This window comes from Spea bombifrons, chromosome 4 (genome assembly GCF_027358695.1).
Source record: "Spea bombifrons isolate aSpeBom1 chromosome 4, aSpeBom1.2.pri, whole genome shotgun sequence".
NCBI classification, from domain to species: domain Eukaryota; kingdom Metazoa; phylum Chordata; class Amphibia; order Anura; family Pelobatidae; genus Spea; species Spea bombifrons.
Window position 1 is genome coordinate 53,555,483 of NC_071090.1, and position 72,089 is coordinate 53,627,571.

General features: G+C 35.7%; 1 protein-coding gene across 1 annotated transcript; it reads right to left on the reverse strand.

Moving 5' to 3' along the window:
* Positions 1-18,065: 18,065 nt before the first annotated feature.
* Positions 18,066-43,057, reverse strand: TFEC (transcription factor EC). Its single transcript, XM_053463393.1, has 8 exons — positions 43,025-43,057; positions 31,640-31,891; positions 30,380-30,475; positions 25,635-25,755; positions 23,781-23,831; positions 20,866-20,941; positions 19,781-19,928; positions 18,066-18,706 (listed from the first exon to the last, which is right to left on the reverse strand). Exons 1-8 carry the CDS (start codon positions 43,055-43,057, stop codon positions 18,353-18,355), a joined length of 1,131 nt encoding a protein of 376 aa, XP_053319368.1. The 3' UTR covers positions 18,066-18,352.
* Between the last annotated feature and the right edge of the window lie 29,032 nt (positions 43,058-72,089).

Here is a 72,089-nt window from a genome sequence, read left to right on the forward strand (position 1 = left end):
ATTACAGAAGGTCTTAATGGCATGGTATTTTTTTGCAGATGATACAAATGTCTGTAACAGGGCAGACCTTCCAGGTAGAACAAGTCAAATAGCAAAGGATTTAAGTAAATTAGAAGAATGGTCGAGAGTGTGACAGCTGTAGTTTAATGTTGAGAAATGTAAAATAATGTATAAGTGACAACCGAAGAAAGGGATCTTAATATGTATAGCTTGGAGGAAAGAAGAGAGGAAGATGTAATAGAAACATTTAAATACTTAATGGCATTTAACGAAGTACTGGAGGCCAGCTTATTTGGAAGGAGGAGCAATGTTAGAAGAAGTGGTCATGCTCTAAAAATAGAGGGGCAGAGGCTTAGATTTAATGTAAGGAAGTTCTACTTTACTGAGAGTGTAGTAGATAACTATAACTCTCCCAGCAGAAGTGGTAGAGGCTAATACATTGAGGGAATTAAAACATACATGGGACAGATATAAAGCCATCCTCACTATAGGACCAGACCAAGGACGATAGGGAGATATAGTGTAACTTATTGGGGAAATGCAGATCCTGAGAACAAGAATGTAATACGTCTATTCCCATGATAAACACACAAGGTGATTTTCTAGCTCACATACAACATACAATGAGTTACATTATGACCGAAAAATACATCACATTTAAAAGAAATATTTCATCTAAACGAGCAATCAGGCTGCACAGTCTATGAGTTGATTATGAGTACCTTCAACAACTGTATAGTATTATCTTTCAAACAGTAAAACGTGTTTATAGATTTTAGTATTGTTTTTTAGGATCCATTAAATCTTTGGCCTCTTTCTAATAGGGTTGGGTCTGGTAAAATGAGAAACCTGGAAAGCTCAGAAGCAGTGCTTTGATGGGAAATTGGTTTACAGACCTAAGCAAGTGTCTTAGGAACAACCTCATGGCACATAAATAAGTGTCTGTTTTCCTACTGATCTTCTTTTGACGGACTATCATCTCTGCCTCTCTTAAGTTATTGTTTACCACACTAGGCTGTTAGTCACTGGATTTTGGCAGCTGCATTTTTGAGTGAAGCTCCTTAACATAAAGGACAGACATAAGTGAAGGAACTCAAAGAGCGCCCCCTTAAGTGGCGCTTAAAGCAAACATCCAGTAAGCATTGTCTGGAGGGTATGGTCATGTAATTAATTATATTGTGAAGCTTTTGTAATTTGGATTTAAACCTTAATTCATAAATTCGGTAGTAACCTACAAGTAATTGCAGTGTGCAGGAGATTAAACATTGTACTGATTACACAAGTCAAACCTGGCATTAGATATGCAGCGGTTTTCCTGCTCATGACAGCTTGTAAATGATTTGCCATGATTTAAGTTCCATTTCTTCTAAATTCATTTTATATTCATTTGTGTCAATATTTAGCTGTCAACAAACCAGCGTGTATATTTGCAGTGATTAATATGTGCAAACAAATATAGTGACACACAACACATAAATAGCATGCCAATAACAAATAATAACGCCCCACCTACCACACAGGTGACTCATTAATGGTGTCCAAAAAAAGACTTTAAATTAGCAATAAAACCATGTAAAATTAGGTAGGGCTTGCCGAAATTGGGGTAATTTAAGGTGACGGCCAAAAAAATGTATGGCCATATAGTGTGATGGAATCTCCAATATTTATGCCTTAGATAGGTGTGTTTAAGTAGCATTTTCTGACTGTGCGCTGATCTCTTGCTTTGTTGTGTGCACGTGTTGGTAATTTGAGCAGTATTCTGGGATCTGAATGTGTATGCTTTTTAGGGTGTGCTTTTCTTTCTTTATTATTTTAATAAGAAATAAGCTCACATTTGTTTATGGATGTTTAAAGGGGCAGTCTAGCATTTATTACATGTGATTGCTTTACTCAGGTAACCTGGTCAATCAAGAGTCCTTTTAATGCTCATGAACAAGTATGAAGCATCCTGCATATTCCTGTATATATAAACCTTGGACTTTTCTGGCCAAAAACAAGCATTACACAGGGCAGTTTTTAATTATTAAATACAGGAATTAAGGAATACAATGTTTTTTTGACCTCCAATTCACAAAATTTTTGCAGTAAAGGTTTGCACAGTGGTGATTTTGGCAGGATATATGCCCAATGCCCCCTTCTCCATATTCAGTTTCTAGTGGGATAAGGTTTCCTTGAGTATGGAAGTGCCCCAAAAGGATTAATCCAGTGATCTAGCCCTCCTGTCCATACAATATTTAGAATGCAAGGACATTTACTGATCAGCTACAATACCAAAAATCTGGATAGCTCTCATGTATGATTTTTGTGACAATATAATAGTTTTTGTCAAAATTGCCATAATGGAGAAAATGCTAAAATGTAAGCAATAGAGGTAGTGATGTATAACCACATCAAGTTAATATGCTAAATTTTAAAATGTTAACAATACTGAAATTGGTCAGCAGGAAGCCAGCAGCAGTGGCAGAGGGATGTCCCAAATGCTGCAAAAAAGAATGGATGTACCGGAATGTCCTAAGGGACATCTTGGCGCACCGTTTATGGATGAACCGGTATGTCAGTAGGGTCAAGAACTGGTTAAAAATCAGACATTTTGGCTAATGAAACTTTGTGTAGGAACATACTTCATGCGATTAAAATGAAAACAAGCTCAGTGTAGTGAACAGGGAAAATAAATCGTTCTTATCCACCTTCAAATTCTATATTTCTAAAATCACCCAAAATACTACATGACATACAATGACAAATAATAGCAGCCTCAAGGTCTGAAGATAAATGACATTTATTGAAGAAAAAAAAATGAAATTAAACCATGTTTTGTCTATATTGCTGCACAAGGACAATTTTGTTTCATAAGAATTTACCTGTTCTATGAGTAAAAATGGGACATACAGCTTAAGTTGAACATTGACATAACCATAAGAAAATATGTTATAAAATAGTTTGCTGATGTATATACAATAAAAAATAAACGTACAGTCTCTGTCTCAAGAAAAAAAAATCCAGAGAGGTTGTATTTTTGCTCTTCCATACAAAATTCAAAAGGGAAGAAAATATAGGTTCTATCTCTAATCAGGAGGCTAAATTATATAGGATCCTTATAATAGATCTTGATTAGCATTTTTTAAAAATAAGTGTACAATATAGTTGATTTCTTCTAGCCACTGAACATTGTACTTGGAGAGAAATGAACCGTTCTTGATCTTAAAATGGATCTCATATTGATGACCCTTGTCATATGAAGGATTTAATTAGTAACTTTGAAGAAAATTCGATTACTAGCACAAATTATTGCCTTAGCGTGACACTGAATGAATTGTGCTCAAATGTGTCTTCTTCTTTCCTTATATATATAGCAAATAAGTTGTTCTGTCAGTCTTCCATTGATTTTTGTTCTATTCTTGGTCATTTTTTCCTATTCAAATTAATTTGCATTCAATTTCATGTCAGCGTACCAGTCCATGCATATCATTTTCATTTATATGGTTAGTGTTAGCTTTTGCATTGTACAGAAAAACATCCCAACTTTTTTTTTTTTTTTTTTAGTTTTTTTTTTAAAAAAAAGAAAGAAAAAGCATGTCTTTGTATTTCAGTATGTCATTATAAACAAGATTTCTGCCTAATTTTAGACATTTCTTTAAAGTTCCAATGCAGGGATAACAACAAAATCAAACATTTTACTTTCAAAAGATTAATGGAATATCACTAAAGAATAATACTGGTTATGCCCTAAAATGAATATAAAAGCTTTCTAGCTTGCAATGATAGGATCTAAGTACATATATTAGATCCAAGGTGTTCTTATTCTACAATTTGAAGTATCACGCTGTTTTGTCTCTATCAAAAGTCACTTTTTACTAAAGCATATTGTTCTATCTGGTCAGATTCCTAACCTTTTGGAGACAAGGTGAAAGCTCAAACTTTTTGTAAAGTATACCTATTCTTTATTAAAATATCTAAGATGATTTATTCAGTCAGACCATCATCTACTCATCAGCAGGAGAACAAGGTAAAGAGGAATTATATCCTTTCTAGCATAACACTTAACGTGCAGCATTTTGATATTAAAGGCAAAATTGTCCCTTTGAGTAAAATAAAAAATACATTTTTTTGAAGCTAAACCTGTTACAAGAGAGACCTCTTGTGGCAGATTTCTGTATGTATGCAAATATTTTTCTAGGCATTTTCTAAAATGAATAGGCTAATGGCCATTAATAAAGCTACCTTTAAGTCCTTAAATATAAAAAAGTGTTTGCTGCAGCAGATTTTTGAAACATATATTAACTGTAAAACAGTAGTAAAACCACGCACCGCCATTAATACGCGCTTGTGTCTATATACCTATTGTGTGTGTGTGTGAATTCTACTGTGATTCTATTTAATAAGAACAGTGTCCTAATGTGGGTGAAGTTACGGCTTCTTTGATTAACAGTTAACATACTGTGCTTCGTGCAATGTAAGTGTTTTGACTTCTGACTCTTTAAAATTAAATGCACAATAAAGACGCCGGCAAATACTGCAGCAGTTATTTGGAAAATGCAATTAAAATAAACGATCAAAGGGAGTGAATATGAAGGGAGTCACTAATTAGTGCAGTGTTGATAGCAGTATTGTGTTTATAGAGTGCATTTGGTTCTTTGGAACAAAATTATGCAAATAATTCACAGAGGAGTATCTTAATGGTAACTTAATGTAGGCACCATCTTGCATTGAACTAATCATTATTTCTCATCACACTGAATATAATATTTTGGTTGACAAAAATGGTCATAAAGTCATAATTTGGATTCCATGTGAAATGGGTTGTTAATCTCATATTGGTGTCCTTTGGCATATGAAAGAGCAATCCACCCCTGACTCCTGCATTTAGATTTTATGAATCCAAGGTTTTATGAAGGAAAAGTTCCCAGAACAGTATGTAGCAGCCAGTTTATAACATCATCAGGATCAGGAAATCGATCATTTCAGTATCCATCCCATTATATTTTGGATGTGTACTGCAAATATTCAGTTAAGGATTTTGATGGCATCTATACTGAAGATGTTCATTTTCATGGACAGTTTGAATTATTAGGCTACTTCCATTGCTTTGTTACTTTTCTAACTAATTGAATACAATGGTAACCAATGGCATTGTAGTCAGTCAGTTAGATTGCCTACTAAATGATCTGAAAGACTTAATAGTCATACCAATGCTTCTTCTCAAGTAAATTGAGGGGGAAAACAATCATACAAACTCAAGAATGATACAGGTGTTTCTAAATGTTTATCTTACTTTTGTATATCCACAATCTTAAAAAGCAGAAGTATTCATTGTACATGCGACAGGTATTGTATTAACATAGGATTAACTATTTCTGTATCATTTGTGAGTATTATATTCTCCTGTTTTGAGGAGTACATGTTGTTATTGTAAATCATATTATTGTAATCATACCACTTCACATATACAAACATATTTGCTGATGTAGATTCCCAGAGATGACAACAGTATTATATTGACTGATTTAAGAATGTGACAACTCAAAGCAAAATAATTTAAGTGGGACACAAGTAAAAAAATTACCAAGAAAAAGACTGGGACCATGAAGGGACAAATGCCATTTAATATTAATCTTTAAGGGATTCCATGTGAGTAGACTTTCATTGCCAATTTGTACCACAATTTCAAGCCCTGTATAAAGATCACTTCACTGAGAAAAAACTCTCGGCATCCACAGGTAAGAAAGGTGGGAGTGGGTTAATAACCCTCCAAAAGATATTTACCTGTCAAAAAATTATACATTCTGATGCAGAGATATAGCTAACATCTTGGAATATTATAAACACTAGAATTCTTATTTCGGATCTGTATGAATTGCAAATTGACAGCATTTTGGTAAATTTAGCTATTTGTAAAAAGCCCTGGAAACCAGGCCACCCCCCCCCCCCCAATGAACTGGATGAAAATTAAGCAAAAAGCTCTGAAGTTTTGTCTGAAATTTGAGGGTCCACATTCACTCGTACTCTCACACTCTTTAAATGTTTTTCTACCTTCTCTGTCGACCACTTCCGCTTCTGCTGACTCTTTCTGCTGACTCCTTCTGCATCTTCTTCTCCCTCTGCAGACATAGCTCAGGGGAAACTTCCACCAAAATGGTGGGCTTGTGGTGACATCCTCTCCCCTGATTGGTGGAGAGAAAATAGCAGATTCATGAACATGCAGAAGTGGATGACAGAGAAGATAGGGAAAAATTTAGAAAGCTAGAGAGAGTAAGGGTGAACGAGAGTGAGTGAGTGAGTAAGTGATTGTGAATGTGGGCACTGAACAACAAATTTTGTTACTGAATTAAAAATGCCCCCATATATAGTTGTGGTTTTGGGGTATACAGACACAAGTTATTCTTCGGCGCTTCTTGCAGGAGCAGTGTGCAGGGGTTAGCATAGTTAAGTTAGTGAGATAAAATGTTTCATCTCACTTCAACTGACCTACAACATTCATTCTAGTGAATTGTCTTCACACTTATCCCAATGGAACATCAAAGCCACACGTTGAATGTTCTCATCTCAAACGTTATATTATTTTGTTACTCTTCATGTGTTGTCCATCCCCAGAAGTGCATTAGCTAACCCAGAGTAGTCTTTGCTAGCTGGTTGGATGGACCACCTTATGAAACCCTGTATAAATTATGGGACCACAAGAGTGAGTTAGTATAATGTATACCTCTGCCCAAAAAGACAAAGGCATTTTAGCACTGTAGGAGTTTTGTGTAAGTCTTCAAGTTGCATATAAATACAAAATAACTCACAAGTATCATTAAATTCCAGATATTAAGTTTCTAAACAAAGGTCAATTTTAGGAAACCCCAGATGTTCTTGTATAGTCTGTTGGGCTGCAAATTATCTGATATGTACAATCAGTAATTATATGGTAAGAGAGTGTTTGTAGATAAAAGACAGTTAATCAAGAGCTAACTTATATTGCATGTTTTTATAGCATACCGAGGGTCCCTTTAAAGGGTAGCGTGGCTATAAATCAAAAATGCAGAAGCAAACAATGCTATGATAGATAGATAGATAGATAGATAGATAGATAGATAGATAGATAGATAGATAGATAGATGGATGGATGGGTGGATAGATAGATAGATAGATAGATAGATAGATAGATAGATAGATAGATAGATAGATAGATTGATAGATATTGCTAAATTGCCAGAAAGTGAAAGTATCAATCAGAGATCTCTGTACTTTGGGAGAACCATGTATTGCTATAGACATACTGTATAGTTGTATGGAAAACCTAACTAGTATAACACATAAAAGATAGCAGCTGTAAAATTGTAAATTTAAACACAAATTAGTTATAACAATTTAGCCAACTTTATAGTATGATCTAATGTTTAGAAATTTGCTTCAGTAAAATAGCATTTTGTAACCTTCTGAACTGTTTATGCAGCTGATAAATGAAAAACTAAATTTCCTTTCTGTGTTGTTTGCAGTATGCCAGTATCCCTAAGGGATATAAAGGAATGAAAAACAACACCAATAAGCATATTGTAGTATTTTTTACATTTCTGATTCCGAAAAATGCAATATGATCAGTATCCCGTGTGGATTGGAATAAGGAAGCCAGACATGTCGACCAATTAAAATTTATTTGGATAAACATAAAATAACCATATGCTATTTTAGTTCTGAAATAGCTGTATAAAGAGGCACAATTAGGAAATACTTAAAAATGTCCCTGTCCTCTGTTGCCAGATCTTTTTTTTTTATTGTCTAGAAAGACAAAAGATTGAAAGAACTCATAATATAGGGAATACATCTGAAATGCTTTATTTGAAGATAAGAATTTTGATTTATAAAGTAAATGTGTTAGTCCTATGGGATACAATAATAGATGGCATTTATCTTTTTTTTTTCTTTTCTTGGTCTTTAAAGACACCATGTTTGCTACACTGGTCCCCATCTCCCTGTTGGGAAAAAAAATTAGGAACGTGTATGAAGGTAGATGGTACCGTACTCTATTCTAACACCATCACCAGTATTATCTAATGTAACATCATAGCCAAAACAAGTGTCAACATATAACTACAAATAATAAACAAGTTCAACCAAACAGTGCTGAAAACACCTCCCCCCATCCAAATAACACCAAAAGCTCCATATGCTGCCACCAACCAGTGCTAACCACCAGCTGACCAGGGTCATTGACCTTACCACAAGATGATAAAGAAGGAATGAGGCCTTAGCACCAACTTCCATCTTCACCATTAACCAATCCTTCCTGAGGGCTCCCTGTCTCGCATCTCACTGTGACATCTTACAGTAAACCTATAGAAATACGACACACCAACCACCTGCTGTGACAAGAAAGACATGTTAGTGACACACCGAAAAGGGAAGGGAAGTGAGTGACTGCTAGCCCACTACCAGAAATAGCACTGACCTAGGTTATGCAGACAACCAACACGCAGAAAACCAATCATTAGGCATTCACCCACATACTTGTGGCCTGTCCATTAAGCTACGATAATTCCCAGGGGTCTTTACTATTTTAATTCCTCAATGGCCCATCAAGCACCACCATCTGGCTTTCTGATTGCACATACATAAGCAATTTATTCAAAGGTCCATGCTTTTCTAGTGCATTTTCTATTAGTTTCAGGGTTTAGGTTTAAATTGTGTCGCAGGCCTTATAGGCAAGAGGAGTGAGGCTTAAGCCTTCTATAGTGTTGCTTAAAGAAATACTCTGCAAAGCAGAGGAAGGCTGGTTTGACCAGGACTGGACTGGCCATCTGGCCCACCTGGCAAATACCCAGTGGGCCACTATGCACACAGCATAAGCATAAAAACATAAAATGCAGCCTTTTTACAAATAAAATACAAATTATATCTATATTTACAGCAAAAAGTAAATGTGCTACAATAAATTAGTATACACATGAGGGAAACACGTTTCATAATTGGATTGTTTCAAGAGAAAATAAGTCTAATTGATAGATTTGCCTATAATTTGAATGTAAAAGCTTTACATGGGTAGGGCACAAATGACCACAGCGAAGTTACAATTTGAAGTTACAATTTGCACCGAATGTTTCATGCTTCAGACATTATGGTTTAATAATGCATTCTAAACTTTTGTTCTAGTTTAAAGTTTTTAAATATGTCATTCTTATTTTATATTACAATCCGTTTATAACTTTGTATCTGTCATTTCCAAGGACATAAGGAACAGATGGATTTATGAAAAGTTAGCTTGCATTCTAAGGAGGCATGAATTAGCATAACTTTGTGAAGCTCTCTGTATATTAAGAGGCTTCGATCACTAGTAAAAATCTGTTTCGTGCACTAGCCAACCATATTTATTAAAATATTAAGCAAGGTATATAACCTGTGGCCTAAAAGATCACTCTGATACAGGAAAAATAAAATCTATTAGCTGTCTGTGACGTGAAATGACCGAGGCACTCTCAAGATACCTATTTGTAGTCATTATTAAAACAGCCCTTCCATCAGGCATCCTCACGGCAAATAACCTTGGACTTCTCAGGGTCAATCTAAGATTCCTTAGAGCAGCATTAGGTGATTTTTCATGGTTTATGTCGTATCAAAATCAACTATTAGAACTATTGTAGTAGAATGTGCATTAAAATGATTTAACCCATAAAGATGATAATCAGCTTAGGACATCTGTAAACATATCATATTATGCTAGTTATAAAAAAAAAACATCAAAAATAATAAACAAGACATTTGACAAATCAGTAATTTTCAATGTTTAATACTAATGGTTAATGTAGCTAAAGGATTTAGGAGATATTTCATAAAAAGGCAAAAAACAAACAAACCATGCATAGTTGATGAATGGATCATTACTTTATGGGACTTAATGAGAGGGTAATGGCTGTCTATGCAAAACGATGTCAGCTACAAGGATAGTATTAAGTAGTGTTAAGAGGATGATTTAAAAGATGTGAATGCTGAGGTAATGTACCACAAATCTGAGTATCATTTATCTGTAACAACATCTCACCTTAGGGAGTCAGGATAGCTGATGTGATTTCAATTGTGCGAAACATATAGGTATTCAAAGATAATGTTATACCAGAAGAAGAATATTTGCCATTCCGATAAGAATACAACGATACTTAAATATATTAATAGAGGCATTAGTATTGTTATGATGGTTGAGCATTATAATGGAAGCCTGTTAGCGTACATAACTTATGCTACCATGGTTTGATACCATTTGCATGTACTGTATTAACCAGTCTTCACTTTGTGATATATTTCTGGGATAATGATGAACTTCCAAAAAAACAAATCTATATGTTTTCCTGCTGATTTATACTCTGTTTTTACTGCAACTTGACATAAGTATATTTGTGAACTAAGCAGTAAAGCATAATGTATTGTAATAATCTATACAATTCTTGGTATGTCAAGCTAGATATTGTGTGCTACAATGAACACAATGAAGAAACATTTTTAAATAAAAGTGAATGCCCTTGAAAGATAAGTAGCTGAGTGATTGAATTGGATGTGATATATTAAATGTTTTCAAAGTATGCTATTATCTACTGTAACATCTAGCATCATTTAACCTTGGCCTTCAGGAAAAATAATATTAATAATAAAAATAATAATTTAACACTACTCACTTTTTTGCTTTACATTGGATTATGCATTCAGTGTTTAATGTTCATTTTACAGTCAGATTTTCTTTCATAGGACAATACACAGCTTAACATAAGAAGTAATTAAAAAAAAATGTGGGTGCAATAAATCACATTAGGTCTGCTCATACAGTTTATAAATAGGGCTGAAACCTTCATCCTGAAGTGCGTCATTAGACCTATTGTCACTTACAACGTTATCTATAGAATTCCTGTGAACTATTAGAAATTTCTTTTACTTTGATGATCACAATTGATCATGGACCTTCTCTTTATACCTTTGTTTGACATATACAGTGCCAGATGTAGTTAAGCTGTCCATGTACATTCTAGAAGATCAGCCTACATGAAAAAAATAAATAATAAATTTGCTTTGTAGGATGGTGATAGGGAAAGAGAGTGTGGCATAGGAAGAACATTGAGGGGCTTTAATTGATGACGATAGGTAGTGCTTCTGAGGGAACAGGGCTTCTGGTAAGCAACAACCCTTTTACCTTCTGAACACCACTACAAACAATGCCCTTAACCCATGCCTAGTCCGGGAATATTGTATTCGTGTTGTCTAACACTTACTGAAAGCTCATTATTAATTACTTAGTGGGAGAGTGACTAATGAAAGCCTATGGAGGAACAGACTCCATTAGCGTTGCCATAAAGATTCGTCTCTAAGTGGAAAGTCATCCAAAATATCACCAATAATAATGGCAGCCTTCAGGTCTGCACGTAAAGGTGTCCAAGCTACATGTATTGTATAGCAGCAAGTATCTTATTAATTATTCTAATGACATTAGTATTTTTGTGCAAGTATACATTGGATTCTAGCCCATATAATAAAGGAGAAAGTGTAATGTACATTAACTGGTAACTACAACATTATGTATTCATGTATTCTGGCCTAGGCCAGCAGTTTCATGAAACAATCAAGGTTCTCTGTGTGCTTTTGCTCAAGGGCCAGATCTTTGATTATTATTAGTATAATTATTTATTGTTTTATATAGCGCCATCAAATTCTGTAGCGCTGTACAATGATCTATTTTACCAGCCATTTTACACTATGGAGTATTCTGCCTAACGTCCACAGTATGCTGTGCCTGAAATGAAATGGATTAGGCCATTAAGAATAGGGCTGCATCTAGCATAAATTGTTGATTATGCAATTAGAAGGGTGAGAATAGTATAATCTAGCTTCTTAGGTTGTGTACAAAAATACAGAGATAAATGTAATCTTGCTAACAGAAAGTACCTTCACCAAAAAGTACATTCATGTTGATAATATTACTTCTTAAAAAGTATTCTTCAGAGTCTTGCTAGTATCACAATAAGATCTGAGGCTTCCAGTAATATTTTCAACAGAACAATTCTCACTATATACAGATCATGAATACTACCCACATATATATTATGTATATGTATCACACGTCCCACATGCAACTCTGTAGGCTTTCCTCCCTACCTAATGCTTTATACAATTTACACCGACTTTCAACTTACCATTTTTTGATAGGCCGTAACCAGTGGGTGTCTCCTGCATGAAGAGATGACCCTATGTATTTTAAGTCAGTGAGATTCCTTGAAAGTTCTCTTACCAATTGAGCTATATACTATGTGGGTCCAATCCCACTAAAAACTTGGCATGGTTGCAAAAATTAAACTGCTACTGAATTTCCAATTTAGTGATTAAACCACAGAATGTGTACAGCTACAATAATCTTTGTAAAATTAGGTGGACTTTCTCCCAAATTGAAAGATTTTATATAGCCAATGTACATCTAAAGAACAGTTTTAAATAATCAAAGATTACGGCCTTACCAGTATTAAGATTCTGAAAAAAGCATAAAAACATAAAAACTATAAGATAATATCTAGGTAATGGTACATTTGGGGAGGTTTTTGACATCTACTGAGCTACACAACAGACATTTCCTTGTGCATGTTCCAATTTTAGGTCATCAAAGTTTCTTTCACACTTGACAGAGAAGAAGCCTGTACCCCGCAGAGCTGGTACAGTAATGAGTAAAGGAGAGCTGGCTACTTTCTCATTATATAGGTACACATTATCAATACAGAGATGCCAGAATACCATTCAACACAGCTTGTTCATTATTAATGAATATATTATTCACACGTGCCTCTTCTAGGACACTTATTAACTTGCCTTTTCATTACTTTGAGTTAACTCACTTTCAGACTCTATAACCATTAATGTCTCCCCTTAAAAGAAGGAATTATTTGAAAGCATGAGTACTGAAAAACAGATAATGCAAATCCTCTTTCAGCAGGGGCAGATAACATGTGGTCCCCCAGATACTAATGAAGAGAAACTTTAAAAACACTAACCAGTTGTTACTATAGAGTCACAGAAGGATGATTACAGGCTGATTGCAACCTTCCAACAGTATAGTTGAAAAGTACAGAGAAATGTATGTTTTTTTGTTTTTTTTTTTACTTTAATTGCCAGCTCTCACACATGTCTTTGTACAACAAACATAATAGTATAATTTAATTTTTGTTGGGGTTTTCTTTTCTCCATAGCAGATTTTCAAGTATTTCCATGTACTTTGATATTCTTCAAATGCATTTGGTATTATTCAATTGACCAAGTTTTAACCATTGATTGCCTGACACTTTATTAACACACATGCTTGTGGTAAAGTGGCCCTCAGATGCCAAGATGTATCTCCTATATGATGGCTCAAAGGTAGGTTTTCTGTTTAAAGTGGAGCTGATGATCAGACACATACCAGATTGTTAGTGCTTTCTTTCTGGTCTCACAGTGGTCTTGCTAACTGATACAACACTTACATTATATATGGAAACCTTGTGTATGTGAGCTGCTGTGGAAGAAAGTTGCTAACTGGGTCAATGACCGATCAGTTGTAATCAGAGCAATAAAGAAACTCACCCCTGCAAACTTGTAGCAGGTGATGAGTGTCGGAACTGTAATCCTCAGATATAGTTGCACCAAAAGTACAAAGTGGGTGTCCTAATTTTGTGACATAGGGCTAGACACTTGATGATTATTGCACCATACCCCTGAGGAAGCTGAGCGATTCTATGATTTTGTGTTTTTTCATTCCATCTAGGGCACGATACTCCATGAATAACTAGGACCTAGTTGTGCCCATTAACCAAAAGCTAGGGATATTGTTGAGCAGTTAGAAATAATACCTCTTCAGCTAGGTATGTGATGGAGATGTTTTTACCTTTCTATGTGAGATGTTGGCTTGTGTCTGGGATGATTTGATTTCCCACCACTGTTCTATAAAGATGTTATTTTATTTGGTATATAACAAACAGGAGTTTTTCGTTATTTTCTTTAATTTAATAGTGCTTGGGATAAAGCTCCCAGTGTTGTCTCCCAGTGGCCTAGTTGGTAGCCCCTAGTGCATTCTGTGACAGGAAATGTGTTTGTCTTACAGAAACTACTATGTAAGATGCCCCTTGTGTGTGTGTGTACAAGTCAGATGAATCAGTGAGGGCAGTATACTTATTAATATGCTTGATTTTTTCTTGAATTGGTATTATCAGTGATACTGTGTATAAACCCTTCCCCCAACCAAAGCACCAAGGTGTTAAAGCTTCAAAACAAGGGGCAGGAGTCGGGCCTTTAAAATTCTGCCTGTAGTGCACAGGCAGGGCGGCACAGATGGATCATGAGTTTCACAAGCGCTGCAGTTTTGAACCTGAGGGAGAGGCTAGTGTGAGAAGTCTCCATGTTGGGACTAGACGGTAACTAATGGATTCCCAATAGAACATTTATGAAAGTGAATTATACTCTCCTGTGTATGAAGATAATTGTTTTTTTTTATTTTTTGCCGGTAATTGAAAAGCTGCGAGCCTCTGCTGTTAAGAGACTGTGTTTATTCGGCAGCACAGTGAAAGAAAACAGACTTTATTTTGAACCTTCTGTGTCCTGTCCAGCTGCAGAGGAGCACGCTACCACAGATGGTCACGGTAGACAGAAATGCAAGATTATTAGTATTAGAATACACATAAATATGTAGGATACAGGGCAGGATTAACCAAGGGGCATGTGGAGCAATTGCCCTAAAAAAGGCTTTTATCACAATATGTAAAATACGAAATAATGCAAAACTAGCTGAAAGAAGAACTAAATTGATGTGTGGTACAAAAATGTTTTCCAAAAAAAAAACATAAATTTTATTATCAATCAAAAAATAGAACACCGTTTTTAATATATATATATTCGATTTGTTCTGTTTGTGCCAGCATTTTTTGCTGAAATCTGTATTATACTTATGCATTCAGTTCCGTATTAATTTTGATGAAATCTGCCAATTTCATCAATTTGTATGAATGTCCAAAAAATAGGAGGGACCCCAACAAAATACATGAAGCAGAATGCATGAATTGGATGTGCAAATGAGCGTAAGCGAGTGTGTGACACTGTGTGAGTAAGTGTGACAGTAATGAGGGTGAGTGACAACATATTTAGTTTTCAAATGGAAAAAGCCCTCCCAATTTTGTCCAAACCATAAGGACAGGAAATAAAATTGTGGACCAAAAGGAAACTAAAAATTTGTCTGAATCGTTTTTTGGTCCGTTTGCACATCTCTAGTCTGTATTCATGTCCATTCCTCTAAACCTTACTCCAAGATACCTCTGTATTGTCTTCATTAAGTAGAAAGCTCCTGATTGGGGCACCTGATTAGGAATCAGATTCCTTAGTCCTCTTGTGTCCCAATTCTTTTGAGAGGAGGAAAATAAATGTATATTTGGTTGAGACTTTTGCCTGAGCAAACCACTCACCGGTAATTCTGCCAAAACTCTACTGGTGTAACCAACATTAATATATATATATATATATATATATATATATATATATATACCGCATTTGCTCAATTATAAGATGACCCTGATTATAAGATGACTCCACAAAATTTGAATATTAATTTAGGAAAAAAAGAAAAAGCCTGAATATAAGACTACCCTATAAGAAAAATAGTTTTATTAGTAAATATTAATTCACATGTAAACTATTTTTTCATATTTAATAAAAATTTTGTTTTTGTTTTTATTCCCTTTTATTTGCCACTCTGCCCCAGTTATGCACATCTGCCATCCAGATATGCTGTTTATGCCACTCTGCCCCCCAGAAATGCCTTATACCACCTATATGCCACTCTGCCTCCCTAATAAGCCACTCTGCCCCAGATATGCCTTATACACCCATATATGCCACTCTGCCTCCCTGACATGCATTTTAACCCCCTATTTGCCACTCTGCCTCCAGAAAACCATTGAACCCCCTATGCCACTCTTAACCCCCCACACCCACTTACCGATGCATCATTTTCCTTGTGACTCATGCTTCAGACTTCCTGGTGTCTAGTGGGCCAGCCGGTGGAGGTCTGTGCAATGCAGACCTCAGCTGCTGCTGGCCAGTATATCCACCGGGGCTTCTATAATGGATCCGGTCCACCACAGAAGCCCCGGCAGATGTACCGGCAGTAACGGAGGTTGTCTGTGCGCATCCCGCAAATGTTCACCGACTACGGGATGCGCACAGACAACCTCGGCTGCTGCTGGCACTTCTATGGTGGAGCACCGGAAGGTCATGTGATTTCGGCGCTCAATCATAGAAGCCCCCAGAGGAAGGGCTGGCAGCAGCAGAGGCTGCCAGAGAGGAGGATCCCTGTCCCCTGCAGCGCTGTGGGGGATCTGGATCTTAGTCTTGTAGTCAGACCTCTATTTGAGGTCTGATTAGAAGACGACCTTGAATATAAGAGATTTGCTCTGGAAAAAACCTTGTCTTAGAATCGAGCAAATACGGTATAGATACATATAAGACAGACGAAGGGTAGATGATTCCAAGGGGTGGCCATTGCAGTAAGCATCTCAGGGTACGTCAGGATAAACGGGGCAGTCACCTTTTTGTCTTATTGTAATTTAATGATCAGAGATGATTTGTAATTCTACCTTTCCTGATGCAAGTTGCACTTTGATCTACATTATGCAACTGGAGGCAGATGCTAGTCATGTAACAATAGCCCAAATAGTGGTAGAGCCAAAGATTTTGCCTGACCTTCTAGTTTAATAGAAAGCATTTCAGAGACACCTGTGCTGTTATTATTAAATATTACTGCAATAGTTTGGAATATATTTTATACAAGATTTATTCTTAAAAATCCCATAGCCTATAAAAGAATTTCATTGAGACAAATAATAGGAAAACATTACATTTTCAAATGTCTTTTCACATTGTTCCTTTAACTAGACATTTGAAATACCACCCACATTAGGAAATTACACAAGTCATGTTTTTGACTGGATCCATATTCACAACAGGAATAACTATGCAGCTTATTACAAAACATGGGATTCTTCCATAATTTAAACATATGTTGATAGTCTGTAAATTTGCATGAGTAGGGCCCTCTTCTTTGTACCAATATATATTTTGTATGTTTTTGTAATTGTTTATTTTGTATATTGTAAGCATTATTCTTATTGTTGTCTATTTTCTCTTATTATATTAGCACTATGGAATCAGATTAAATAAAATATAATGATAAAAATACTATGTTGAAATTGAAAGGCAGTGTAACTTAATTCAGTGTATTGGTACTGAAATGTGATTTAGTAACAGTAGTGCAATAGTATTTCCCCGGAGAAGGGGGTCAGACTAAATACATACAAAAATATCTTCCATACTTATGCTTTTAAATACAGTTCTTTTAGATTTAACATACATGCAGCTTTTTGCCATTTGTATCAAAGGTCTTCTATATATATATACTGCTTTTCTAGAAACATTTACAAAATCACTTTAAGTCTGACCTACTTTTCAAGTTCCTGCTTTCAAATTCAGGTTAAGAATATTTAACTTATTGCATTCGCAAAACTCAAATGTATTTCATCAAAAAATAACAAAAAAATAAAATACCTCCTTGCAACAGACAGTTATGCATAAATATATTTCAATATGAAAATCTCATACAAATGTAAAATGATTACAAAAACTCAAGTTAAAAGCCACATTTCCTTTGCATTTGCATACATTTATAACTAATGTCTCATAGTTTTTTACTAAGATCTATTGCTTTACAATGGTACATCAATATTAATAATTTCTACTGCTATGAACTCTGTTTATTAAAGTAATAAAATGTCAACTAAATTAACAAAAGGAAAATATGTATACTTTTGAATATGTACAGACTAAATAGATTTTTGTCCCAAAAAGGTCTAGACCAATACTTCTGACATCTCTCACTAAAGTCCAGCAACTTGCTTGGGAGAGGAGTAAATAGCAGCTAGGACGTGCTGCCTTCAATGCCTACTCTTTTCCAGTACTTTGATCTTTGTTTGCCCCACACAGATGCGGTCTGGTGGGCAAGACTGGTTGGTATCAACCAAGGCTCAACACGCCAAACAAGCCTGGTTTGGCTGAGCTTAATTTGCCATGAAAGACAACTTAGATGTGCATGGTGAACAATTTAATGATGCTACATTTCCCTCTTAGCTGCTATTAGAGACTTATGAGAGCCTAGGTTTCAGTGATTTTTTTACATGATTGCAGTTTTTAAACCCATATCATATAGGATGTTATGTTAAACTAATCAATATGTACAGAACTGTTACATTTTTCACGAAAAAAAATAATTATAGCCTTCTTATAATCACAAAAATGATTTAAATACATTTGTGTTTCTTTGATATTGATGTTTTCCTCAAAGATCATCATCATCTGTGCTGAAACTGCTTCTTCTGCTGCTTCCTTTCGAAAGGTCAGGTGATGTTGCAGACAAGAAGGGGTCTGTTCCAAAAGGAGAAAACTCTTCTAACATTTGTTCTTTTAAAGCAGCACTGAATGATAAATCTGTGAAGTGTGAAAGTGGATCAGAGAAGGCATTGGATCCATCACACAGGTCAGTGTTGTGTCCAAGTGACAAAGGAATCTGATGAGAGTAGTCTTCTGAAACATCTTCTCCGTAGGATTGTTGTTTGATGACTTGTGATGCTAGTTCTACTGTACATAAGGCTGGTATTGGAAGACCATTAGCCCGGGCCTGGATTTCAAGTTCCTATAGGGTAAGAAGAATCAAAAGTAAGTAAAAAAATATAATAGTTAGTAAACAATAAATTCCAATGGGGAATCAGTTGATTTATTTAAAATGAAAACAGAGATAAACATTTGACCTAATGACCAATAAAACTGAAGCAGATGTTAAACTGAACCATTTTAGCAGTTGATTGAATTGGAAATACCATACTATTAACCCCTTAATGACAATGCATTGTGAGCATGTAGGGGCTTTGTTGTGAAGGAGTTAAAATTATCAAGAGCATTTAACTGGGTCTGTATATGATCTCTGCAGGGGAAATTAGTCAATGCACAGAACAAATAACAATAAGCTGCAATGTGATACAGTCACAATTCCAACTCTAACATAGAAAGACATTCTTCACAATGTAAGCTGTAACGTTCTAGAAATGCACTGACTATGGGGGTAGTACCTATCAGTATTATACAAGGCTTTTATAAATAAATATGCATGAAATGTATCTATGGGTGCAAAGTTGGTTGAACAAGGGCTCCATCACCAATGGTACTTTGTTGAAACAAACTTGTAATCAGAAGTAGGTCTGTGGCCTCCAGATTTAGAAGCTGGGCACCTCTGATCTAGGCTTTAGTTAAAACCATGTGGAGTACATACAGCTCACAGCTCACCAATTATTAGTTAGTGATTTACATAATTCCATTATAATTCCCAGTGCTGAACAGGACATTATAACTAGTGCATAGCACAACTTATATACTGTTATTGTTCACACCTTGTATGAATTTATATATATAATTTATATTCCTCTTATGTTTTGTTTTGTACATATCCATTGCCTACCTGCGTTCCTGTGCAAATTACATTTTTTTTTCAAGAAAACAGTGTAAAAAAAAAGGGTTACTAGCAATTGCCAGTGTTCACACTATGAAGCTGTGCATGTTTTCTAGAACTTAATCATATCAGAATATATTCATCTGAGTGATCTATAAAATCAGTTAAAAATACATTTTAGAAGCTACAGATGGTTAAATGAAATGATAAATTAGTGATATAGCAAATAAGAAAATCTGTGGTTTATCGTTAACTTTAACTAACCTGAATACGAAGCAGCAATCGTCTGTTGGCTTGTTCTAATTTTTTCTGCCGGAGTTCTAATTCTCTTCCCCTTTGTTGTTCTTTTTGGAGCCACTTGATGTATTCTACCGAAGCTTTCAAAATAGTTCCTTTGTTCCAGCGCATATCACTGCAAAATGGAGAAATAACCTTTTCACAATTGTGCACATCAGCAGAATTCATAAGAACTTACAAAATCTTTTACATTAAACTGAAATAATGATTTACATGGCTATTATTCACTCTTAGATATTATTGCTTCTGAATGGAAATTTTAATAGAATAGTTAAGAAGGCCATACACAGAAAAATTGATCCTAGAATGAAAATGTGTCAAAAGAAACTGATAGAAAGACTTTTTTTGCAAGAGTGCTAAATGTATTATCATGATTCCACCATTACAGTTTTTATATTTTAAGTGAAAATTGCTTTTATTATTAAGTCTAAGATTAAAATCAATGTGCAGTACTTATACATTAATGGAGTAGGAAATGTACATTACTAAGCACTTCAAACTGCATTTTATTTTAAACACGCTTTTCTCTGAATGTGAATCTCATGAGAAGTGGGTGGAGAATTTCATTGTTTAAAAAAAATCCAAATTCTGAATACTAATGTATATTACGACTCCAATGTCCTCTCAGTTATTTTATCATATTTTCCCGGAGTTGCTGCAGTTCATGAGCAAATGTACAGTATGAATACGTTTCCAGCAAATATTCTTTTTATTTTATGTGGTATGCTACGTATGCTCACAGAAGTCCACAAATACTGTTAAAGGCTCCTAGAGGCAATATAATCAAAAGGGTTTTGTTTAGAATCTTTTGTAATTATGAAATATCTGTTGGTTTACTCATCACCACGGTAATTTCTGTACAGATGAAATAAATGGATAATTTCAACAAACACTCCAAATAATATACTTTAGGATTTTTTTGTCTTTTTAAGATTGTGAACCAGTTTGTGAATATTGTACAGGTTCATGTGAACATATCTGGATGCACACTGGCAAACTTAGCTGAAAAAAATCCACATGTATTGAATGCTAAGAACTAAAAATAGACTTACGGATCATTTGACTTTGGGATCAGTGTGCCAAGTTCTTTAATCCTGTAGTTAATATTATATCGTCTGCGTCGTTCAACTGTTGATAAAACATAAGTTAAAAATTATTCTTTGTTTTTGTAAAAGTAAGTATATGTATATACTAAATATTTCCAGATCTATTTTCCAGACTTTATATTTTATCTTGTTATTCAGTTCTGTTCTTTTTTCTAGGGTAAATCAATGTTTATTGAGCATTTAAGTGTAAGGGATACAGAAAGGAAAATAAAGGGAAGGAGGGGGGAGACCCAGGCACAAATAAAACGCCGGTGCAAAGGCACCAAGCGCAGCATACCCAAGCGACCATATAATAAATCAACAGAGCTTACAGTCGGAACATACAATAATCATATCAGGTGCACATTTTTGTATGACAGCAGTGTGTATGGAAGAACAGCCTATGGCCGGTGAGGGGGGGTGTAGGTGGGGGGGTGAGGAAGGGAAGGGAACAGAGGGAAGGAAGGAGAAGGGAAAGAGGCAGGGAAAAAAGTGAAAAAAATATATAATTATAGGAGGGGCAAAAGTAGGGACGTCGAAGGAGGATCCTAGACCTGTGTCCGCTATCTCCTATGTGGGCGTAATCGAGAGCTAGAGATGAACTGCAGCTAGTGATACCTGCCCTAAGAGTAACGACTGGGGCAAAGGAAGAGGGGATGTGGGAATGAACTTGCGAGTGCATATATACTGCGGAGGGGCGAAGTGAAAAGAGACCAGCCTTAAGAGCAAGGCTTGAAACCATGCCAGAAGAGGCATGGCATGGGTCCCTCCAGGAAATTATCAATGCAGTGGAGAAGGGTCGAGGTGTAGTTTACGCGTAGAGCAGATGGAGATGTAGGTGCAAGGTTATATCCCGGCTGGATATCTGTTTAGCATTCTGTGGAGTACCAGAACACCCGTAGTGCTTTGTGATAGAGGGCAACGAAAGAACTAGGGATAGCCCCGAGCTATGCACAGAACAGATGACTTGAATGGCGTGGTGTGGGTGCAACGCGCAGCAGGTGTCAACAGGACACAGTGGTGTGTAGTCCAGCGTCTTGTAGATTCTCAGAGCTCAAGAAATGGGAAATGGTGTGTAACAGGTAAAACATGCAGTATCTATACGGAATCATTATTCCTCAACGTCTCTCTCGTACGAGGGAAAGGCATGGGATCCGGCATAATGTTGTTATCTGGCTGGCCGGTTCCTTGTCTAGCGCATGAAGCACGTCGAGGTCGTAGCGGGAGTGGAGGCCGAGAGGGCCCATCTTCCAGCTCCAGGCCCATGAGAGTCCAGTCGGGGAGGCGAAGGTCCGAGAGCGCCAGTAGGAGTGCCAGTAGGAGATCCGGGACCTCATGGTAATATTACAGGGTGAGGGAGGTCACCCCAGCGGTACGGGATGCGCAGCCTCTGCAACTCGGATGTCAATGGTCACAGGGCGTGTCTCACCTGCAGGATAAAATCCAAGATGTCCTGGTAGAAGGTAACAGAGTGACCCAGCAGGGGCCACAATCGCACTTCCCGCGCCTGGGCCATAATGGCCTCCTTATGCGTGAAGTCGGTGAAATGACAGACAATGTCTCTCGGGGGCTTGACGGGTTACCTCTGGACTGTAAGGCCCGATGAACTCTGTCCATGGCCCTGGTGGTATCGATTGGCCGGCCCATAAGGTGAGTTAACAGTGATGTCTGAAGCACCGGCAAGTCCTTGGGGACTCCTCGGATCCAGATATTCTGCATGTGTCCCCTGCTGTCCAAATCCTAGATGCATCGCCTAATGTTCCCCAGGTAGCGGAGGTTATGGCTAGTTGATTGCTGAGCCTGTAGGGCAGCTTGGTGTTGCACTGCGATGCGTCTTCCAGCGCCACAACTCTGCGATCCAGAGATGTTAAATCAGTGCGCAGAGCAGATACCGCGTCCCGCACCACCTGTTTCAGCTCGAGGATCAGTGTGGAGAAATCTGTCCTCCAAGGAGCTGAGGAGAATAGTTGCATTATCTCCGATGTGTAAGGGTGCTGTGGGGGGAGCGGTGCTGGCGCGCCATCATCGAGGGAGGACAAGCTGACGGGAGACTGTGCCTCGTGGTCCTCTCAGGCCTGGGAGGCCGAGTTGGTCAGAGTGCGGAAAGACTCTCTTATATCTTATGGATGTCATATTTTTTGCGTTTTACCATTTTATGGAAAAGGATCTACCATGCACTCCACCAGGGGGAGCAATCAGAGATCTCCTGAGTCTCTTGTCTCCTCCAGGGACCTTCTGGTGGGTGTCTGACACCTAACAGAAAGGAATGCCCAATTGTGTGATCTGGTATCCCTATTAAAGTGTTGTACAGGTGCTTACCGAGCACCGATATACCTGATCTGTTGGCAGTTAGCTAGCAATGCCATTAGACAGTCTGATCTTCCTTACAGCAGCACAGAGATGCCCCTGCTGCTACAAAAATGTCAGGATGGCATCCTAACTGGTATCCTGACAATAACAATAAGACATTAACATGTCAGTGCCCTTTTAAGGCAGAGCATAAGGGGGCAGCTGGCTAGAGCCCATGCATTCATCATGGCCCCACAGTGGGTCGCCTATGTGTTGCCTACCCTTGGAATAGCCCCAAAGATAGAGAAGAAAGGGAAGTCGGGCAGAAATGGTAAGAAGAGGAAAGAAAATCTGCTTCAAGGAACAGTTTTTTGAATTATTTTAAATGCATATTAGTCCATGTTCCGTGGCCCCTAATGCATTTTACAGCATGCAATTTTGCATACATGTAATAAGCTGGTGCTAGTGGTTGTAATTGCTGAGGCAACTGAGGATTACTCTAGTATACATTTAACATGAAAGGGATAGACAACTACCTAGATGGGCCCACATTTAATGTTGTGAAATCTAGTATACCCACAGAAGATACTTACTGAGGTTATGATTGTCCTTCTTTTGCCTTTCCTTTGCCATGGCTCTTGTATCTGTTTCCAATAAAAATAATACATTTATCACAATTTGAAAATATCTTTTTTATTTTTGGTATATGTATAACTGAGCAACATGATGCAAACCATAAAAGGATATCAGACTGCATAACTGCAAATTTTTTAAGGAATATTGATCTGATACAACTAAATAGAAATGTATTACAAGAGTCCAGGTATGTTCATTAAAACACTATACTATCTATGAAACAGTATTTAACAGTGGCCATTCCTGTATTAGATTACTGTGTCCTTTAAAATGACTCATTTACAATTGTTTGCTTGTATTGTTGTGAATGAATCACGCAATGTCTATACTGCAAGCTTTTTTTTTTTTTGAAGAGCCCATTTTCAAATTTGGTTTTGCCTGTATTGCACCACTGCAGAATATGTTGATGCCTCATTTCAAAAGTCATGTAATTTTTTTAAATATTACTTTTCACGTAGAAATGTTGAAACATTCCAAGCCTCCTTTCACAGTCTAAGTGCTAGAACTCATATAACCCTACATTTTCAGGCTCATGTTAACCCTTTCTACACCCAAGACTATAAAAAGAGGAATACTCTCTTGTTTACATTTAAATGCACGGGCATCCAATGTAAAATAGACAATGTTGCTAATCAGTTACAGAAAAAAGTAAAATTAATGTTAAATATTTGCTTTTATTATGGTGCCCTGTCAGTGTGTTGCCCTTATCTATTGACAGGTTAACAAACCCAAACCCTACTAAAATGGATGTGATGTCACAGATGCCTCCCACTCTAATATTTATATATATATATATATATATATATATATATATATATACACTATAGTTTCCTCAGATAGAGTGGTAAGGATGTCCCTTAAATCTAACCAAACGGAACCATTATCAATATATTAACATTATAATGAATGACACTGGGACTTTTCTTACATCATAATCAAAAACCTATTGACTTTTTTCAAATGTTTTTAGTGAAATAGCCATATGTTTCATTTCACTGCCATTGACAAATACTAATATAGTCAGTCACTTACTGAATGGATTTTCTGTTAGCCTAAAAACAGCCGTTTGTTCTAACTTGAAACAAATTTAATAGGAGATAATTTATGCAGTTGATCTTGTGCCAGCATTTGAAAGAATCATGTGTTTCCCAAAATAATTTGATTTCAGAAATACATGATATTCATATAGATTACAGGGCCACGATTGTTTTCTAGAAGGGTCCAAACTAAGTACAGTGTAAACATGTCTGACTCTCCTTGCCCTGGTTATACTAAAATAGAATGCATTCCAAAAGACATGAGCCATTGATTTGTTAGGAAGTGTTTCGCTCTAAAGAAATGTTTAGTACTGAAAAGAAATGGGTAGTCATTTCTGATATAATTGTGAAACTAAGGTATTCTACAGAATTATAGGAAGAAAATGGTAAAAAGCCTTTATCATATCAACAATGTCTTCAAAATGTATTCTCCTAAATTTCCCTGAATAGTTTGCCCTAACTGCGGTGTAGTTATGTTGTTCATGAGTCTTTCGTAACGGGTTTATTCTCTAAAGCAGAAATCTGCAGGAGAACTGTGATCTACATTGATCAGATTATTTGTTTGTCATGAAGGGCCAGACCCGAAAACCAGCTTGACCCTGCATAGTTTTGTTGGTGAGGTAACTATAAGAAATTTAACTATACACTATACATGGTCAACCCAGGATTTTTCGCAGAATGAGGTTGGTGATGTAAGTAAATCTTAATGCACATTAATTTATTAGTAAAGTTAAATTCATTCATACAAAAAGTATATAATTTTAAAAACATTACCTGTAACTTCCCTTTTCACACCTATACCAGTTGGACAAGAAGTATTGGAAAGTCCCATGTTGGAGCCCGGAATGCCTTGGTCACTGTTGTAAACATCCAAAAGGTTACTTGGTAGTGGAAGCTGAAAAATAAGAATGAAGAGGAGAAGGACGTGCTTTATAATTCTTGGATAAGACTGTTCTGCCTTAGTCATAGCTAAATAAAGAAAAAGTGACATAAGAAACTGGGCAGTAAGGACTGCATACAATTAGCACAGTAGTGAAACATCACAAGGGAGAAGTTTTGTATAGGTGCAAATTACACACGACTACCTAGAGCCTTGAAAACAGATAGCAGCACTGTGGTGATGATTGATTACAGCAAAGTTTATCTAGAGAAGTGAGAATGAAAAGTGCTGAAAAAGTGGAAATAATTGTGATAGAAGGAAATACAGCTGGAGTTATGAAAAAGCACTAAAATTAACCTGAAGCCTCAGAGTGATATACATTGTGGAAATAAAAGAATGATTATATATACTTAATAACTTTATGTGTTTCTAAGGTGCAGTTTAAGAATTATGGATTAAATTGTATAGCATTTGGGTCTAAAGCATATAGCACCAAATTTATATTCCAGAAGGAAATACAGCTGGAGTTATGAAAAAGCACTAAAATTAACCTGAAGCCTCAGAGTGATATACATTGTGGAAATAGCAGCCTATAGGAAAGAGGGTCACTACCATCTCCTTACACTGTAAAAATATATTTTTTTTTTCTAATGGCTTTGTAGGTAGGGAACATTTTTGAAAGAAAAAAAAAAGGTAGAGAAAAGTCAGCGCACCTATTAGGGGGTCCAGCCAGTATAACAATGTAACTTCCAGGCCCAGAGAAGCCCTAGACACCCCAGCCCCAAACTAATTCCACCCACCTACCCACATCCATGCTTTGAATATTAATGCTTTTCTTTCAAGGTAGTGACATCTAACATGGGTGTCAGGGTGTAGAATTGAAGGCATATGAAAATATGGTTTAATGGGCTTTTATCTGTAAAACAGGATAAGCCATATAAGGTGTTTTTATATGTAAAATTAGTAAAAAGAAGTGGGCTTTGATGATTGACACTGGATTGATACTGGGCTTGAAAAGTTCTGATGATGGCCTGAGCATAGTAACAATATACAAAGTACATAATTAGCCTCTCTGATGAAAACAAAAGCCTAAGAGCAGATAGAACATCTGCTAAAATCAGGACCATTGTTAACAGTGGTCAAGCTAGTGTTTGTGTGCCCCATAAAATGCCTTCTTTGGTCCTTCCTTTAATCGAACACTTCTTTCGAAGTTCAGTAGGCACAAGGATGGGCCCTGTGAAATGCTTAAGGCCTGGGTAGGTGCATTGTATGTCTAGCCTTAAAACTGCCTTCTGACCAAAACAATGCCTAATGCTTTTCTGACATATGCTTTGTCATATATGTACTGATTCAATGATTCCTATACACTTCACATAGATATAGGGTAAATTAACAAAAACCAGCACACATTTAATGCAGTGGTATACAACTTTAGTCCTTAAGGGCAGGCCAGGAATTCTGAGTATCCCTGCTTTAACCAAGTAGTTTAATGCTTTTTTAAATCAGATGCCTATATTTAAGCTGGGATATCAAAGCTGTTTGCAGCCGTTGAGGACTGAATACAATATTGAGTTTGCATTGTGAATCGCAATGCTTTGCATAAACTGGGATAAATGTATCTTCAGAAATAGAATTTTCAGCATCCATTCATTCATTTATCAATTCATTTTGTTTAATTAATATTTTGGCATAGATATATTTTAGTTAAAATGTATTTAACATATTCTTTTTGAGACAAATAATGTAACATAAACCTACAGAATAAAATTCCTAGAGATTTGCATGGCTCCATTGTAAGTAATGCCTACTCGTTACATACAAAATCATGCATTCTTTTGTATTAATCTACATGACCAAAAGTACATGGACAACCCTCCTAATTACTGATTTTCTGATTTTCACCCATTGTGGTGTATACAATCAAGCATATAGACATGCCATCTCATAGACAAACATTGTCAGTAGAAGGGATCATTCTGAGGAGCTCACTAACTTTAAACTTGGCACTATCATAGGATGATACATTTGCCACAAGTCAGCATGTGAAATTTCTGCCCTGCTACATTTCCCCCCCGTCCACTGTAAATCCTATTATTGTGAAGTGGAAGCATCTAGGCGTAACAGCTCAGCCACAAAGCAGTACACCACACACACTCACAGAGTAGGGCCGCAGAGTGCTGAAGCCTGTAGAGGATAAGAATCACCTGTCCTTGGTATCATCACTCACTACAGAGTTCTTGTTCCAACATTGCTGTGCCCCTATACGCAAAGTTAAGGTCCAAAAAGACATGGTTCACAAGTTTGTTCTGGACAAACTTCAGTAGCTTGCGTAGACCCCTGACCTTAACCCCACTGAACACCTTTTAGGTGAATTGGAACACTGATTGTGAGCCAGGCCTTCTCATCTAACATCAGCACCTTACTTCATAATTGCTCTTTTAGCTGATTTAGCACAAATTCTTTCAGACACACTCCAAGATTTTGTGAAATACCTTTCCAGAAGAGTGTAGGCTGTTATAGCCACAAAGGGGGGGGGGACTCCATATCAATGCCCATGGTTTTGGAATGTGATGTCCAAGAAGCTCCTATAGGTATGACAATCTGGTGTCCACATACATTTGAGTGTGTATGTATATATATATTTATATATATCTTAATATGCCAATATGAGGTCACGACCTTATTCAAAATGCTGCAGACTACTTCTTGTTGCGGTGGATAAGTTAGGCAATTTCTTTCACCACTGCACTGAGTTGCCTAATAGTATGTGAGATGTGAGATTTCCGAGTTCAAAATGTTCAAAACTGTTTGCAAAGTGTAGCAAATTTATTTTTACCTCTTAATAATGTTCTTAGCATTATCTGTAGAAAATGTTTGCATTGGATGCTTTTATACAAAGGCAAATATAACCAGGCCAGAAATGTCAGATCATAAGTGCTGTTCCACTTACACAAAAGATTCATTGTACCCTGTGTTATGTTACATAATGTAACATTAGCAGTTCTGTTATTTTATATTTTCTAACATAGGTTTAAACACATAAAAAACGGAAGTACATTTTTTGTCCTGTTTCTATGGCAACAACCTATATTTGCCTGGTTTTGTGTGGCATTTATGTGTTTTTGGCAAAATAATGAATAAATCAATATTTTAAATGACTGGACATTGTTTTCTTGAGACAGTTTGGGTATTTAGATGTTTCAAATTTAAATTTCAGCAGAGTAGGTGGAACAGCACTGTTAATGCAGAAACATGAATGAGCCCCTGATTATAATCTGTCCCTAAGAAACATTTTATTTTAAAATATACCGACCAATATGCCTTTTTAAGAATCATAAAATATATTTTATATTTAAGATTAAATATTGAATCATTAAAAACAATTTAAAATTCTCCTGCTTTTAGAAATGAACAGTTAAGAACAGAAATAAAAAAATGTTTTGGGGTTTTTTTTTTAACAATAAACAGATATGATTTGTATTAACTTGTAAAACGGAAACCAAATATTCCAATCACTCCCAAAATAGACTGCAAAAGCATGTTTTAACTTTGGATTTTGAGATTGAAAAATATTGTACGTACCACTAATGATTTCAATACATAATTTTAAATTAAAAAATAAATTGATCCTTACCTTACTCTTTAGCAGGTTGAAAAGTAGGTTTAAATGCGTGTTATAGATGTTTCCATTTAAAGGGCAGAAGTAAGCAGTGAAATGAACTTTGTCTCTGCTTTACTCGGTATCCTTGTTTTTAAGATGTTTTTTACTTTGCTAGGCAGATTTTTATGTTAATGTTTGCTTACTTCAGTCTCTGCAGTGCCCTTGTAAGAAATGTGTACACACTCCATACATTCTATAATGGCAGAGGTAATGCATACAGAGGGGGAGGTAGGTTCATTTCTTTCGTAATCTCCAAATCTTATTTACACAGTTCACAGCTAATTCATTGCTTTAGTAAATTAACAAAACTGGCAACATATTTTGGACCAAAGTAAGTTACTTAATTTATAAAATGCTGCCAGCAGTTGAAAACACATACATGTATCATTGATTTAACACAAATTAAAAATAAGTAAAGAAATACGCCCCCTTCCCATATCAATAGATGCTGCTTATGTTTTCAGGTGAGATGTGAACTTTTGAATTCATTACAAATCTATAGGATATACCCATTGTAAGACCATCTACAATAACCTTTAATATTCACAAAAGCACATATGTAGACACACACTGTAGACTGTCCCTGCCTGATCACAATTAATAGCATATACTGTACACTGCCCCGGCCAACACCACCCATTGTAGACTTTGATATAAATATGGGCCCAGGCCTATATAAGACGTGGTACCAAGGAACACAGGAAGAAGGCAGAATTAATTTGATTTAAAAAAAGTTGTATGGTGTAAATGTAACTGAAGATTACTTAAGTCTCTACTTTACCTACAACATATGTAATAATTATGTGCAGTTAGTCTGCTAAAACATATAATTTACTGTAAGGTTTGGAAACCACTTACGCAATAAATCATATCCCTTTTTTAGAATAATACATGTGTTTTACTTTTTACCTTTTTCTTTGAGATTAACAAATATTTGCAACAGTTTGGTGTTCTATAATCAATCTATTGTCCACTTACACCACTTGGCATCAATAATGTCTGTTCTGTACAGTTCAATCCATCATCATTAAAACTTGATTCCAGACTAATGATGTCCTCAATAACATCTTCCATCTGTTAAAAAAGAAACATAATTTAAGGAATACCAATATGAATTGCACTTAAGTATTTAGATTAATTATTTGTGTCTGTAGGTATACAAGTATAAAAGTATACAAGTAATATTTCTGGAAACAAAAGTGAGGGTAATTACATAAACCATATTCATAAATACCAAAGTCATGCTAGTTTACAATGCAAAAGTATCCAAAAGATATATATATATATATATATATATATATATATATATATATATATATATATATATATATATATATATATATATATATATATATAGATAAGAAATATGTCATTTTTGTAATGAAATAATAACAATAAACTAAGAGGCGTGATGTAACTTTTTGTTGAGATATGAATAACAAGAAGTCATGTATCAAGTCCTAGAATATGAAATTCCGCTTGTAAATAATATTTAAATCACATTTATGTAAGACAGCTCTCTTCTTTTTCTCACAATTTCCCTTGAGATCCACTTCTTTAGTATACATGCTTGCATGATGTCACAGTGGGTGAGGCTGATAAAATGATTGGTGAAAATAGAGTATACTTGGCCCACTGTCCGAGTGACAAGCAAAGTTAGTAAAGTTCAAGTTTAATACACTGCCAAAGGCAGAAAAATATATTTAAAATTAGCTAAAAGTTCTAATTTTGAAAGAAAAGTGACTGGTCATCTTGCTAAAATGTGCACACTTGGTGTCAAGGGTAAATGTCAACTTTGTTTTACCTAAAAACAAGCTCATTTTATTAAAATGTTTTTTCACGGTCACATACATAACGAGAGTGTCATGGAGCATTATTATTGGAAGATGTGTAAAATAGGAAAGGTGAGTTATATGGACAAGAAACAAGGAAATAGACATTGTAGTGAAGCAAAGGAGTGTAGCACAATAATAAAAGCAGATGGCAAAAGGGAAAATTTGCATGTGTATCAATATTTTCTATTATGTTTATCTAAATATCGAATTCAACCCAATATCCCATTAGAAACCTGCCATTTACACATCTAAGAAGATATGTGTGTCCAATATGTTTTATAATATATCTAGTATATACAGTGTATAACTCATAATTGCAACTTAATGGAAAAAAGTGTGAGTTCCAAGAACCTGAACTAATACTAATAATTAAATTTAAGTGATTACATATAAAATTCAATACCTCATTTTCTCGTCCGGCTCCCAGAGCTAATAACTTGGTAACCGAACCATCAATAGTGCAATTCTCTGTAGAGGGAGACATGTGTCCATTCCTTATCTCTGGGTTGACTCCTGTGGGTTGACCACAGTGTGAATGGGAATATGCAATAGCCTGTGCAGAACATTTTGTTCCAAGGGTTAGGTACTGTTTTACTTGCTGCCTTTGTGTTTGTTGTATATGGTACTTTGTTGGGTTATCAAGATGTGTCTGAACCTGTAATATAAAATGGTTACAGAAGATGTATCTATGAGTGAAAACATGTTTTTATATATTTCTATAAAATATCTGTAAGTAAACTCGTCAACATGATATAATGTGTATATCTTAGTACGCTGAGCATCTCAGTGAGTCATGCAAGTTCATATGAGGGCTTTGAAACTACATCCCTAAATTGGTGATGCACTGCAGTTTCTAATAATACAACAGCCTTTATACAAACAGTAAACTTAACATAAAGACAATAACTAAAACACTTCCTTTTTAAAATCTGAGAAAATGTTCCAATGTATTTTATTTCACAATTACTTATATCCTGCACTAATTAGACAGTATGCCAATACTTGATCCAACCCTTTGGCATGTGGTATTTATAGTAGAAGCTAATATGACTAGTATGTACAATGTATAATATGTTACTGAGACATCTTAATATTACAAACATTTTAACCAAATGAATTCCATTTCTCCTTACCTCATAGTATGAACATTCAGTTAACTGAGGCATCTTTAAGGATCCCGTAAAGGGAAGTGTTCAGTCCTAGCAGTTGATGTTTTGTGCTAGGTACCCGTAACCAGACTGTCCTCTGGAGGTTGCAGTTCAAGAATGACAATGTTTGAACTCAGTAGGACTTTTTAATCTTACTAAGCATGATAAAGGATCTAATTGGTTGCAATGAGACCATCCTTTGATTACAAAGATTGACAGTTACTTCAAATAGCTCTGCCTCATGTAGATGTCACATTCCTTTAATTTAACCACGACAGGAATACTAGACACAACATAAACTGTATTGTCAATTGAGTCTTGCATGTTCACTCCAGAGGGGTTTGCAATGGTTAATTGCAAGCATTTAGTAATAAAATCCTCTCAAGTGCACCATGTTTGAGCATTTTTAATGGGCTCTCAGCGATCATCAGTGGTGACGTGATTTACTACCCATATTTAGATATTTTGTTTCAATTACGCAAACTATTTAGAATTCCCCCTAACATGTATTATATGCATAAATAATCCGCATTAAGTACTTTGAATATAATTTAAGAATGATTAATCATCATTTTATGGGACGTCTTTGGTTATTTACATCTAGTTAACTGACATTTTTAGTATTGCTTCTATTTTTTTTATTTTTAAAGCAGTTTGTGATATACATAAAAGATGGTTAATAAAAATGACAAGTTTTACTAATAACGATGAAATTAAAAAATTTAATTTTCTTAAACACTTTTGCGATTAATATAAAGTGAAATTATTTATATGTATCATGGTAATGCTGCAGAAATACAGAGAAAATATGTGCGGTAATCATTTGAGTGGTGAATGGCTAGAGACAATGTACAACAAAGTATGATTAACAAATTCAACACACAAAACACATTTATTTAACCCTCATGCAGTTATAGTGGTAAATTTATTTTATTATTTGTTTTTACTAAACTGGTAAAAAAATATATATTTAATAATGCTGTATGATATTACTTTTTTGAATAAGTAAATCAATCTATAATTAGTGTCAATTTATGAAATTCTAATAATAATTCAGGCCACTCAATATGGTCTATTGGGGTTTTATGTAACCTTACATTTCTAGATCCATTTTATTGTTTAAAAAAGATACCAAATTTGCAGAATGAAATAGTTGGAAATATCTATACAAAGTGACCATGCGGATTGGCAATGATACTTTTGTTAGTAGTGTTAAGAAGTCAGTTAAAATTACCTATTCACCTATACTTTTTTAGCTCAAAATGTATTTATGCCCTAAGAACATTTGAATGTATACTCTTCTACAACTTCGCAAACATTTCAGGTGTTATTCACTAAAGGTTAGTTAAGAAGGTCCAGCCCCAGAGAACTTCTACAGCAGGAAGAGATTGGCTGGTCCCATATAATGTATAGTTAGATCAGTGAGGTCTCTTCAAGACTCTACCTACATATTGAATTATGGAGGGCCAACTCAACCCTTCATGCTGCAAAGATTTGCTAACGTATCCTGCACACTTGCAGGGTCAGCACACTGTTCCCAAGGAAAACTGTGATCTTGATGCATCTCATTCTTTGAGTTCATTCATCAAATGTATTCTAATTGCCATGCATGGACATAAAACAATGTGTTTTACAGCTCGGTGTGCCAAGTCTTTGTTGCGTTTGGTCTTACAGAAGGCCTAGTTTTATACAGTAGTTTTCTTGGTACATAGTGTTAACATTCATTTCACCCTCACTATCTATATTATGTTGTTATTAACTAAATACATATTTTTCTTCATGTCCCATTTAACACAAAAATACAAATATTATATCTGTATATGTATAAAAATATGTTTCAAAAGTACTGTTGCAAGCAATCTTTAGGTTATTATCTTGTGTAAAAAGTAAAATCCATAGCAAAAAGCAATGCAAAACAATATTATTATTCCAATATTATATTATATATATATATATTATATTATATTATTATGCAACCAAATGTTACCACATTTATAAACTACCTAAAATCCAATTATTTTCTTAATTATATGAAAGTTGTATTATAATAATTTTGTTACGTCAGAAGCATAAGTAATCTAATATGTACAGCCCAATTAAAAGCCTGATCAAAGTCTGTACTGAACAAGCTCACTTGCTGGATAAATAAGATAGAAATTAAAGCTCTAACACAAACAAAAGAAGTGGCTCGATTTAGTCCTCAAAACACCCAAATAGGTCATGAATTGCTTTAATCAAATACAGCTATGTTAATTAGAAATTGAGTGACTAGGGGATCAGTGGGTTTGTTAACGTCTAAGTAAATCTGATAACTTCTCCGTTAGCATGGGTGGCCAACATGTCACACTAGATCTGTCCCATCATGTTCAACAATTAAAAGGATTTATTAAAACAACTTCAACTACATCATTCCCTAAGAATGACCTGATTGCCATGCATAGATTGTAATAGAAAAACGGTAATTGCCGTACGTAAAACAAAAAGGAAAACAAATATAGTGGCCCAGATTTATTAACACAGGTAAAATGTAGCATTTTTTTTATGACAATAGTTTCAATCATTGTTCAGTTTTTGTAAGACATTTATTGGACATTGAATCTAGCCCAGTTTAAGAAGCCAGAGCTATCCACCAAATCCTTGGAAGGGGCAGGATGTGGGCAGGGAGCAAGCAGACTTGAATGGGGAGCGGGTAGGGCCAAGTGCTACACCTCGCTGAGAGATTACATACAGAGACCCGGAGCCTGGTAACCAGTTCTTATTTCTGGAGCCTCTGGCCAAAACTTTGGTGATACATAGGAGACCTTCTCCGCAGTGGAACCTTTTCATTGCTACTGCTAATGTGAATGATCATTGCAAGTATTGCCTTTATCCTTCACTTAAACTTATATAAAACAAGTTGGATGATAAAATCAGTTAATCAGTGATTCTTCAGTAGCACATACCTAGATTAGAACCTAGCCATACTGAGAAGAAGCAGCATCATAACCTGGGCTTAATTCATTTTACCCCCCCACACACACACACACACATACACGCGCACAATTCAATTTAGCAGTGAAATATTTAGTATTAAATTAAATATCAGTCAAGAAAAGAGCTGTAACATAATATTTATACAGTGTTGTCAAAGTTGGAAGAACAACATGCCTCAGGTGACCACCGCTTTGTGATGAATTCAGTCTACTGCTGCTATATTTTGCTAGCATTCTTTTAAGAAGACAAAATTATGTTTTATACTACGTCCGCTGTGCATTCTCTTTCAGTTATCGAGTAGAGGAGGTTGTTTTTCTTTTGTATTCTATCGGTGTGGAGCCCTGAAGGCGGCTACCCTGATTACCTGTATCAGTGGTATACACTAGACTTGGGTGCCGGCCAACTCTCCGTGTTCGTCTTCGTGGGGGGGGGAATCTTGGCATTCCAGGATTAATCACCCATTCCTGTGTTCGGTTCGGGTGAATATTCATGTAAATTTTTCGTTTTAATTTTTTTTCTTTGGTTTTTGTAGAAGGGGTTAATACGGGGATAACGTGGTATGCACTACACAGCAGCTTTGGCGTCAGGAATTTAAAGGTCCGGACGAGCAACTGTATTGGTTGCCGGCAGGGGCCTCCTCTGCCATCCACCAATGCCCCTGCTGGCAACCAATAGAGTCGCTTGTACAGACTTTTAAAATCCTGGTGCCGAAACTAGGCTAGCACGGCCCTTTAACTCCTGACAGCGAACCTACGGATTTCCGCTCCTGTTAACCCCTGCAATCCTGCGTAGATAAGGTAGTCTAGATGGGGAAGGGACCAGGGAGATTAGTAAACGAAGACGAACACAAAGATTCTTCGCGTTGTGTGTCTTCATCTTCGTATGCGTTTTGCCACCACTATGTTCGTTTCTTCAGTATTCAAGCTGAACAACGAAAATCCACCCTTCATCTTCATTTTCATGTTCGCCCGAATACAAATGCACAAGTCTAGTATACACTTTGCATTGTGGAGATCCAGTTGCCACACTTGTGTTTGTATTACCTCTAGGTAATACTGCTTTTAAATGCAGCTATTATTATTATTATTATTTGCCATCCTGAAATGAAAAGTAGATGTATAGTCCAGCTTCCTAATACATTTAAGAAGACCTCTGTGTATGTATGTGACCTAACTAGAAGTGATTTCAATAAATTAATTTGGTTTTTCTAAAGGCTGTGACTGTGACTGTTTCCCCTTTAACAATCAATTTAGAAATTATTTTTCACATGATGTTGCATTATGAATACTATTTGAACAACGTGTATATAATAAACATTCTGATAAATACTTCTGGAGTAATCTAGTATGTACAATTCATGGAATTAAATTAAATTCCATTGCACCAAGTAAATGTTTTGTAGCGATAGCCATTATTCGATTCCACAACAAGTGTAAAAGACGCTGAATGTGCAAGAAGGCCAGAGAGTGATAGATATAATGAGACCTGTCTTCCTTAGTCAGGTTTCCAGACAAATGCTGTCAGCTCCATTATGTCCACCAAATCTCTTTCAGTTGTAATTTTATGAACTTAGTACTAAACTACCCATAATATGACAGCAAAATGTTTATTATGGATCTGAACTTGACTTGTAAGTTAGATTCATGTTGTATACAGATCCCTTATTATCTTAATATGTTTAAGTTAACAAGTATGGACCACAAACTAATATAAATTGTGGTTACTGAAACTGTAAAAAATAAAACAATATTTTAATGTTTTCTAAACTTTTAGCTAGTCGACCAGAGTAGCTTAGTCTTATAACAACTCAAAATCAGACAACTCATTCTATGGTCATAAATTAGTTCTGCCAAATGCCCTTTCTCCAAAATGGCCTGCACGCAATTAAACAAGCGAAAGGAGCACAGAAAAGACCCAGTCAGCATGCGAACATTGCCTAAAGTTGTTAGAACTCTTAAAAACATTAAAGAGTATGTTACAAGCTTGTGGCAGCGACCAGAATACTGAAATTAGAGCGGCACAAAGGGCAGTTTCCCCTCTGTCCCCCTTGTCAACACTTCCCTGAGCATTATTTCTGTTTGGCTGTATTGCTTCCAATTGTATTAGCCATTCACACATACATTTAAGTGTATTTAACAACTTAAATTCATTACAGCTCTGTGTTCTGTGCCTACACCTATATGACTGAATATCAAAGGCATAGACCATACTCTATCATGATAATCAACTGAGACAGACCTCTAGTCTGCTTTGTTGAGGTTTTAGTCTGAGTTGCTAAGTGTTTTGCCAAATATATGCAAAAAATGTCTAAAATTGTACCCTTTATGAAACCGCTGAAGGAACTTTATCAAAAACAATTGAAGTCTAAAACGCTAATAAAATTAGATTTTGAAATGTTAGTATAAGCACAAAACAAGCAGGCCCTAAATTAAAAATGTTTTTCAATGCAATTTAAGAATTCTAGGCATTCTAAGCTGCAAGGTGTGTCATTTGACTTTTTTTATTCCTTATCCACTGTTACACAGACTTCTTAATGTGCATTTGTTGTAGAGGTCTACCATGCAAGAGGGCTTGAGGAGGTCAGATATGTGCCTAGATGCCAACTAAATAGTGATAGAGGCCAAAAAGGAAATCTGCTCAGATTTAATCACAAAATGAGATTTATTAATAAAGACCGAATAAAAATCAGAATACCATTTAGCAAGGTCTCAAAAAGCTCTTCTGAGTTCCTATTCAAGATCTGGGATATATCTGTAAATGCAGGAGGAATTCCACCTTCCTAATTTCTTGATGACGTGTGCTGGTATGTTGTGTTGGGATGCTGGGGACGATGTATGATGCAAAACGAGTGTCCGGTAAACGAGGGGGAATTAAAACCTAACCTTGACAGTCATTGTTTAATGTACTGTGTAAAGTACCTGAGAGGTAATTTACCAAGCACCTCAATATTCTTAATTACCCTGGTTGCCAGAAGGTGAATCTAGGAAGTGTAACACAACCATGCTTGGGTGTTGTTCGTAAGGACCCAACACAGAGATTCTGCGAACAAGTCAAACAGCTTGGGGCTGCTCTCTGCGAGAATTGCAAAGTAATAACTTAATAACTTTAAGGCATAAGCGATGTCTGCTTTGGGCAGCCATGTTCCTATAGCCACCCTGAAAATCTGTTGGATGACATCATCCCCAGAGTAATAGTGTGTTTATGATGAATAGATATAGGACATAATGAATGGTATGGAGCTTAATTGATCTTGTAACAAGTATATGAAAATGAGGGAGCCAGGTAACAGTGGGTGGGCAATCAAAAAGTAACATACTATGTATCGTGTTCTGTAAGTCTCCATTTACAATTCAGTAAGTCCATTAAAAATCTTGCACATTTTGAATTCAAGTTGTGATTGTTTTCAGACTGTTGCTTGCTGCCATTCTCGGATTTACTGGCATGGGTCAGAGTTCCTAAACTGTACTGATGACAAGATCGAGTCATATGTAGAGTTTATTCAATTCCACTTTTCGATCAGGCACACTGGGGAAATGCCTAGTGGGGGGATGTCTCACACCCTCTCAAATCTTTTTTTTCAACTGGCGGCCATATGCTACACATATGTAAGTATGAAAAATATAAGGATCATTAGGTGTATTTCTTGGTTTCAGACTCCTACTTGTGCACTTGAGCTTGCCTGGCTTTTACTCTTTACTATTTATTAAATGAGAAACAAGTGAGTGAGCATCTAGCTACCACACAATTATTATTTTTAAATCTTAAACTCCTTTTAATTCCAAACTCTTTCATTAAATTGTACAGTTGAAAATTCACATCCCAACAGCTGATACACTAGAAGCTTCTTGATTAATATTGCAAAGGGTGTCCATCAATGTTCAAAACCATGAACTCACCACCAGTGGGGTTCCACTAGTGGCTTCTATAGCACACCTACACATCATAGTCTTAACTGTTTCTAATATTGTTTTTTACAATGTGCCATTTAAGTTTGTAGAGCTTAACTAACCTTTCAATGAAAAAGGCTTTAAGTAACCATTTTGCATGTCTCACATTCTTGTAATTGAACATGTAAAGGGACTTAACTGTCCCAGGCTGTCTGGTCAGTCCATACCATTCAAAGCGTGAATTAGGCTAATTCCTTGTCACTGGTATTTCACAACTCAAAGAATGCCTTTTATCTACCAGTTTATCAGTAGTTGAGGCAATGTCCTAACTAGAACATGATTTTAAGCTGACTTTGATTCTTGTTTCTTTGGCATTTAATAAAGCATGCTTTTTATGCAGATTTCTTTGTGAATGTCATTCTGGTAACTTTAAACTCCAAAGAATTCAGTCAGCATGAATAAACTTGACTTGGTACCCTCACTACAAATAACAGACCAATGTTCATAGAATATAAAATGTTTTCATAGTGTTAATGTAGATGCAGAAGTGATTACAATTACAACTTTAAACTGCCTTTTTACATGTACTCAATGAAGTACATATATGTACAGACATATAATAATTCAGAACTTTCATTTCAGAATATTTGTATAATTCAAATGAAATAACGTAACAGCTTTTTAAATCTATATAGCATATATTAGAGAAGAAAAAAATACCTTCCACAATCCTACTTCCTACTTAAGCTACACATAAAGGGGAACAAGTGTACAGCATGCCTTTAAACCTATTCAGATAACCAGTGACTTTCGTTATCTGCTAGAACTATATCTTTTTCATTTATTTTTAGAATAAGAATCAAGAATTATTGAGGACTGGTCATGTACTAACTGCATTTGCATAGTTGGGTATATACATTTCACACAAATTCTGTTGATCTTTATAAATAAAAATAATAATAATAATAATTTCTACACCACTTTTCAAAGCATAACTCTTATTTTTAACGTGTATTCCACACTAAAGCATATGAGTATTTACTATGCATTGAATGAAAGTAAAATGTGACTTAGGAACCCCTTTATGACCTGTGGTTTTTCCACCCTTGTGACCCTTGCTTGTGTCTCCTTTTTATGTGTACTTTTTGTATGCACAATGTATGTATTGTTTTTCAAAGACAGATAGGGCTTTCCTTTCATATGCACAGTCCATCAATTAGTAATACTTAAGAAAAAATAAGTAATAGTAATAATTAAGAAAAAAAATTATTAATTTCTATAAATTAATCAAAAATACCTGCCCTACTATGTACAGGAGCAGAAATGTTCCAAGTGGTGCAAAAACCTTGACTTTTTTTTTTATTTTGTCCAGTATGTCATGTAGCACATTAAAAAGTATGCCCCTCCCCCCAAAAGCTATAAACTTGGCATGTCCAGCAATAAACTTTTCTGGAGATAATCAGATTGGAGCATTGATAAAATGAAAAACAAATAGCCTACAGACCTATAGACGTTAACAAAGGCAAATCAATTTTCAGTTGTGCTTACACAGTGCTAATGGTTACTCAAGATGAAATTTAAAATAAATCATGGTGAAAATACATCCCCAATTAAGATAGTCATACGACAACAACATGTAGACTTACACTGACATTAAAACTGCATAATACAAACAGAGATAAACGCATGCAGGCAAAAACATATACAACATAAATATGCAAAAGATAAACACATAACACGTGCTGGCATGCCAAGTATATCTGTACAGTAGGGAAGGCTATTACGACCACCAACAGAAACACATGATGGCACGTGGATATCTCAACAACTCAACTTTATGTGTGCCTGAATGTTTAGCATCCAACTTAACTTGTAACTACAAGCAAATATTTTCCGCTTTCCTTTCTAAGGTTGGCTGGCATTCACATGCTCCAGATCTATGATGTTACATCATCATAAAGCAGGAACTAAAAGCACATAAGGTCTCAAGTCGTTTATTTTTCTATATATTATATATTATTATATAACTGCAATTACAACTACAAATATAGCCTTTGACCATGCTGGAAATACAAAAAAATACATTTTTTAAAACAAAGCTCTGATGCGATTTTGTATGTTCTAATATAATTTAACCTTTTGACATGAAGCCCATTAAGAAGTTGTGTTCTTTGATGAATGGATTGACTGTAAAACGTAGCAGTTCTAGGTTCTTAAAGGTCAAGTTTTAAATATCTCATATATTCAGCACTGCCTCTTCTATTTTGGTATATAAGTGACTGAAAATAACTGACAGCTATAAATGATCAAGTGTAGCATAAAATCTCGAATTATCAGTCATGCCTGCCAGAATTTATTAAAAATATCATATAAATGTATTTATAGGTTTTCATTACAGCGGGAAAGTGTATTTTTAGATTTTGTATTTTTATATTAACTTCTCTATTTTATATTCATGCCAGATGTTTTCATATTGTATGGCATTTGATTTTTCATGGATGAATGGGAAAAAAGAAAACTATATTTGGTTCAAAGTAAAGTCTGATATTTGTTGTTGTGAATTAACAAAAAACACTGAATACTACAGATGTGCTATTATTAGGCTATGACTGTGTGTGTGTATATATATATATATATATATATATATATATATATATATATATATATATATATATATACACACACACACATATATATATATATATATATATATATATATATATATATATATATATATATATATATATATATATATATATATATATACACATACACACAATTTAACCTGCTAGTGAAATAATTTTGCTAGTGATTGTGTCATTTCTTTAAATCGCTTCATTTTAGACACATGATGCAGCCCAAAGAGTATGGTAATCTGGAGGCCTCAATAAATGACCACATATGGTATGCTTTATTATGGAATACATATGTAATAAAAGAACATTAAAATGTAATATATATATATATATATATATATTTAAACAGCATGTCTTATTATTATTGTTTATTATTTGATATAGTGCCATCATAGCGCTGTACAATGGGTCTTCATTTTGCATTATCTATTTGGTCTGGAAAGTTTTGCATATTACATATTGCTACCAGGTTATAGTTAATGCTATAGTCAAACAGCAATTACCCCTCCTAAACATATGGGCTACATTGTCTGTGTACGTCAATAGAGAGTACAAATTATAGAAACAATCTAAAAGGGGATAGCACTAAACAGGATAAATAAAAATGCCTAAATTAATTAATTAAAATAATAGATGGTTAAAAATAGCATATACAAAATCACAGAAATATCACCAGAGAATATAGTCACTAACCTGCACAACATATATAAATAAATATACAAGTATGTATATAATGTACATTCTGCTTGTGACTTATTACTTGGGAAACTCTTAAGTTTCACATCTTGAAGAATTACAGCAACTGCCTCAAGCAACTGTAACTGAACTACCAACCAAGTACAGCAAAATATGAGCTCAATAGTTTTGTGTGTTTTGAGTGTTGGTAATGTATAATATATATTAATCCAAAGAAATCTGAGAAAACAGCCATCTTAGTGCTAAATTTCCTTAGAAGGATGAACCTAATGTAGAGATTTCATGTAAATTAAATGTATATTGCTCATTTATTTTTACCCTCAACTAAATATTAATTGTAATGTTTTACCAAATATAATATATATATATATATATATATATATATATATATATATATATATATATATATAATATTCATGATCTGTCTAATTAGTATTTTTTTACCTACCGGAAAAGACTGAATTTGCACCAGTGTTACCATCTTCACATAATTGCTGCAGCTCATTCTAAACGTACGGAAGTTTTTTACTTTTGGTTTGGGACAGAAAAGAAAAAAAAAGCAGAAGTGTCTTTTATTAATTCCTCCTATAACCTGACTGCAATAAGTGATGATGTGAAAGATACTGTATGACAAAGCATTTCATGACTTACCAAGAACAAAGGCATATACAGTACAGTACAGTAAAAGTTTTAGGTAGGTGCAAAAACGCTGGAAATAATTTCTATGAGCAAACAAAAGAAAAAAAACTAAATCAAATCGACTTTATGTAGGTATGCTTACATAAAAGTCTGTGATTTTGTAGGCATATAATTTAGTGTAGAATCATCAATTTAATATAACAGAAACAGAAATGCCAGTGTAGGAAGAATAAAACTGGGTCAGGAACAGCCAAACTCATTGCTGAAGTTATCAGCAGGCATATTCCCGTCAGAATTTCAAGGGAGACATGGGCTTTCAGGTATTCCGTCGATGCTCTTTTGACAAACCAAACTCAACCATGTCTTTATAAACATTGCTTTGTACACTGGTGCACAGTCATACAGGAATCGAAAAGGGTCTTCCCCAAATGGTTAACACAATGTTGGAAGCATAGCATTGTCCAAAATTTCTTGGACAACAGCATTAGGATTTTCCTTCACTGGAAGTAAGGGGCTTAGCCCAATCCTGATTTCAATAATTAAGATGTGCGTCCCAATACTTTTGGCCATATAGTGGTGCACAAAGTAAGGTCTATAACTACATGGTCGGATGAGTTTGGTGTGGAAGGACTTGACTGGCCCACACAGAGCCCTGACCTTTACCCCATCAAACACCTTTGGGATAAACTGGAATGGACATTGTGAACCAGTCCTTCTTGTCTAGCATCAGTGCCTGACCTCACAAATGCTCTACTGGATGAATGGGAACAAAAAAAATTCCCACAGGAACACTCCAAAATCTTGTGGAAAGCCTTTCCAGAAGAGTGGAAGCTGTTATAGCTGCAATTAAATTATATTTAAAATTTATATAAATATATCATTTTGTGGTATTTTCTCTAAGGTTCAAAGCTCTCTGACTAATAACCAATTCTGGGAAAAGAAAAGATGTTGGTGCGCTATGCTAGCCTTCAGGCTCAGATAATACAAATATGTAACATGAGGCCTACCAAACAGGTGTAAGCATGCTGCAAATACAGCGCATTGGCTGTACAATATATACAAAAAACAAAAACTGTCTGCGCTTCTTACCCTAATAAAGTTGGCAACAAATATATAAACATTATATAAATGAGAGGTTTTGGTTATATGAATTGGCCAAAGCATAATTAAGCTCAATAGGGTGAGAACCTACTCTCGCCTCCTACATAGTGGGCACACAAAGCAGTTTATACTGCTACCTAAACCTTATTAATGTGTTGGGGGAGGTGCAATTAAACCTCCTCCCAATTAACCCTTGGACTGCAAGCTGCAACCCGACTGATGAAGAGGCAACAACCTCAAATATGTGCAAACAAGGAAAAGAAAAAAATATTGGTGCGCTAAGCTAGTCTCAGGCTCAAATAATACAAATGTGTAATATGAGGCCTACCAAACAGGTGTAAGCTGTTATTTTTCAATAACCAAATCTTGCAGTCTGCATTGGAACTAATAGCACCCTGTAAAGTACAATTTTATAATGAGTTCATGACTGCTTAGGCCTGAAGCCTATACGTATTACCCCCACCCAGACCCCTTAAAAAAGACAGACACCAATATGTGGGTAGGGCACTGGCCACAGCTTTATTGTCTCATGCCAACATAACATTAACAAACAACCTGCCAGCTACAGGGACTAGTGCTGCAGGCAGTTCTCACCATAACTTGCCAAGAGTCCTTGCCCAGTGGGTGCCACAAATAGTGGCACTAGTGGTATCTCGTTAAGAGTATCCTGTGCCCTCCCCAGGAGTACCAACGGGGAGGCAATGCCATTTTTAGCGACATAGTCTCTAACAAGAGACTCTAACCGGCTCGATTTAGTCTTAACTAAGTTAAATTAACGAATTAAATCAAATTAATTAGTCAAATTATCTGTCCAGAGAGGATCCAGGTGGGAAAAGGGTAGGGCCCTACCAGCACTCTATTTATGGATCCTTACAAACCCTGTGTTGCAGGCACCAATGACTAAACTGCTGGCATTCCTTTAAACTGGCACAGGCCAGCAGTCATATACGCTTTTTCCTGTCTTCAAGAGAGCTGGTAATTCTGCTAATTTTCAATTTTAAATTCAATGTAATTTTAGATTATTTCTCTTTCAAATAAATGTATAATTTAAAAAACAAGTGGACAATATATAGGCAGTAAACTGATACTTAGCAATCAAATCCACAGGTAACAAGGTTTGATTAGATTAAAATTAACTCATAATGGTAAAGATTAAAATGTCAGATGTTACAATAAGGCGTTTATTGCACAATGTTTCATTCCTTCTAGGGAGTATTGTTAAGTACACAAAAGGAAATATGAAAGAGGAATTATAAAAATAAGGGAAACATCTGCTATTGATTCACATAAAGTTATTTACCACTTCTCTAATTTTTAACACAGTTGGCAGTCTTATCGTCCATTGCTAATGTAATTGATTTAGTAAATGGCAAATTCTATTTTTTTCTTTCCTTCGCAGCTCTCAGATGTGATACCAAAACCAAACTCTGCTAAAACAAGTATATATAGTACATAAAATACTAGCACATAATGTACTTCATGCTTTTTGTGTGTTAAGCATTATTAAGAGCCACTGCACATTGATATTTAGCGTTTTTTGCCTTTTGAGACACAGATATTCCTTATCTAAGCATAGCTAGCTAACAATTCATATTCAATTTGCCAAGCGTTATACTGTGCATGTAGAAAAAAAAGAAGGTACCACTACTAATGCCAGTTTTCAATGATCTTTCCAGACTCCAACTTACTCTTACATTGTCTGAACTCTTGCAATTATGGATAAATCAGACAAAAATATTTTTTTCCATGTCATTCAGTTAAATACAGAACACACAGTACCTATAACTATTTATATACTGGTTAAAAACTACACTATATTTACCTATCCTATGAACAGTGTTCAGGTTTACATATTTACAATTTAAGTACTTTTGTTTTAGAAACAATGACACTTTTTATATCGAACATGGTAGCCTCTTTTTCTCAATAAAGAATTACATTTTTAGAGTTCTCATGATACATTAGTTATCCTTATTGTTAGTAAAGTTTAATTCCAATGATTGAAGGAAATTGAGTTCAGCTGTTAAATTATATTATAAAGATGAATGCTATACTTGTCCAAAAGTCCCCTTCTCTAAGCTGCAGTGGAAACTAAGAAACAAATTGATATAGCACACAGAGTGGTTTATTCACTATGCTCTTACTAACCTAGGGGCAAAAAACATGGTAATCACAGTAGGCTTGACTCGTTGGAGTTTATTGAATTAGCTGTATAAAAAAATTATAACTACAGCAATATGCTAAATTCCCACCAAGGAGATAAGATTTTGGAGGTAATTCAGGAAACTGTATTTTGCAGGTTAGAAACATATAATTTGAAGGTAGATAATTCAGCCTATCTAGTCTGCCCAAGCCTTAATCAGTCCTTGGTCTCGCCCAAGATTCAGGATAGCTTTATGCCTATCCTATACATGTTGAAATTCCCTTAACTATGCTTTATGAAGGGTCAACTTGTCAAGGTTTTTCCCATGAGAAAAGCTGCATTGGTCCTGGTGTAATGCATAGTTAATGAAAGGTAAGACAAAAGGTTTTATTTGACCTCAAACCACATGCAACTTACATTACCGAATAGATACTCCTGCCTTAAAGGGGATTAAATGAAAAGAACATCATATTATGAATGCAGCCAAGAGGGAGTGGAAAACACTATATTTGTAATACTATTTGTCAAAGCTATTTTTTATTGTATAAAGATGCAAAACATTATGCATCGTTAATTTTAAATAATTATGTTTCCAGTGCAAAGTTGTCTTATCACTGTAGCAACCGAGGGAATCTCCCTATTCTGTTCATTACTATGGTGATGAAACCACATTTTTGACTTAACAAAGATGAGATGCTTTACTTGGTGTTATTAGTCATTACATTATTAAAAATAGATAAAGATTTGTGATTAAAAAGAACAAAGATTGCAAATACAGCTATATGGCCCAGCAAGTACATTGGCAGGCAACATTCTCAGGGTATTTTGTCTACATGTGCCCTACATAACTACATAAGACCCATAAAAAGGTAGTAAAATTGATCCAGTCATGGATTTTTCACGCTGTGTGTGCTCTCCTACAGTCATGTGAAAAAGAAAGTACACCCTCTTTGAATTCTATGGTTTTACATATCAGGACATAATAACAATCAACTGCTCCTTAGCAGGTCTAAAAACTAGGTAAATACAACCTCAGATGAACAACACATGACATATTAAACTGTATCATGATTTATTCAAGAAAAATAAAGTCATGTGGGCATGTGTGAAAGACTAAGTACACCTTAGAATGTTATAGCTTAAAGAACCACATTTAGCAGCAATAACTATATAACTATTTAAATAAAATAAAAATTAAATAATTAAAAATAAATAATTGTTTTTAGTATGACTATCAATCTCTCACATTGTTGTGAGGGAATTTTGGCCCACTCTTCTTTACAACATTGCTTCAGTTTATTGAGGTTTGCAGGCATTGTTTATGCACAGCTCTCTTATGGTCCCGCCCCAGCATTTCCATCAGGTTGAGGTCTGTACTTTGACTGGGCCATTGCAACACCTTGATTCTTTTCTTTTTCAGCCATTCTGTTGTTGTAGTTCTGATGTACTTGGGATCAATGTCCTGTTGCATGACCCAATTTCAACCAAGCTTTGGAAATCTTTGGTACTGTGGCTGCAAAGCAAGCCTAAATCATTACCCCTCCTCGACTGTGCTTTACAGGTGGTATGAGGTGTTTGTGGTGATATGCTGTTTTTGGTTTTCACCAAATGTGGTGCTGTGGATTATGGCCAAACATCTCCACTTTGGTCTCGTCTGTCCAATGGACATTGTTCCAGAAGTCTTGTAGTTTGTTCAAATGCAACTTTGCAATCCTAAACCGTGTTGCCGTGAAGAGGCTTTCTCCTAACAACCCTTGCAAAAAAACATACTTGTTGCTGATGTCTTTCCTCGTTGGCTTTGTGTTAACATTTACCTAAATACTCCAGACCAGCAAACTGCTAAAGCTTTTTATAGAGGTGATCACACTTGCTGATGATGAGTTAATCAAAGGCATTTGATTAGCAGCACCGTATTCCTATAGAAGCTGTAATGGTGTACTTAGTTTTTCACACATGGCTTCTCCATTTTGACTATTTTTGTGTAATAAATCATGATACAGTGTAATATGTATTTACATGTAAAATATGTATTTTTTCAGATTATATTATTATTTATTGAGTTACATAGTGCAGTCTCATTTTGCGGCGATAAACTTTGGATAAATAGGAAATAAAGCAGTGTATAACAGAACGGTGTTATCATTGCAATTTTATACGTTATGCTATGTTCTTAAAATAAAAAGGTTTGTTTTGGAATATCATTTTGCTGTATAAGTCAATAAATAAAAAAATATATAGACAATAATTTAGCAACATAATGGTATTCTTACATTTCAAAAAGGTGTTGCAGTATTTCAAATGTTTATGAATTGGAAATTGCCAGGAATAGGACCTTATAGCCAAAACATACGGTGAACATGTTCAAAGTATGCGATTCTGCACACATACGGTACATTTATAGCAACAGGGTACTTGGAGATGTAACATCTTTGCACTAACAGGGTATTTACACATCAGTTGGGTACCCCATTGGATACTGCATTTAAACTGTTTATAGATTTCAGCTGTGCTTGTCTTCTCTCCTATGATTTAAATCTGGGCGTATCCAATAATGGTTTACCTATTTGGATGAAACGTGTCGGGTTGATCACTTACTGGTTTGGATAAGAATGCATCCCTTTGCAAGCAACAGTACATTTGGTGTGGTAATAATTGGGTAATACACACCGGTGTATAATTATAACTTTACACTCAATTTTGTAGGTGAAATTTAAGTACTTGTGTATTATACGGTGCATACCTACCATATTAGGTCATTAAAAAGTCATTAATCATTGACCAAATAGCAATTTATTAGGTTAAACATTGTTAAAATGTAAAAAAAATTTAAAAAAAAAAGTGACAAGTTTAGGCCACTGACATTGATTTGTGAATTCCATCAATAACCAGTGACCTAAAATGTCACTAATCAGTGATCAGATAGTTATGTAATATAAATGTAATAATAATACAATATTTAATTAATGTGTTTGAGGTTTTTTTACCTTATGACCTGGCAGTCAAGATGATCAGATTACTCCTGACCAATGACAAAACTGGAAGTCTTGTCAGCACTGACATGGAACTGATTTCCATGTCAGTGCTGTTAAAGAATTGATTTTATTGTTTTAGCGTAACTCTTATAAAGCTGGTTCTTTATAGGAACACATCATCGGTTGTGACTTGGTCCCCACACGTCTATGGGGACTGAAGACACCCTGTGTCATTGAAGGGGTTAACGCTGCACAGTTGCTATCATGGAGCAATTGTGCAGCAGGGGTATGTCAGGGCTGGTCCCCCACACTTTTGTGGTGGCTGAAAATACCTTGAATTTCATCCCTGAAGCTGCCTATGGCAATTTGGACACACAGGAATAACGCTGTACACTTTATAATAAACAAATTCTATAAATGAAACAAACAACTCTCACTTGTCTTTGATATTTAATGAAGTAAATCAGTGCTCACAAAAACAGGAGAACAGAGGGTTAATTGAGGCTTAACGTGTTACTAGCGCATAATCATTTAATTTTGCCCTATAGATTTTATCAACATAATTATATTAACAGATAAAGTGTACTTGTTTTGCCATTTGGGTCATAACGGATGAAAATAAATTTGAACAGCCTTTTTTTTTTTTAGATCAGTTGTGTGTTCCGTGCATTGTGCGTTATTTTCTTTTTTTCCTGAGAATTCTTCCACGACATAAAATTTCACCAAGATTATAATGTTAATCGAAACAAATTGTATTACGAAAATAATATTTTGTAAATAAGTGCAATCACTATGCACAATTTATGTCGCAACATTTTTCTAATCTACTCTTACACAAACATTTAAGTAGAAAGACACAATGGATAACTCCATTTTATATTGTTTGCTTTTGCAAGAAAAAAATAATTTTATTTGAAAGCTAACAGCATGCAAGCAATTAGTACTGCCGTTTAGTCATTATTTAATAAGTAATAATTGCAAATTTAAATTCATTTTCCTCAAGTGAAAGATGCATAACTATGAGGTACTTCTACTTCATAGAAAAGATGATCTAATGATACTGCATCTTCAAAGAAACCAACAAAAGACAAAATGCACCAAATCCTGCAGACTACATAGCCTACAGATATGTAATTAAAACTGAAAAAGAGTCTACAGTGACTGTGAATTAATACGGGTCAGCCATGACATTTCATAAGCAGTTGCTTAAGCCATAATTGTTCAAGAAGGTCAAATTGTTTTTTCATCTTTTTTTATGGAAGTTGTTTTTAAACATAGTGTGAAATGGAAATACTATATTGAAGTTAAAGATGCCTAAAGTATTCTTTGGTCAATCAAAGTACCATTGCCTGCTATCAATATGTGCCTTGTAAAAAAAAAACAAAGAACTCCAACAAAAGAACAGATTACTGTGGTTATTGGAATCAATGGATGATTCTGTACAGTAATAGAGTGGAACTAGCACACTTTGGCTGAAGAAGCCTTTGTGAGCTTACATTTACTATATGAATAAATGAGATCTCATTATAAAATAGGAAGTTTACAGGCATAAGATATAACTTTATATTATTGTGCTGTAGAAGAAGAGAGATTTGACAGTGACATATGCTGAAACTGGGGAACTTCCCAATGTAGGCTACCTCTTCAGGGTTTGTGGTTTGCCCACATGTAGGGCTGGACTAGCTTTAGTTAAACTTGAGAGGATGGGAGGTAGGCTGGTAAGTGTTAGTGGATGGGGACACGCAGAACCTGGGTAAGTGTGACCAATTGTGACTCCTTAGCTTGGAGGTTGAAGAAACTAACCTCAAGTCCTGGGAATGCAGAGCTTTACCTGGAGATGCCTGGTCAAACTTAAAGAGACATCCCAATTATCCCCTTAGGCATGTCATCTCAATTATAACATGTATAACATATATGTCCTAAAAACTTGTGTAACTATAAAAAGGTCAGCTTCAACTAAAAACCCAATATTACCTTGGGGAAATATGGCTATATCCTTTTTTTCTTAACATTAGGAAGAACCTAAGGGATTATCTATTACATAGTACAAATTATATGTGTACATTCTTCCCCTTTTGTCTCTATATGTCATAGCTGGATGATCAGGAAAAAGAATAGGGTAAGAAAATGTTTGGTTAGGTAGGAGTCGTGTTCATAGTTACTGCTCCTATACCTTTTATTAAGGTTAACCTATTATTTTCCTTAAAATTTAAAAAAACACAATGTTTTGTCATGTGGTCAACAATAACACAAAGAAATAACGTATATATTATTAAAGTACCACTTTTAATAATATGTAATTATTAACATATTACATTTTGTAATGTAATATATAATGCCTAGGTACTAGGTACCTAATAAAACATTTTCTTATTGCCTCCAATGTTTTTGTGTCTGCAGCTAGGAACCCAGGTCATGCACACAACCACAAACAGGGACTCAGCTTGAATTGTTCCAGGCTTCTGTTGGCCCTCTTGCCTTTAATGCAAGTGTGATTTATTATTCAATGCCTTGTTTCATGTTCTGCCTGTTGGATGAAGAGTACCCTTTGAATGCTCTTCTGTGGAACTTCTGTGCATTCTGATTAGAATTCCTCATAGGCATCAGGGATGCACAATTCGCATCGCCCGATGCCCGGGACATGCAGTTCCGGGTGCCGGGCAGGTGTTTTTTTTTTCCATTTAGCAGCGCTGCAGAGGACCTGGATCCTCCTCTCTGGCAGCCGGTGGACATCTGCGAGATGCGCGTAAACAACCTCCGCTGCTGCCCGACATTTCCACCGGGGCTGTTTGTTCACTGAATTATTTTAAATATACGAAAACATTTTCATATTGTTTTTTATCCAATTAATCGAAAAAACAATTGGCAATTAGTGGCGGGTCGCCACTGAAGCCTCTTCCCCCATGCTGTGTTGTGGATGCGCTGGATATGATGTCATTTCATATCCAGCGCGATGTCCAAGCCCTCACGCAGCCCTGTTTGTTTCTGGCTGTGTGCATCAGAGCTTGGAGGAGCAAGTAGTCCGGGTTGCAGATCTTCTGCATTTTAGTGGATATGAGGAGAAACTTATGAGGTGAAGTCCCCAGAATGATGGGCTCTGTATGAGGAGTGCTGTTATGCTGGATTACATCTGCTGACATGGTGTTATTAATATAACTTTAATATAACATTATTTAGCTGTTAATACATATGCATGATGCATAGGGGATAATGTATGCAAAACAAAGTATCACATCACACACCAAATAATTTAGTGGCACCAGGCATTTGTGTATTAACAGATTTCATTAAAATTATATTTTGTATCCGGACAAGTAGATTGGGCTACCATTTTAGTCCCATGGACAAGTAGATTTTTGTACCAAAGTGAATTAACCAGCTAAATACCATTTACTGCATAAATCTTCAATTGCCTTTATTCATTTTGCAACATGTCTTTGTACTCGGTCAGCCCAATTACATATTTTGTTGTACTAATGCCCAAAGCTAGTTGGCATTTGTCTGTTGCAAATGTGTAATTTATGGCTGTATTTATTATAAGTAACAGGAGCTAATTGGGTAAATATGAACATCTCATTCATTAATTATATAAAGGAGTATTGTTTCCAGACCAGAATGTGTCTTAATAAATGTGGCTGATTGATTAGGCATGCTTTTACATGAAGGAGAAGACATATTATTGCAAGACAGGATGATACAGCTTTAATTCTATCTATCTATCTATCTATCTATCTATCTATCTATCTATCTATCTATCTATCTATATATCTTATCAGATGTCGATGGCTTCCTACTGATATAGATGCTGAGCTTTAACCATGCTAATGAGTATAGTTAAAAAGCCCACAATTAAGTATTATTGGACCTTAAATCCAGTTTTTGACATGCCATTTTTAATAAAATATTTCCCAGAAATTGTTATCAAGAACTGCTGAGGTTTATGCACTTCAGTAATAACACCAATTGCTTGCCAAAAAGATACCCAGTACAACAAAATAAAATTATATAAAATTTGGACCCATATAAATTATTTTTCAGAAAAGTTTGGTCAAGTTACAGTCCCAGAAAATAAATTTGTATTCATGAATTTAAGGAGAGGCTTAAATACTTCAAAGCTCTGCCACTTTGGCATAAAATGTTCTAACTTTGCGAAAGTGCCACTGGCTACAGTTTGTCCAAGTGCAGCACTGCTGCACTGCACAAATACTCTGGCTTGTGGAACTATACATCAAATAGGAGAGGGTTCCTAGACCTAAAAGGGGCAAAGACAGATCACTTCTCCAGCAAGAGCTGCTAAGATTGAAATTTATAAAATTTAAAGAAATTGTTTGCCTCTTGAGTATGGTACATGACGGGACCACAGAGCCCCAGTAGAGTTCTACCGACATGTCTAAAAGCTGAAAATAAGCATACGACAGAGGTTGAGCTAGCAAATCAACTTCTACAACCATACCTCATGACAAGGAAGGGCAGGGTCTGGTTCAAAACATGGCAGTGTACCCAATTCAAATCGCTATCCATAATTCTTTTTTAATTTTAAATATGTTGTATGTGGTTTCCAAAATCTTATTCCCAGATGGTTCAAAGGAAGTTATGAAGGCATATGCAGGGCTCATTTGCCATTTAAAATCCCACTTAAACCACCGCACAAAATAGCCCGGATAGAAGCAGAGAATGCTTACATATAAGTAAACAGATGGATTCTAGCTTTCACTGTCCAGATTATCCCTCACAGCCTGGGCTCTGCATTGGAACAACAAAAAATATGATTTAAACAGTAAAATCTATTAATTTCAATTTCTATTAGTCTTTTGATCTTTTTTCCCTGTGACTATTTGTCACAGCATCCAGTCTAAAAATTATGCACATTATTAACGTTCTGTGAAAATCCCACGCTTCAAAGCTGAAATAAGCATGTTCCAACACTGACCCCAAAATGTCCCAAAAATCTGACATACCTATGCATATGGGACAGAGTTGTATGCTGGAGATAATGCTAAATGTTAATTGAAATATTTTTTTGCCCACCAACTTTTAAAGATGATGGTGTGAACACCACTGTAGGAATCATTCCAATACACCTCTATCTAGATTCTCTGAGTTGCTTAATTAAAAGATGTATATCTTTTATGAGGATAAATTGAAATATAGGACCACTACATTTCCTCAAATGGAACATAGATTTACAATGTGTAAAAAAACACAAAATTGAAAACTGGATGGAGTATGTTCCAATTCTGACCCCGGAAGTATCCCAGAAACAAGGCCTACCTATGCATGGGGGATGATAGTGAATACACATTTTTGTATTGGTTCTTGAACATATTCTGAACAATTAATCTATTAGTTTATGAAAAAATAAAAAATGAAATATTACCACAATGTTTTGAAAAGATTGTAGAATGGTTGCATAAAACGTGTAAAAAGCCCCCTATGCAAATATCTTTGGTTATCAACTTTAAGACAAATATAAATTTTTTTAGGCCGATTTTGGATTCTGTGATTGCTATTAAGGCTCTATTCACAGTATACTAAATTTGAAATAGTAATGTGTATATTTTAATATTTGTCCTGTGATCACCAAAATCCATTCAAAAGCTAGGCATATCAAGAGTTTCCAAAACCAGGACAAATACTTGAATATATGTTGGGATTTGTATCTCATTTTCACTAGCTATGTGTAATTATTGTGGGTGAAAAAGTTTTTTCTTATTTTTCCCACTTTTTAAGATTTTCTTTCAAAAGAGAGCCCTAACAATGATATATAATTTGTGGGGATACACTAAATCACAAAAACAGCATAAATGCTAAATGTTAAAACACAAAAAACAGCATAGACCTTAAGGGGTTGAAGCTTAGATCAAAAAAGACACAGAGATAAGATTTTATGCATGTCTTTTAAAATTACATTTTCTCTGGTAGTAAAACGGGAGACCTTAAGTATAATACTGTTGTTTACAACAAAAGAAAGTACGTTTTTGTATGCCATGTCAATCAGTCTTTTTATTGCACTTGGAGAGCTTTCTAGTGTCCATTAGACTTTGTTGTCTGAATACAGCTTTTTATAGCGTTATGTAATCTCTCCAATAAGGTAACAACATTTATTTTGAAAAATTATGACTAATCTTTTACAAGCTTTGCTTAGAACATCTTTAAAAAAAAAAAAATAATAGTCTTCATAGGATGTTGTATTCTTTATAAGTTATAGCGATCTGAACAAAATATGTAGATAATAGCCCTCAAAGATTAAAGTCTGTTTTTGTATAGTGTTCAAACCTCTGTGTTTAGTAGATAAGCATAAAAGAAAATTTGCCTCAGAAAAAGCATGGGATTAGTAAATAATAATATTTTTTCATTATACGTTGCAGACAATGCACTTTGAATTTCTATGGCTATGTAACACTTTTTTTAAATAGATGTACTCTGAGAGCGCTGCTATTTAATTTATGGTGAATTGAAGAAATAAATGTGAACAGAACATTTCCAAGGTCACTGTTTTTTTTAAGAAGTACAAGAAAGTTAATATTGTATTTTTACAACTCCTGATTTTTTTTTAATAGCGTAAGAAATAAACTTTGAAAACTTTGAAAAATGAATTTTCTGGGTTTAATGACAACTACGGACTAAACTGCAGTAAAATATTTGAGTACCAATACAGATAACCATGTTGATATAATCAGGGCCGGCCGAAGACTTAACGCCGCCTGGAGCGAAGTTTAAAATGCCGCCCCTCATGTACGTTCTTTTTTTTCTATTATTTATGCGTCAATCTCTTTTGTTTGTTAGAAACGTAACTGAAATGATATTAACTGAAACCTAAATACTAAAAACAAAGGGACACTTGGGTCTAATCCGTTGGTTATATATTGCTTATCTGAATCCCTCCAGACTTTTTGACCAGCATGTAAAACCTCTGCAGAACAAAGGCATACTTCCCACTACTTCTTCTCAGTAAAAGAGAAGATGACATTTTTTCTCAGATTAAATATTTCTATTTACGAGTAATCGTAACATTTATGACTGAGTTTCACTAGAAATCAAGCATATATAAATAATTATTTCAAATGTCAGATAGCCCATTTTTATTTTGCAGACAAGGCCGTGTTTAAAATAGGGAAACAATGTGGCTGAAACCGGAGGTCTGTGGGTTGGAGTGCACCATGATATATGGCATGATATGCCAGTTCCAGCTGCAGGCAGTATGTAGACAGTGGAAGTATTACTAGGAGGTTTGTGTTAATAGCTGCACAGACCTCCACCAGCCCAATTTAACCTGAGTGGGAGTATGTACACCTGCATACTATGATAAAATGAGTCCCTCAGGCTTTTAGAAAAAAAAAATATATAGTGATATGATTTACCGTATTTGCTCGATTATAAGACAAGGTTTTTTCCAGAGCAAATGCTCGTCTTATAATCAGACCTCAGATAGGTCTGACTATGGGACTAAGACTAAGATCCAGATCCCCTGCAGCGATGCAGGGGACCTGGATCCTCCTGTGTTATGCCCCCCCCCCAACTTACCGGTGCATCTGAGTCCCCGGTGCTTGGTCCGGGCAGCGTGTAGAGCTCTACCCGATTCGCGTAGAGCTCTACACGCTGCCCGGACTAAGCACCGGGGACTCAGATGCAGGGTACCTGGATCCTTCCCCCCAACTTACCGGTGCTTCTGAGTCCCCGGTGCTTAGTCCGGGCAGCGTGTAGAGCTCTACCCGATTCGCGTAGAGCTCTACACGCTGCCCGGACTAAGCACCGGGGACTCAGATGCAGGGTACCTGGATCCTTCCCCCCAACTTACCGGTGCTTCTGAGTCCCCGGTGCTTAGTCCGGGCAGCGTGTAGAGCTCTACGTGATTCGCGTAGACAACTTCCACTGTTTAATGATGGCCCTGTATATGGGTTTGTTTCCTTTTATATTTGATTGATTTACTTTGATGTTATTTGTATTCATTTGTGAAACTAAGATGAATTGTTTCTCTTGAGGAAACAAACCCTCTTCCTGGGACCCAAAGCATTCTCTTTCTTTCCTTGATGCCCCTTTTTCCCCCAAATAGCTCAGTATGTGTGCATCAATCTTTCCAAAAAGTCATTAAAATGTGCATGGGAATAGTATAAACTGTGTTTATAAATTAAAATGCAAATAAAATACATCTTCCAAACAACTTGTTAGGCTACATAAATAGCCATGCATTGACTGTTTGCTTGTGTCAAACTGGATTTGGTTCTAGAATATCTGTTGTGTTCTACCCTAGTTTAGAAATGTTCAAAGCACAACTTAAAACCTTGAACTTAATCATCTAAGTATAAAGAAACGCCCCATGGAAACATTTTAACACACCATATTAGACATTACTATATTTCATTATTTGAAAAACATGATACTTTAGGGTGGGTCAATGCACATAGAGTTAGACCCCAGATGTTCTACTTCAGATTTAATCAAACATTCTTCAGGTACCACACTAAAGGGAAAATTGGATGGAGAATTGTGTTTTTAACTCCTTCATTTCACTTTTCATTATGAAAGGCCAACACTGCCAAATGTCTCCAGCATAAAGCGCTGAGTTGTTCCTGTATAATGCGTTATTCAATCCATAGGGAGTAAAAGTGGGTCAAAAGTTTGTTTTTGACCTCTTCGTTTATGGACAATGAATTTGCTCCCTTCTCTGCTGACCACTTCTGGGTCTTGCAGCTTTGCTTCCTTGTGTATCATCTTCTTACTGTGTATCTTCTTGTTCTTATCTATTCTATCTTCTCTTTACTTTCTGTCTCCACATCTCTGTAAAAACAACCTCTCGGCGCACTCCAGTCAGGGGAAAGGACATCATCAGATGGCCACCATTTTGGTGAAAATTCACACGAGGTTATTGTAGCCCATAATGGTGGAGCTTCTGGTAACATCCTCTACCCTGACCCTTCAATCGTGGGAGAGGATGTTACTGGAAGCTCTACAATTTTGGCCGAAATTCGCTGGGAGGAAGGTGAAGAATACGGAAGCAGAGCAGGACACAGAAGCTGAAGACTGTGAGAGCGTGAAAGAACATACAGAATTTCGGGCAAAAATGAATAGTTTTTTTTTTGCTTCGTTTTCATCTGTTTTGTGAGGGTCCGGCCTCGTTTTCTGAGATTCGTACATATTGACAAAATTGGCAAATTTCATTCAATTAGCAATTTGTACAAATCCTAATGCACAACAGTAATAGGTAGACATTGGAGAACCTCACTAGCTTGACCATACATTTAGACAGGGATAAACAAGCTATTGGACAAGACCCTCACTAGGATTGGCTCTTCACAATATAAAGTAAAGTCAAAGAATTGAAACAAAAGTCTCATGTAAACCCCCCGTCATTTCCCCTTTATGAATATGAATGCACAAAACTATAGGTTACAGTGCTTCCTGGAAAAAAATATCAAACAAAGTAGTCTAAGACAAGTTTCATTGCCACATTAATATCACTTTGATTAATCAAATTAGAACACATTACATACTTTAAGGTCAATCTATAGTGTGTATATATATATATATATATATATATATAAAAATTCCTAGTGAGAAGTGTAAAATGTGGTCTCATCACCAACCAATAAAATGATCCAATCAAAAGAAACATTCTGTAAAATCATGCCAAACTTTGCATCAGGGTGATTTTTTTTTATATAGATAATCCCCGGGTTATATACTTCTATTATAGGGGCAGTTAATATACAGCAATATTTTGTATTGAGCAATGGTTTGTCTAAACTATGGGCTGTAACTATAGGGACAGTACTTATGTAGGGTGGGTAACTCATTGTCCATGCCCCTGTCAACTGCATCATTTTGCTTTCTTTATTCAATTAAGCATTATGAAGTTAGTCACATTCCTTCAAAGCATAAACAAATCTAGCTACAGCTTTTATCTTGTATTGGATTTTTCAGTTAAAAGCATTTTGGTTTATCAGATTTTTTTCTTTGAAAGTACACATTTGTACCAAAGTTATTAAATGAAGCAGTTATTTAACTGATGCTAGCAAACTAAGATCCCACAGTTTTCACAGACCTTCTATAATTCTCAATAGATAATGCACAGAAACAGAATACCTGCTTACAGAATATGCAAGAGTTTCAAAGTTACTATATGACAGTAGCCTGTCATACCTGAAAACACATTCCCTGAAAATGTATCACCGATTAACTATAGTTCATTATAAGTAATTCATTAATTATAATTTGTATGTGGCTCTAAGATCCAAAGGTTTATTAAAATTATAGGTTTGATCTAAATTATTTACATCAAAAGATTTGAACTGGTAAATGTAAGTGTCTTTTATATTTTTTTCATTCCTGTTTTAATGTCAGTAGTTAATATACATTTTTGTATGCATTCCAAAAATGACCATGCAAAAAACCTCTTGTTGGTTAAGTTTTGTTTAAAATGATATACAGTTTATAGAATATATACTTCCTAGAGCTGAGATTTTTTTTTTCTGTTGTAAATCTTTGTTAAGAATTGAATAATAACCATATTTTCCAGTGCCTGTAAAATGTTCTAACTGTAGTCTTCTACACAATGGAATGCCTGTGTTATCTATTGAGTTCACATGATGTAAAATGAAATTACAGACTTGGAGTACTGCTGTGCTTTATATATATTTTTTCACTAACAGTTAATACATGTTCTTGTTTAGCTTCACATGCATGACTAATGAGATTTTATTTAGCCATTCAAACATAATTCTATGATGTTCGATTGTATAGTTGTCCCAGAGCATATTCACTTAACTAATTATATACACTCGAGATTAGGAAATGTCTTTGAGAAGAAATCTTTGCAATGAGAAAGTTCGTGCATGCTTTAATCTGTGTTATGTTCTAATGTAATTATGTAATAACATTTCTAAAATCCACCCAAATCAAAGAGAAATAAAATATTTTTAACTCAGAAATGTATTTTGTTAGTCTGAAACTATGACTTCAACAAGAATATTGTATACATACATGTATTATTCATTCTTAGGCACTTATTTTAATATTTTGTATTATGGAAATGTTGCATACTATTAATTAGAAAAAAAAACATTTGGAATATATGGTGGTTACATAATAAATATGTAATTTAAGTAATCTATTAAAGCTATTTAATTTTTTAGCTTACTTGCAGAAACAAAACAGCATTAAACACAATTACAAAAGAATAGGCATACAACTCCTGCACTGATGATATGTTACATTGTTATCGTACTCTGCTTTTCATGCAAAGATTGTTTTTACTATACAATACGCTGGTTATTTGAAGGAAAACATATTCAAAGAGGCTTAGAAGTTATTTATAGCCATGTTTAAATTATTGTTTCAACCTTCATCATTTTCTAGAAGGATATGTGCTCACAACTGGTTTATAATATTGGTTTTATAAACATGTTAGTAATTTTATAGATTTTATATTTAGTATGTTGAAAAGGTCGTGACAGGCTAGGTTATCCAGGAAATGGTTAACAAAGCAACAAAATCTAATTTCATATGTATCGTATAGAATAGTCCAACTTATGTATATTAGTTATTCAGTGAAACAACAAACCTACAGCATATTGCCATTATAAGAATGCTTTAAGAACTATATAAAATCAAGAAACCTGGTTAAATGATGTTCCAGTAAGTAAAAAAAACTCAATACATACCTGTCCATACCAACTATATTCCAACATTGTAATGACGACTTGCTTTAATAATTATTTTTTAAAGGTAGTCTTTAAAAAAAAATATGCACCTTGTGGTTAACACGCTCCTTTTTATGGAAGTATGATTTGGTCTCAAACTCTTTTCTTAGCCACCAGTCTAGTTACAATCATAGCTTTGTTGAAGTGTTGTGCTTTTACAGCTTAAACCTGTTGATAATGAACCTGAACCTATTATTTTGAGTCAATGAATTGAAAGAAATAGGGCAAAGAATGAAAGCCACAGGGCCAATTACCAACATTCTTTGATGTATTACTTGCTAGCACCCACCAAATCACTTTGTGTCTTTATCTTGATCCCCTATGTTATTCATTAATTATTCTGGAAGGGTTAGAGTTCAGATAGCTAATTGCACAGACAGTCTTACTTGGTGGGGATTCTCCCTACACTGACACTTTCCCCAACTGTGCCCAACCACCTTACATTAGGCCAATTAATACAATTCTTGGCATATTTGTACAGTATCCAAGACTGATTTTAAGCTTTGTGTGTAATGTGTCCACTAAGTTATGTTGAAAAGAGAGCTAAATTAAGAATTGCCTTTGAAGCAAGTTGTGATACTATTTTATAATCCTTTATGCTGTTGGCACAATACTTGTGTTACCTTTTTTATGTTTTGTGCAACAGGAGGTGACAACAACCATAAATGTTCTGTGTTATTACGGACATGTAACATTGACACCGCATTTCCTACCACTGACCTTGTGTTATGCTTCAGCTATATGCCTCTATGTATTTATGCTGCATTAGCAAATTTGGCATCAGACATTTTGAACTAAATTTGTGTAGCTTAAAACAATTTCTCATATTGTAACTTTTTATTTATTAAATTAATATTTGCATATGCATGTGTTATAATGCATCAGCCTTTAATTAGAGCTGTATATATATATATCTATATCTATATATATATATATATATATATATATACATATATATATATAGATATAGATATATAGATATATAGATATATATACAGATTTAAATAATGTGTATCAACTAAACTGTGTACACATAGAGTTAATGAGGGCAAGGAGAACTAGAGTGTCTTGTAGGAGAGCTCTCAAATGTTCTATGGACGATATAAATCATATTTTAATCTCTGCCATATTGATAAATGTAAAATAATGCACTTGAGACATTAAAATCCCAAGCCAGAATATAGTATTGCTGGAACTGTTCTGACAGTGACACCAGAAGAGAGGGGCAGGGGTTGTATAGCGATAGGCATTAGTAGCAGGAAATGGGAGGAGGTTATACAGTTCTGGAGACCCCATCTCCATAAGGATATTGACACATTGGAGAGAGGGAATTTAAACATGTATGGCATAGGCATAAAGCTATCCTGAATCTAAGAAAAGATCAAGACTTGATTACGGTTTGAACTCTTACATCACGAAAAATGGACAGACGAGATGGGCTAAATGTTTGTTATCTGCTCTCAAACTCTATGTATGTTTATAACTCAAAATATGGGGCGATTGGGATGTTCCTCCCTACCCATACAACAAATTTTATACTCACATCAAATTTCTAGGGTCTCCATTTCAGTGAATCTGTTTTCACTATATTAATTAAACCACCTCTCTATTTATCCCTCACGTTAGGGGTACCTAGGCACATGGGGCAGGGGCACATACATTTGGTTAAAATGAATACACTTGCAAGATATTCTATATTTTCCAGCTCTGGTTTTAAGGAAATATGTTGTTGAGATTCAGAAATATATTGTTTGTTTTATTTGGAAAGGCAAAAAAGGCAAAGTGTCTGACGCTGATGTTTTGCCAGCCTACCACAAATCTCTCAAATGTTGTGGGGCTCTCTATCTGACAAAGTGAATTTGGTCAGTATTTGATCTGAAACGAAGCATTTCTCGTCCTGATGAGAGAAAATCTGGGGAAATCTTGTAGAAGAGCTCCATAATTTTTGCTAATACATATAAACTCTGTGTCCTTATCAATGATGATAAGGTTCTGGGCCTCTAATTTTCTTGGATCAATGTTTTCCTACATTCAGGGTTACACTTTATTGAACCTTTCCTCAAGCACCCATGAATTCAAAGATAATAGATTTTTCATATACACTATATGCCACTGCCTGGCTTTGTATAGCTAAATGTTGGGAAGACCACACACAGGGCCGGTGGCATAGATTAAAATATGGTATATATCGTCCATGGAACATTTGAGAGTTCCCCTACAAGACACCCTATTTTCCTTGTCCTCACTGACTCTATGTGTATACAGTTTAGCTGAGAACCAGCTTATGACAAGACATTACATCTTTTTGGGTTCCAATGAGGTTAGATATGGTGATACTCTTTTACCAGTAATGTATATAGTATGTATTTTTCTTTTGTCTTCTTTGTACAAAAAAATCAATACATTTTGTGGCCCACACCACCTATTCTATGCCACAAATTAAAGGTTATGATGGTTGCTCCCTCTGTTGGGCACCTTGTATGTTTCATCCTCTTCTTTAGGTTTCCTTTGCCCCCCCCTTTCAGTTATACTTTGTAAAGATATTTGATGCTCATCTGTAGTCAGCCTGAAAACATTGCATATTTATGTAAACATGACAGACATCGTGGTCTACATGCTTCTATATTTCCAATCACACCTATGTCATTTGGACATTTATTTTATCATGTATGACAGAAACAATAATATTATTAACAAAATCAAATAATCTCTGAACTTTTTCCTGAAAAATACATTGGTTTTGCTATTTTACTATTATCTGGTATCAAGCGGTATTTGATGAACATAGCACTCCTAAAACACAGCTTCATAGCTGTGTGTAAACACGTCTTTCTGGTGCAGCACAGGGAGTCCTTTTCTCATTCCCAATGATTAGAACAGAAATCAGATGGAGTACTGTACACTGAATAAACTATTAATTGTGCAATTAAACCCTTCCACACTTCATTTCATTTCATGCCACCATAGAAATATAGGCTTGTAGCGATCAGTTTCAAAATATTTAAAAATTGGCTTAAAAAACACGATGGTTCCCTGGTTAATCTGAATGTTTAATTCTGAAATGGGTAAACATGTTTAGAGTCAAATTTATTAAAATAGAAATAATGATATAGTTTATGGTCCAAAACAGTTCAGACAAAGCTTTCAGTTTGTTTTTGGCCTATTCTTTTTCTGGCAACAAATTTTATTCTCTGCCCATTTGATACAGCCGAAAATTCTGGGGCATTTTAATTCGAGAACAAAATTTGTTGCCCAGTGCCCACATCCACTTTCTCACACTCTTGTTCACTCTACCATGCTCTTTTAATGTTTCCCTGCCTTCTCTGCTGATCACTTCTGCTTCCAACTTTGGGCATGTACAAAAACTTTATGGCTCCAGCTACACAGTAGAGGCATTTTGAAAGACCCCACTCCCTGCCCATTTCCCCCCAAGATGGTGTGTTCCGTTTTGTCAAAATTCTGCTACCATGACCTAGAGTTTTCTGGTGGAGACCCATTGAACGGGCACTTATCCTGGAGTGTCCAGGTGAAACCTGGCGAGTTCCCAGATATGACTTACAGGGGAAACATGTAAAGCATAAAAACATGGCTGGATGAGTATGGTGTGGAAGACACACAGCCCTGACCTCAAACCCATTGAACACCTTTGGGATGAAATGGAACTGAGATTGCTAACTAGGCCTTCTCATCCAACATCAGTGCCTGACCTCACAAATGCTCTACTTGATGAATTGGTAAAAATCCCCACAAAAACTCTCCAAAATCTTGTTGGAAGCCTTCCCAGAAGAGTAGAAGCTGTTATAGCAGCAAAGGGAGGACCAACTACATTTTAATGTCTATATATTTAGTATGTCATCAAAGTCCCCTGTTGGTATAACGGCCAGGTGTCCCAATACTCTTGTCCATATAGTGTACATGGAATTTACATTGATAGGCCACAATCAAGAACCTGACCAAGATTGTGAGCTTGCAAGCAGGGACCTCTCTACATGTTAATTTAAGTTCTGTCATATCCCTCAAATATATATATTGTAAGAGGTGCCGCATAAATTGTTGATGCTATATAAATATATTATTAATTATGCTAGTATTTAATTTTACTCAACATAGTGTAGGCTGACCTATTTATAGACAACATTGATTGCATAACTCCTCCCTCACACCATGTGTTCCTGTTTTATAAGATTTAATGTTCCGCATATAATTCAGCATTTCATAGCATGGTGCTGACAAACTATACTTCCTTTTAAGGTCACCCACTGAAACCATGGACCCAACCAACACTGCTATTCATTTGTTACTGGGAAACTCCATATAGGATAAGCATATGCTCAAAAAAGTGATCTTGATAATGTCCTCTTTCATCTATTAGAAATGAAAAGTTTGAACCATCCTTGGGTTATATAATCCAGAACACAAAACTCTTTAGGTGGTTAATTGTGGTTCTCACGATCTGCTGTGCAAAAGGTGCAGAAAGGTTCAAGGGGATTAGGACTGAGCAGTCACCCTTGACTTTTGCTTTCGGCAAATCATTCCATACCCATACAGTGCTGTAAAGTACAGTGTTGTCTCCTGAATTGTGATTGGCATTGTCATTGGTGTTGAATATTATGTTATAAATAGGTTTGTAGTTTGAAGATGGAGTGCAATAAGTTATTACGTAAATCTTTAATTGTGATGGAATACATAAATTTCCCTTTATGATGTTCTATTGATGAGTAATACATTTATATTGTGTCAGGCAGTCCTAATCTAGGATCTCTTAGAATGCAGGGATGTAGTATCCCTTCTTTAACCAAAACTTGGAAAATTATACAGATCAATAAATTAAATGAATGTATACATACATTGAACAACTAATGTCAACCATTCGCAAATGTGTGGATTTTATATCTTTTTTTTTTTAAGATAAGCTTCTCTAGAATAATCAGATGACTAAGAATAGCAATAATACAATAACCTTTGGGGTAAAATACATCACTGCTCTTAACATAAGTTTAACAATGAACATTTTATGGCAAATCATCTTTAAAAAGTAAACCTTTTAGCATCTGAAATACGATTTAGTGCAATCTCTACAAAACAGATGTTATTGCAGTGAGCTGAAAGAAACTGCTTTAAAATAACTATTTAATATTTCCATAACTATCACAGAAAATAGAATTCACTGTAGAGACTAGAAGAACATTTCATTCGTTTTTTAACTAAATTTAGCTTCAAGTTATAGTGTTATTTTATAGAGATTTGAAATCTGAAGTAAAGTGTTGCTACTATTCTAATAGAATCTTTATTCTTCTAGAAATAACACTTTTGAAGTTTATCCAACATATAGTGCAAAGAAATAACTCTACCCTTATTGACAGTAAATATAAACTTTCTAAATCACCATAGTGAGCTGGCAGCTTAGTATAGTTTGCAGCAGCAAACTTCCACATGTTGGATAAAATGCCCAACATGTATATTTACTACTGTACTTCCAACTTGACTGCATGCTTGATGTTAACTCAGCTTTACTCAAAGCTGTTGTGTTGAGTTGAACACTAGTAGCAACCTCCAGATTTGCTAACCAATATGCAGACGGTAAAAATGTTTGCGAAGTTGAGGGCAAGAACTCACAAGTTGTCATCTTTGATTTCAATAGCTTTTATGATTGCACTTTTGTGCGTCATAAAGCCAACATAGATCCAAGAAAGAGCACCGAGGACTTTTTAAATCTATAAATGAGTGGTATCACTGATAATTTAAAATACAATAATTCTTTAAAAACATCTTTAGTGTGCCCTCCTTCTTGTATAAACAGTACCGTGCAAAAGTTTTAGGCAGGTTGGAAAAAAGGTATAAGAATTAGACTTGTGCATTCGTCTTTGGGCGAACATGAAAACGAACACGAAGAGTGCGTTTTCGTATTCGTTCCGAAGACACGCCGAAGAGAAGACAGCGGGGGTAAAACGTTGGCGAAGACGAAGACACACACCATGAAGATCTTCGTGATCGTCTTCGTCTTCGTCTACCAGTCTCCCCCCCTTCTAACTTACCTTGGCATCGCGGCAGTTCACGGAAGTGGAAATCCGCAGGTTCGCCGTCACGGGTTACAGGGCAGTGCGAATGAGCCTATTGGTCCAATAGGCTCACCCGCACGGCCTTTGTAACCCCTGACAGGGAACCTTCGATGCTGCGTTAGATAACAGGAGCGGAAATCCCTGGTTAAAGGGCCGTGCAAGCGACCAATAGGCTCACGCGCACGGCCCCTTAACCCCTTAAGGTGCAACAAGTGCACCAGGAGCCTAAAAGTCTGTGAGAGTCAGTGAAGTCTTCCCTCCTTCTGACCGCACCGTGACATTGAGAGGTCCTCTCCCCCCATAATCATCCCCAGAGTGCCTTTGTCCCCTCATTCACTAAACCACACCTCTCCTTTACTTATTCCCTGTAGTTCAGGTATAAATTAATAATAAATAAAATGAATAAGATATAAACCCTGTATTTGCAGGTATATATAAACAATGTATAGAAACATAGCACAGCAGATACAGATCAACAGAATAACACACAAACCCAGCTTTGCAGATATAAATCAACTGGAATTCACATAAAAACTCCGCATTAAAGGTATAGATAGAAACCCCCTAAATTACAGGCATAGATCACAAGTTGCACACCCCAAAGGCCAACCCTGGCATCCGCATTCCCCACATACAACCTGACCAGCACTCAGATTACACAAACAGATTACAGTCCCTAGTGAGCCAACTTTGTCCCCAAACAGCCCAGTGTGAGCCAACTTTGTCCCCAAACAGCCCAGTGTGAGCCAACTCTGTCCCCAACCAGCCCAGCGTGAGCCAACTTTCTCCCCAAACAGCTCAGCGTGAGCCAACTTTGTACCCAAACAGCCCAGCATGAGCCAACTTCGTCCCATAAACACCCTGTTTGTGCCATCTTGGTCCCCAAGGCTCAAACACCCTGCTTGAGCCATCTTTGCCCTAAATCACATCCATGATACACATATCCATTAATGCATTCTCACAATTAATTCAAACAATTCATCCACACATTAATTCATTCTCTCACTCATTCACACAATTCATCCACATATTAAGTAATTAATTCCCACTCTTTATTTTAATATTCTTAATACCCCCTTTCTTACTTTTTATCCTCCCTTCTCATACTATCAACCCCCCTTCTCACACTATCTACCCCCCTTATATATATATATATATATATATATATATATATCAAATAACAGATGGAATAAGTATCTTGTGATAATACCTTTTTTATTGGACTAACAGAATTTAGGAATGACAAGCTTTCGGGAGCTCTTCTCCCTTTCTCAAGTCTAAAGCATATCTGAGCAAAACGACACATAGAATTCAATGTAGTGTGGCAGGAGAGGGGGGGGTGCTTACTACCCAGATCTGATAAGGGAGGGTGAGATGTTGTAAAAGTATGTGTCCCTCCAGAGGGTCATAAATGTTCTGAGTAGGGAATTTGGAGGGGGGGGTTTAGCACTGCTGAAGATAAATTAACAAAAAAAAAAAAAAAACATAAGATGGTAGTGCTCACATACAGGGAATAGAAATGCAGTGATGAATATAAGAATGGGATGGGAATGTATATATCTACACATGTTGTCATATATACAGGTACATATAGATGAACATGGTGCACTAAAAATACAGTACATATAGCAGGTGGGGGGGGTTATGTCAAACCTGTGTAGTGGGAGAGGAAACCCAAATCGACATTGAGTCCTCTATTCTTGCTGTTGAGTAGTTGAATCATTCTGACTTCAAATGTTTGTCTTTCTTTGGTATTACTGAAGTCCCCTTTCAGTACTTTGATTTTTAGGTCCTTGACAGAATGGTCATTTTGCGTGAAATGGTGTCCCACAGGGGTGCAGTAGGAATTTTCCTTGTGGTGTTTAATGGAATGTCTGTGCATGTTCATTCTTCCATTTAATTGCTGGCTGGTTTCTCCAATGTAGCATCCTAGGTCACATTTAGTGCATTGTATCATATACACTACATTGCTAGATGTGCAAGTATATGATCCTTTAATACTGTAGGTCTTGCTGTTGTGGGTGGCTATGTTGTCTGTGCATATGTGTTGGCATAGTTTGCAGCGGGGCCTTTTGCACGGTGTGGTCCCTTTTTCTTTATTAATTCTGTCGATGGGTAGTTTCCGGTTAATTAATTTTTGTTGCAGGTTTGGGGGTTGTCTGAAGGCCAAAATGGGGGTTTCAGGGAAGATGTTTTTTAGTGTCTCATCTTCTGCTAGCATTGGCTGTAGGTCTTTGATGACTTTCCGGATTTCTTCAAGCGCTGGGTTATAGGTGACTACAAGTGGTACACGTGTAGAGATTCTTTTTTCTCTATATTGTAGCAGGTGTGTGCGTGGAACTTTGAGAGCAGAGTTGATTTGTTTGTTGATAGTTTTTGATTGGTAGCCTTTCTGTTTCATAGATTTGGAGAGGTTGTTTAGATGCAGGGTGCGGTCGTTGGGGTCAGAGCATATTCGATGGTACCTGGTTGCTTGGCTGTAGATGATGCCCCGCTTAGTATGGGAGGGGTGAAAGCTGGATTTGTGGAGATAGCTGCATCTGTCTGTTGGTTTTCTGTAAAGAGAGGTGTGGGTTGTACCATTGTTACATCTTACTGTAGTATCCAGAAAGGTTACGGATTTTGTGGAGTACTCCATTTTTAGTTTAATTGACGGGTGAAATGAGTTAAAAGAGGCATGGAATTGTTTCAGTTTTTCCTCACTTTCGGTCCAAATGATGAAGATGTCGTCGATGTATCTGTAATATTTGTGTGGTTTGGTGTCTTGTGTTTCAAGGAATCTCTGTTCTAGGTCAGCCATGAAAAGGTTGGCATATTGAGGTGCCATCTTCGTCCCCATAGCCGTCCCCATGATTTGTAGGTAGATTTCATTGTTGAAAGCAAAATAGTTATGTGTGAGGATGAATTTTATCAGTTCTGTGATGATTTGGGGGTTGTATTTTTGGTTGTCAGTGCCTGAGAGAAAATGTGAACAGGCTTTAATGCCATCGTTATGTGGAATGTTGCTGTACAGGGATTCCACATCCATGGTTACTAGGATGGTGTTAGCAGGGAGGTTGGTGATTTGATTGAGTTTGTTGAGGAAGTCAGTGGTGTCTTTTATGAAGCTGTTTGTGTTGATGACAAGAGGTTTAAGGGTGTTTTCGACCAGTCCTGAGATCTGTTCTGTGAGTGTGTCCATACCTGTAATTATAGGTCTGCCTGGATTACCTGCTTTGTGGATTTTGGGAAGCATGTAGAATGTACCCATGCACTATATATATATATATATATATATATATATATATATATACATACACATACCCATCCATTCTCACAACATCAGATTGGTTCTATACCATAAAATGCCATGACATGCTTCTATGGATAAAGTGGTGTTCATGTTTGCTTTGTTAATATATCCATAAATGTATTTATTTATTGTTTTATATCGTGCCATCAAATTCCGTAGAGCTGTACAATGGGTAGACAGGACATAACAAGTAGTATGTAACATAACAAATTGACTAACAGAGACAACAGGTGAGGAGGGCCCTGCTCAAACAAGTTTACAGTATAGAGGCATATGAGTTACAAATTATATTGTTGAAGATTATTGCTTTTAATTTGGACTGCTGTGTGCATTTCTTCCAGCAGTGAAGCAGTGTGAATATTGTTTGGGTGGAGGATGGTAGGTTCTGTTATTGAGCTTTGCTTACAATAGATTCAAAGTTCATTTCATTATATAAATATATGCAGGGCCAATATAAAGAGCTCTTCAGTGACCTGTTCATTAACAGAAATGTACAAAGAACAAGAGGTCACCCTCTGAGACTGGAAGAGCGGAGATTTCATAGACGACAAAGGGATTCTTTACAGTGAGGACAATAAAGGTATGGAATTCACTGCCAAGGGAGGTGGTGTTAGAAAGGCATGACATACAGGGCTATAAATAAAATTTATATTTTAGAGCTTCTTGATCCAAGGAGAAATCCTTTTGGCTTTTGGAGTCAAGAAGGATTTTTTTCCTCTGATGGCAGAATTCAAAGTAGCTTAATTAGGGGTTTTTTTTTTGCCTTCTTTTGGATCAAGAGTAGGAAGGTTAGGTAGAAGGGTTGAACTTGATGAACTTTTCAACCTTATTTACTATGTAACTATGTATTTTGGTTATAACCTTTAGAAAGTAATTATGCTTATTTCTTCCTACTGCCTGTGTGATACTCAGTAAATGTATTGTGTAGCCACTTACGATATAAAAAAAACAAATAAACTAGATATTTTGTTTTGCTGTCAGCCCTATAACCTGAAAGGCCAACTGAAATCACTAACCACAGCTGGAAGTTCTCGCTCCACTATTGTGGTCTTAATGCTGAAAACCATTGCTACCAGTTTACAAAATTACTGATATCCTATGGTATGCTACAAAGTGCATAACATCAGAAGCCAAAACAGACAATATATCTATAGGTTTTAAGTAGGTAAAAGAATTGACCACATGCCCCATCTAGTGTCCCATAATCATAGTGCCAGGGACTTTCTACTCAATTGAGTTTATTCATTAAGGAAACATTTCATTTAATTTACTTAACTATGCATTATGAAGGGTCAGCACAAGCACATTTGTACTGCAAGAGTTGAACTTGTATAATGCATTGGTAAACCGGTGGAAATCAAAACTATTAATGAAAAATACAGCTTGTGCATAATATCAAACAATTAATATCAAGAATAAGAATATCGCAGCCCTATTTATGTAATTAAATGATGGAGATGAGGATACATGGGTAAAATTACTTTGCCTTTTCTGAAAAATCTATTTTAATGGTCGTGGAATATTTATACAATAAAGTATATGAACTATGGTTTTTTTTTTGGCCTCCCAACTGTCAGCTCTTGACAAGCCCGGACCGGCCAAAAGCAC

Excerpts from the sequence above, each read along its gene's own strand:
- TFEC (XM_053463393.1), bottom strand. The coding sequence starts at position 43,057 with ATGGTAACACTGGTGCAAATTCAGTCTTTTCCG. Across the intron at positions 31,892-43,024 it reads TGCAAATTCAGTCTTTTCCG|GTTCAGACACATCTTGATAA; the intron begins GTAGGTAAAAAA and ends TTTATATTACAG. Across the intron at positions 25,756-30,379 it reads CATTATTGATGCCAAGTGGT|CTTCCACTACCAAGTAACCT; the intron begins GTAAGTGGACAA and ends CTTATTTTTCAG.